The sequence below is a fragment of the Piliocolobus tephrosceles genome, chromosome 8 (assembly GCF_002776525.5).
Source record: "Piliocolobus tephrosceles isolate RC106 chromosome 8, ASM277652v3, whole genome shotgun sequence".
Lineage (NCBI taxonomy): Eukaryota > Metazoa > Chordata > Mammalia > Primates > Cercopithecidae > Piliocolobus > Piliocolobus tephrosceles.
The window spans coordinates 82,515,109-82,587,197 of record NC_045441.1 but is presented as its reverse complement, the minus strand read 5'-3'; positions in this window follow the sequence as shown (position 1 = coordinate 82,587,197).

Sequence of the window (72,089 nt, the reverse complement as noted above, 5' to 3'; positions counted from 1 at the left end):
TCTTGTAGGACACCACCCAACTCCATAAGATGTTGTCCTAGCCCACACTGTATCTCTGGTTTCACTAAGATAGTCTGAATTTTGAAAAGATAGATACTTCTACATGTGAGGCCTGTAATAACACCAATGATTTACATAGCAGGAGGATATGGGATACTGACAGCTTCTAATGCATTCTGTAAGTCCAGTAGAAGTAGTGATGGCAGCATTGAAGGACAGAAAGACCTGTAAAACATCTGCACAGAATGGGTGTATATTTACCCCATGAGGGCAAATCCCTCACCTCAGCGGAGAAAGAAGTACAAAGTAACCAATATTCCACAGGGTAGCTGATTGCCTTTTCCCTCTCTTTGAACAAAGACACATTGTGGGCTCAGTTTTGGAATCTAGTATTGGCAAGTTGAGCTCTTGGTAATGGAAGTAGCCAGAGGATATACTGCCAAAGGCAGAGACCTAGAAAACAATGTTTGAAGGGGTCAATGTCTGTGATAGAGAAGAGGGCAGGACAAGCATAAAAAGCATATATAAAAGCAACCGGGCAAATCACTGGCATAGGAGCTTTTTTGTGATTACTTTCACATGCATTTCCACTTTCTCCCCTTCAATCTTATCGTGCTTTTTTAGTACCTCTAGTATCTCCCCTCATACATTTAAATATACGTATCCTGTTCTGATTTCATCAAGTTTATATTAATATAATGTAATCCATAATTTTAAAGGGTAAAGCAATCTACAGACTAACATCATCTCTAAATAGAAAATCTAGAGATTTTTTCTGCCAGTTCTCTTCACAAAAGGTGTTGGTGTTATTGTTTTTACTTTTTAAAATAATTTTTTTTTTCATTTTCTGTTCTGAAACCATAATTGCTTGGCCCTTCAGTTGAATAGGTTGAATGTTCATCTATACCATGTCCTTTTTCCACTGTTTCTCCAACAATCTCTCATTTGTCTTTAATTGGCACAAGAGTTTTCTCCTGAAAATCCTGTGAACTCTTATTCTAAGTATGAGGTGTTTTTTCCTAATCCATAGAAAAATGGTCACTATTTCTATTTGATTTATGAAATTTTTTTTTAAATAAATGTTCTTCATTTGTTGTTTCTATTATCCCTGTTCTCCTGCGTAGGTTCCTTTTCTCATAATTCATCTTGTTAATAAAGTTCTTCCTCACCTAGTTAATTTCAGAAAATTCATGTCAAGTAGGATAAGGCACTAACTCAGGCTAGCAAGGATTATTTGTGGTTCACATAAATTCCTTATAAGATGGTTTATGCGATGACTGTATTTAATTCAAATTTTAGATTCCTTTTTCAGAATAAAACAGGCTACTCATTGTTTATAAGGTTATTTCTGAGGTGCAAAATTATCTTCTTTTCTCTGTCTATGTTTTTATACATCCTGAATTCCCCCATGCAATCTTGGCTGCCACAGTCAGACAGAAAAAGTGCAAGGGCACTTTTTTCTTGTATCTGTAATGGAAACTTAAGTGGGTTTTTTTGTTGTTGTTGTTGCTGTTGTTTTGCTTTGTTTTTTCAATGTTTATTTCTTCTTCAGTGTCAAAGTTCAGCAAATATATTCTGGCTCCTTCAGAATCTTCTCTTCCTTATCAAAACGGTCTCACTGTGTGTTTCCTTTTCAGTCTCAGAAACTTGATTTTCAACGGGCCAAAGATAGTTTTAGCCAAAAGCCCATGCAACCATTTCTACTTCATAAAACAAAAATCAGTTTTGGGTTTGGACCTATATAGTACCACTCTATCAACTTTGGGCAACTCTGCGCTGCTCCCTTTTTCTAAGATTTATAGTAATTATGTTTTCTGTGGATACCTTCCCTTTCCCTCTTTGATATTCACTGCATGAAGAAGCCCTTTCTCCTAGCTACAATAAAGTACAAAAGGACAAGTATCAATTTTACTTTGAAATTCTAATACTGTAACAATACAATAATTAATATGCAATAAAATCCAATTCCATTTAGCTTACAAAACTTTCATAGATTAATGTTTCTGTAAGCTATATCAACTCTTTTTTTTTTTTTACCATTTCATCTGGCATGAGAAAATAATCATATACTTTTAAGCCAACATTCTCTATTAACATGAATTTCTGTGACAGAAAAAAGAAAGAAAAATTATGTTGATCCTACTATTGCTTCTTCACTAGTATAATTACATCTATTCATTGATTATTTTTCCATTTATTTTAAAATGATTAAAAACCTAGTAAATTATGTAACTACATGAGGCTTATGGCTCAATAACCTGATCATTTCCCAGAGGGGAGAAAAAACCATGAAAATAAATGCAGTTTAATATGTGTTAAATAGGTATCTATATAAAGATGCAATGGGCATACCAAGAAGGGGAGAACTAAATAAGAGCTTTTATTCCTTTCTAAACTAGTAGATAAATTATTTTTAAAAAGCATTAAAAATCAAAACAAGTTATTAGCTCTTTCAATGTTAAAATGTATTTGCTGAGAGTCTAAAGGTCATTGTCAAAGAAGAAAAAATGGTAGAGACTAAGCTAATGCTACTGTAAGAAGATTTAAACTCCCTCTATCACTCTGTAAAAATCTGATGAATGGAAGATTGTAGGTAACATGGTATAAACTAGGGTATCAAGATTTAGAGAAAAAAAATGAGGCTGTTTAGATGCTCCTGAAGAATGCTGAGTGGGAGTGCAAGAGATTTAAAAATTCAGTAATTTTTTGTAAATGCCATCACATGTTGTTCTTTCCAGCCTAAGGAATGGTCCCAAATGCCTTGACATTTAAGCATGTGCACATATAATTATTCTCAAGCCTCATCCTTTTAAATCTTATTTGAGATAGAAAATTTTTCCTTCTTTCTCCTTTTTCATGCATTTTCCTGCTTATCTTGATGGTTTTCCTTCCCATCACATAGAGCAGCAATTTTTGTAAATGTTTCTACATTTTAAAGCCACTAACATCACATGTGTAATTCATAGGAATGAAAGCCCTCAAAATTGGCTCATTCAATCAAATTTTCCTTTCTTGAAATAAATATGAAAAACTACTATTTGGAGCAAATCACATGATATATATATATATATTTGAATAATTTCTCAGGTGAATTGATAGACAAACACAAGTTTTTCCAGCAATAACTCTAAATACATGAGTTCTTCATCTGGGAATTTCTTTAAATTTGGAAACTAGATTATATAATCATTTGCACACCTACATCCCAAAAATGCTTCACATACAGGAACAATAATTTTGATGACTAAATTTTACAGTTGTAGCAATAAATTAGTCTGATTATATATAACTGACTATTTTAAATGCACTTCAAGGTATAGTCATACGAGTATGGAGTTTTATTATAATTTTCAAGTAAGAAATATTTTTAAGCTGGTCTGACTTCATAAGAGTTTTTCTGAGAAATATCACTTTGTCAAACATAGGTAGTCTACCAACTTCAGACTTCCATATGTCTTTTCCTTCACTGACAAGTTTTTCAAAGGGGTAGTTTATAACATTCATCCACTTCTCAACTTATTACAATTTGTCTTTGCCTCCAACATTATGCAGAAGCTGGTCTTAATGACTTAAAATTGGCAAGCAAAAGACACATTGAATCATGATTTGAGTTCCGTATATGATAGGATACTGTTTTCCTTATCCTACTCATTATTAGCTTCCCTACCTTAACTTCAGGGACTCTCTCCTTTCCTGATTTAATTCCATTATTCCTTTCCTTCCATCCATGGGGTTAATGTTTTAACAGTAGTGTTTCTGAGGATGCTATCATCACCTTCTTTTACTTTATCCACTCTCACTAAGAGATGCCATCCAACCCTATTATTCCAAACACTACATACAGGAGATTGCATTGCTTTGGTCAGAATCCTCCTTTTTCTCCATATCTATTCCATAGTTGCTTCTGGGAAAAGTACATTTCCCAGTCCCTTTGATGGTAAGTTTGGCCATATCACTTGTTTTGGTTAATGGAATATAAGCGTAAAGACAATTTGCTAAGTGCACACTGAAGCTTCAAGAGACATCCTGCACTTTTGCTCACCCCTCTTGCATCTTAGCCATCCACCATGAGAAGAACAACACTTGGGAAGCGTCTAGTCACAGGATAAGATGGCATATGAAGCATCACTGAGATCAACTATAACCTGATGACAAGTTCAACGTAGTCCAGTAGAGCTACATCAAATCCACAGACCTGGGAACAATAAATCAGTGTCTGTTGTTGCAAACCACTGAGCTTTGGGGTAGTTTTTATGTAGCAGTTTTTGAGGAAAATGTTTGATACTATACTTGTTAATGTCTTTCCAAACATCCTTCTGAATTTTAAACAAAAATATCTAACTGTCATTTGGTACTAGATGATTCATAGGCACTTCAAATTCAATGTGTATAAAGATGAACTTACTTTCTCTGCAGGTAACATAATTTTTCCATGTTATTTCCTATTTCAGTGAAGAATAATTGCATCTATTTTCCAAGCAGAAAAAAAACCAAGGTGCTATCTTTTTTTTCTCCCTCTTCCTTGGCCTATTGCTGATTGATTAATCATCAATTCCTTTGACAGTAACAAAATTTTATGAACTAATGAATATATTTTCACGGCATTTTATGTATCCCTATAAGCTGTCTTACTTTTTCAAAAAACAGGGCAGAATATAAACAAGTAATCAAAAAGAATTCTGTTGACTTTTTCTTTTCAGTAGCTCTAAATTATTTACTCACTTCTCCAACCACACTGCTATTATATTTGTTTAGACATTTATCTTTTCTTGCAAAGAATGACACATGCCTTCTAACTTCCTGCAGGTTACTAACTCTCCAGTGTGTTCTCTACTCTTCTTCCAGTGCCCTTTTTAACATAAAAATTCGATCTACTTAAAGTCCTCACTGTTTAGCTACTTTCAGAATAAATGCAATCAAAGAAGAAGATATACACTCAACTTGCTATTCAAATATATTAACACATTACAGCTCTATATAAACAGAAAGCTCTCCTGGTTTTTCTCATGTTTTTTAAAAAAGCTAGTTTCCTTCTCATGAACATGTCTTGTGCCCTCTACCTCTAATCCAGCTACATAGTCCAGCTGATCCCTACTCATCTTTCTCAACCCAATTCAGGTGTTATCTCATCTGAGGACCCTTTTGAAATTATTTTATGCCACTTCATTTTCAGTTAATCTGAGTTAACTGCCTCTTGGGAATTTGTGCATAAGTCTATAGTGACATATATCATAGTTTCTTAGAATATTAACTTATGCATCTGCCTTCTGCTTTAGATGTTTCATAGAAAATAAGGAAAGTGCATGTGTCTTCATAGCAGCATGACTTATAATCCTTTGGGTATATCCCCAGTAGTGGGATGGCTGGGTCAAATGGTATTTCTAGTTCTAGATCCTTGAGGAATAGCCACACTGTTTTTCACAATAGTTGAACTAGTTTACAGTCCCACCAACAGTGTAAAAGTGTTCCTATTTCTCCACATCCTCTCCAGCACCTGTTGTTTCCTGATTTTTTAATGATTGCCATTCTAACTGGTGTGAGATGGTATCTCATTGTGGTTTTGATTTGCAGCACTATTCACAATAGCAAAGACTTGGAATCAACCCAAATGTCCATCTGTGACAGACTGGATTAAGAAAATGTGGCACATATACACCATGGAATACTATGTAGCCATAAAAAAGGATGAGTTCATGTCCTTTCTAGGGACATGGATGCAGCTGGGAACCATCATTCTCAGCAAACTATCGCAAGAACAGAAAACCAAACACCGCATGTTCTCACTCATAGGTGGGAACTGAACAATGAGATCACTTGGACACAGGAAGGAGAATATCACACACTGGGTCCTATTGTGGGGAGGGGGTAGGGGGGAGGGATAGCATTAGGAGATATACCTAATGTAAATGACGAGTTAATGGGTGCAGCACACCAACATGGCACATGTATACATATGTAACAAACCTGCACGTTGTGCTCATGTACCCTGGAACTTAAAGTATAATAATAATAAAAAGAAAATAAGGAAAGTATATTTCTTTATGTAGATTCTCCTTGACTTACAATGAAGTTACATCCCAATACATTCATTATAGGTTGAAAATACTGTAAGATAATAACACATTTAATACACCCAACCTACCAAATATCATAGCTTTGGTTAGCCTACCTTAAACATGCTAAGAACACTTACATTAGGTTACAGTTGGGCAAAATCATCTAACACACAGCTATTTTATGATGCAGTGTTGATTATTTCATGTAATTTATTGAATACTGTCCTGAAAGTGAAAAACAGAATGGTTGTATGAGTACTTGAAGTACAGTTTCTACTGAATGCATATCAGTGTCACACCATTGTAAATTCAAAACATTTTTAGGTGGAGCTATTTTAAAGTGGAAACTGCCTGTATCTAGCTTCCAGGACAGTAGTCTTATTTGTCATTATATCTCAAGCACCTACACATATATAGTCAAAAATATTTGGAACATGAATAAATGAATGAAATTTTGGGTAAATAGGTAATGATTAGGCTTAATTTAGGACTCTAAGTTTTTAAATAAAACAAAAATTCATCATACAGTGAAACTCTTTTACATTTGAAATACATCAACTCAAAATAGCCACCCTAGGAAGGCTTCTTCAACCTACCAAGACAAAAGTTGGGCATTCCACACTGGCTTAGAACTTTGTACAAACTTTAATCATCACACCATATTGCTATTATTTTGTTTTCATGTCTGACTTTTCCAGTATATTGTGAAATCCCTGAACCCTGAGTGCCAGTTTTATAAAGCTGTGACATTCTAAAATTGAATGCTGTTAAATCCCAAAGCGAAATGCTATTACTGTATACAATAATGATCAATGCTTGTTGGATCAGTTAATTCATTCTTTGAATAGTAATAGAGCTTTATTATGTGTCATACACAAATCCCCAGAGCTGAGAATAAGGCAGAGGTACAACATAACAATCACCTACACATATTTACTATAAAACCTTAAGAGTATGAAATTCAAAATAAGAAAGGATGGTTCACTGTACTCTATGGTTAGAGGATGTTTGAAAATTATCTATAGGATTGCAACTTCAATAACGGCTTCAAGAAGCTGAGAATAAATTGTCCTCAAATAAACCAACAGCCCTTGATCTTCTATTATCATTTGAAGTTATGTATAGTTGCATTTAAGTTTTATATTGGTCTCAATCAAATATGGTCTATAACATTAAGATATCAGCAATTTTCATTTTAAAAGACCATTACTAATCTGAGTTTGATTATTTTATCAGGTTAGCAGGTCTTTTCCTGAGCTCTGCAGCATTGCTGTTTTTAATATGCATCTATACTCCGTGTATTTGTCTTCAAACTCCTCCTGTGAAGACTATTTCCGTTGGTGGAGGACCTGATTTTATGAATTGTGCTTTCATTTTTTCACATTGTATAGCATTGTAATAGTAAGTAAACTTCATGACTGCTTAAAATGTATAAAGTACTCCTGGATTACATTCTCAGTACATACTTTATATTATAAATTGTAAGTATTTTATTTTATTTTTTGAAGAGCACTGAAAATCAGTAAACAATTTACATTAGTGTCTTAATTATTTATGGATTTCTCATTAAAATTCCATTCATATGCAAAAATATTATTACAAATATTTAATAAGAAAACTCTTATTTGGATATATAGGGGTATAAATAAATAATGTTCTTCTACAACCTGATAAAACATTATTATATCTAACACATATATAATATCATACATTTCACTTTTCTCTATAATTAAAATGGTAAAAGTATCATGAATGTCACTCAGAATGAAAATTATGACTTTGTTGCTAACAATTTGATGCATAAAGAATTCTCTGAGCACCAGTTGTGGCTTTTGATACAATTAGGCTACCTATTATATATTCTTGTTTTTACACTTGTGAATCCAAAACCACTTGAGGGAAAATTCACATTATCGGTCTGTTTTAGAAATGAAATATTCTCACCTTGTGTCTTCCTTGAAATTATAGTCAAAAGTGCTTAAGGAATTGTAAACAATGAACTCTCAGGTCATTTTAAGGACTCAAAAACAATGCTTCTAAAAGAATTCTTCTCCACACCGTCTTTCATAGCATCAGAGTGAGGCACACTGCAATGACTGAACTGCCTTTTATATTATTGTCTCCTAATCCAAATGGCATATATGTCATGTACACTGCACAAGCTAAAATATTATTATCATACTTAACCACAAGTTCTTCAATTGCATGTGTCTGGAGTGCACTAAACTTTAATGAGCTTCATTCTGCTTGGCCCTGACCATCTCTTCAATTAATGATCACTATGTAATTAGTTCCTACCTTCTAAAGTATTTACCCTACCTGCTTTGAAATAATCTGTGAATTTAATGATCATACCTTTAATCTATCATTTATTCACTGAGGAAAGATTGTTACATTCCAAATTTGATTGTTAAATGTCATTAGGATTGACACTGATACATTGTTAAATATACTTGTCTTGAAGAAAGGCATCAATACTCTGTAATGTATCAAGAGAGATTAGAACTATTTTTAAAGGTTGTTATTTTTCAAGAGAGATGGAAGTTATTGAAAGGAACTTGTTCTTTTTAAAGACACTGGTTGATATGCAATTCCTTATTTCCTAAGTGATACTGAATCCTGTACCAAAACTTGATGACAGGCAGACTTCCAATATCTTCTTGTAATACATAAAAATATCTTTGCTTAAAATATTATTTATTGCTCAGCTTTCCTTTTAAAGTATTATTTATTCTTCTGTTGACTGACTTAGAATATTACCAATCAGAAAATTGCTAATTATTTGGTCTAGCAGTCATGAGTCTTAAAATTGGAAGTGGTAATTACTTCAAAAAATTATATTCAAGTTAAAATTATGCCAATAACACCAAAACTCTGGGTAAGCACGGTAAACATGCTTCCATTCCTTCTAGCCAGGCTGGAATGAATTAGAAAGCTACAGGGATGGACTTTTGAATAAAATTGCCACTAACATTAAAAATATAAAAACAAAAAACCCACATGTCTGTGGCATTCTGGTCCCTGCTTCGAAACTACAAAATTACTTCTGAAACTCTGTAAGGATTGGAAAACATATTTTGGACCAACTCATTATCAAAGGGTACTACAGCCAGAAACCATCATTAGGTATCAATTAATTTAAATCAGTTAACATATTAAAAGCCTCATGTTCCAAATGTCGGAAATCCCTGCTTGAAATTGGAGAAGTATGGTTGGTACAGAGCAGGAACCGGAATCCAAATCTAACTCCTAGAATTTCTTGGCAAAAATGGTGGGGCTGAAGAACAGTTGGTTGAGGCAAAGCAAGGATCAGAACAGAATCTACCAATTCTCATTCCAGTCATTCCAGTGTTCTTTTCAGTCATATGATTAGACATCATGTAGGGAAAGGGAGAGAATGAAGTTTAGCAATAGTGAAAAAGATCCTATGGGAAGATTTTGGCAAGGCTCAATTACAAAGTCATATTCTATAATGTCTTCCAGAATTGGCAAATGGAAAGGAGAGGAGATAAAATCTCTGATGAAAATCTGATTCCTGCCTTTTTTGTGTATGTTTCATTTTCTCTTTGGATACTTATGTGATTTCTCTTAATCACTGAAAACTTTTAAATTTGCCAAAACACATCCAAATGTGGGTCTTTTTGTCTTTTATATTTTTCTACTTCAAAGAGTCTGAGAGTTTGAAATGTCTGGCTTTTTTTTTTTTCAAATAGAAAAATTTTAATACTTTTTTTTTTTTTTAACATTGCTTCTCCTCACTGTCCTGTTTTGAATATTGCTGACGCTTCCAACACTTCTTTCTCATTTTCAGAAAAATCTATGATATCATCAACTGTGAGATTCAACTCAATTTAAGAGATATTCAAATGTAAAATGAATAAAGCAGTAGGAATTTTCATATGGTATAGACTGTTAGGCGCATCTCACTTTCAGTGTTGTTAATATGTAAAAATATTGCTTCTGGAAATCAATAAATAAGTAAATTATGGCTTTACACAAATCAATTTTATAGTCTTCTTTTATAATCCCAAACCTTTTATAATTCTAAATTCTGTGAACATATTTCAAGGTCATCTTTTAAAATTTATTTTTAAATTGACAAGTAAAATCAAATATATTTATAGTATACAACATCATGTCATGATATATGTATACACTTTGGAATGGCTAAATCAAGCTATTTAACATATTCATTAACTCACATATATACAATTTTTTTGGCCAGAAAAACCCTCTAAATCTATTCTCTTACCAATTTTTAACTTATTGTTATTAACTATAGGCACTGTGAGGTACAATAGATCTCTTGATTTTATTCCTCCCATCTAACTGAAATTTTGTGTTCTTTGATTGACATCTCCCTGATCCTCCCATTCCCCAGCATCTGGTAACCACCATTTTGCTCTCTGTTTCTATTAATTAGACTGTTTTAGATGCCACTCATAACTAAGACAATGCTGTCTTTCTGTGTTGGGGTTATTTCACATAATATTGTGTTCTTCAGATTCATCAATGTTCTTGTAACTGGCAAGATTGTCTTTCCTTTTCTTAAAAGGCCAAATAGTATTCTGTTGTGGAAATATGCCACATTTCCTTTTTCCATTTGTCTGTCAGTGGACACCCAGGTTAATTCCATAGTACAGCTATTGTGAATAATACTGCAACAAACAAGGGAGTGCAGTTACCTCTTTAACATAGTGTTGTCATATCCTTTAGATATATACTCAGTAGTGGGATTACTGAACCATACAGTCCTTTATTTTTAATTTTTTTAGGAACCTCCAAATTGTTTTTCATAAGAGCTGTACTGATTTACATTTCCACCCACAGTACAAGAGTTTCCTTTTCTTCATATCCTTTCCAACATTTACTTTTTCTCTTTTTGGTAATAGCTATGCTAACTGGTATGCGGTAATATCTCTTTGTGATTTTAATTTGCATTTCTCTGATGATTAATGATTGTAAGCATTTTTTTCACATACCTGTTGACCATTTGTATATCTTCTTTAGAGAAATGCCTACTCAAGTCCTTTGCCCATTTTTAATTGAGTTGTTTTCTTACAATTGAGTTGTTTGAGTTCCTTGTATATTTTAGATTTAACCCCTTATTACATGTGTGGTTTGCAAATTTATTCTCCTCTGCATAGGTTGTCTCTTTATTCTGTTGATTGTTTCCTTTGCTGTGCAGAAGCTTTTCAGATTGTTGTAATCCCATTTATCTATTTTTGCTTTTGTTGCCTGTGCTTTTAGGGTTAAATCCAAAAAATTATTGCCCAAACCAATTTCATGGAGTTTTTCCTCTATATTTTCTTATAGTAGTCTAACAGTTTCAGGTATTACATTTAAGCCTGTAATCCATTTTGAGTTTATTTTTGTATATAGTTATGAAAGTCTAATTTTATTCTTTTCATGTAGCTATACAGTTTTCCCAGCACCATTTATCGAACAGACTGTACTTTCCCCATTGTGTGTTTGCAGCACCAACTGCAAATCAACTGACTATGTCAGAAATCAACTGACTATGAATGAATGAATTACTTTTTGAGCTCTCTATTCTGGTCCATTGGTCTCTACTTTTGTTTTTATGCCAATACCATGTGGTTCTGGTTTCAAAGTTATATTATAAATAATAAAATGTAATACAATAGTTAATCTACTATCACTATAGACTAGATTTTTTATTATATGTATTTTTAAATTTAGTAATCATTGTTTTAATTTCCCAAACTCTGGTTTTGTTAATATTTGGAACATTCTGAACTTATTTCACATTATTTAGATACTACTCTCATTGTTTAATAGAATATTTGTAAGCCTTCTTGTTTAAAGTTATTTGATTTGTGTCCTCTAATGACCACACTATTAAACTTCAGGGTAAATTCCAATCCACTGTAACTCATTTAATATTGGTAATCTCTGGGTCTGTCAGTAGTTGTTTTCTCATGTCAGTTTTGTCAATCTCAAAAAAAAAAAAAAAAAAGAGAATAAAATATGAAAGTAACACAAAAAGTAAAAACAAAATATAAACATAAAAACATTCAAATTTATTTCTTATGATGTTTTGAGATTTCAAGATCTAACATGAATGCCATGGTAGATAGATAGGTGTTTAGGCAAAGAAAAACAGGTGCAATTTCAGAGAAATTTATTTTTGTGAGTCAAAAGCCAATGTTTCAATGTTTCTTAGTTATTTTCAGCAGTTTTCACAGTCTCCTGGATGCCTCTGTGCAGAGTCTATATGACCTCCTTGGGATTCTTTACTTTGAAGGTTCTGGCACTTAGCTAAAACCCTGCCATTCATTTCCCCAAATCCCTGCCACTGCTCCAAAGTCCATCCTTTTATTCCCAGTTCACTCTGAATTAGGAGATGTTATAGGGATTCTAGAGAAGTTGAGATGGGAAAAATTGAGGAATTTCTTTACCCATTCTACTGGGGCTCCCTTTCATAGCATGTATTCTCTCATCTGTAATGTTTATTGACAATAAGCTTGGAAGTGTCATGTAAATGAATGGAATACCTCTCCATTTATTGGTGTTATAGAATGGCTTCACCCTTAGTAAATGCATTAATACATTTAGTGGGAAATAAAGAGACTTTTAAAATATTTATGGCTTCAGGATATCATCTTGTTCTGTATATTCAAATTCCAGTCTATATTTTATAAATTGAAAACGTACCATACAATTTTTGGTATAAAATTCTTCCATGCCACCTGACATAAAGAGAAAACTCCTTGATAACATGGTTTCTATCTTTTCAAAGTCATCTCCCAGAATACAACAAATGCTCACTAAACTCTATTTTTGTATTTATTTATTTTTATTTTTATTTTATATTTTTGAGACTGAGTCTCACTCTGTCACCTAGGCTGGAGTGCAGTGGTGCAATCTTGGCTCACCGCAACCTCCACCTCCTGGGCTCAAGCAATTCTCCTGCCTCAGCCTCCCAAGTAGCTGGGACTACAGTTGTGCACCACCACACCTAGCTAATTTTTGTATTTTTAGTAGAGAGGAAGTTTCACGATGTTGGCCAGGCTGGTCTCGGACTCCTGACCTCAAGCGATCCAGCTTCCTCGGCCTCCCAAAGTGCTGAGATTAAAGGCATGAGCCACTGCTCCAGGCCTAAACTCTATTTTTAACCGTTCATCATAGTTCATAGTTGAACCTACTGTGATGAACTGGACCTACTATGATCTTTCACGTTCCTATATTTGGCCTATTCAGCCTGAAATGTATTTCTCCATTTCTCCATTTTTTTTTTTTTTTTTTTTTTTTTTTATTTCTGTTCATCTTTTTTTATTCATCTCAAATATTATTTACTCTGTGAAGTCTCTTCTGGCCCTTCTACCACATTTGGACTCTCATACACCTTTTCTTATAAAACTCTTTTAATAGTCCTCTAATATTTTTGTATGTATATTTGTTCCATATGTTTCCATTTTCACCCTGCATAAAAAGTCAGACATTGGTCAAATAGGGGGGTCAAAAATCCTAATACTTCGTCCATCCTAATCTTTCCAGCCTATTTTATGAACTACATAGAATCCTAGAAGTATTCTATGAGTTCTGCTTATGGCACTCCTCAGAGCTCTATTTTTGTCATTATACAATTAACTAACACAAATACTGGATGCTAAAAACAAACGGTGCATATTTTAAATAATAATAAATCAATAAATAAAACATTTTGAATTCAGGGCTTATCCAAAACAGTATTTTCCAACTTGAGATTTACCATCAAACCATTTATTTGACAACCTCATTTCACCTCTTTCAGAGTCTTCTTACCATTTCTGTGTACATCCTTTTCCCAAATTCCAGATCAGATACTCAGAGCTCTTAGTTCATTAGTTATTTTATTACCATTATTACTAACTCTATTATGTGCCTCACACCTTCTAAGTATTTTATGTATGTTAATCTATTTAATTGAATCTGAAAACAATCTTTAAATGTTGGTGCTATTATTATTCACATGTTAAAAATAAGGAAACAGAGGAGAAAAGGGGAGATATTTTTGCCCTTATAAGTCTGTCCTGATTCCCTCAAATCATATTATTATAATATTACTCTAGTATATACTATTATTATTAATTACAGAAAAATATTATCGTTTTATTATAATTCTAGAATTTGTTCAACATTAAGATATTAAGGTTGCCTTATATTTACATAGTGCTTTATCACTTGGAAAACATTTTTACACACTTGCTTATCTAATTCTCACAACGGCATGGTAATACAAGGAATATAATATCCATGTGAAGCATGAAGGATGAATAAACTGAGGCCTACAGAGGTTAAGACAGAGCAAACTTGCAAATTTATAAATTTATATCATAGCCTTTTTTTTTTATTTGAGGTGGAGTGTTGCTCTGTCCCTCAAGCTGGAGTACAGTGGCTGGATCTTGGCTCACTGCAATCTCTGCCTCCTAGGTTCAAGCGATTCTCCTGCCTCAGCCTCCCTAGTAGCTGGGACTACAGGTGCCTGCAATCATGCCTGGCTAATTTTTGTATTTTTAGTAGAGATGCAGTTTCACTATGTTGGCCAGGCTGTTCCCAAACTCCTGATCTCAGCCACCTCGGCCTCCCAAAGTGCTGGAATTACAGGCCTGACCCACCTTGCCTGGCCCAAAGTCTTTATTGTATGCCAGGACACCATCTTATGTTTAAATTTGGCATTGTAGTAAGCTAGATAATGGCTCCCAATATTACCAGTCTCTTGTGTCTGGAAAAGTAAATGTTACTTTATTTGGAAAAAGGGACTTCGCATGTATGATTAAATTAAAGATCCTGAGATAAGGAGATTATCCTTGATTTACCTGGTATGTTCTAACTACTATTGCATATATCCTTATAAGAGGAAGACAGAGACTTTTATATACACAAATGAAAAGGTGATATGAAGATAAAGAAGGCAGACATTTAAATATTCTGGCTTTGAGGACTGGAGTTATATACAGCCACGAGCCAAAAACTGCTGGCAGCCCCAGAAGCTGAAAGAAGCAAGGAACAAATTCTCCTATAGAGCCTTCAGAGGGAGTGTGGCCCAACAGTTCACCAACCGATGAAATGGAGTCAAACTCAGACCTCCAGAAGTATAAGAAAATAAATTTATTGTTATTTAAAGCCACTAAATGTGTGGTAATTTTTTACAGTGCCATAAGAAACTAATACAGGCATTTACTGAAATTACCATAGATCTAAACTGATTAGCCTCATTATGCTAATTTAATCCACAGAGTTTTCTCTTAGTTTGGGCTAAAGCCAAAAGAGTTAAAATAAATACAATAAACTAAAATTTCTATGAATTTAAAATCAATCTCTTATTTTTCCCTTGGTTTCACAAGAAACAACATTAACAACAGGCAACTTGTTGCCATTATTCTGACCCAATTTCCTGCTGCACCAATATTCACCCAGTCATAATGTACATAAGATACATATATAATTGGCACCTCTCTTTTACAGTGTCTTGCTGGCCTCTTTCTTTTTTTTTTTTTTTTTAGCTTTATCCTTCTGTATATGATTTCTATATCATTCCACCATTTACCTGTCTTGTAATTTAGTCCTCAAGCTTCCTAAGACATTTACCTCTACTTCCAAACTTGCATACCTATGTGATTCCCATCTTTTCCATATTTATACCACATGATACTTTAAATACTTCCATTCCCATTGCCTTATTTCTTGTTTGCTGGAATTTGTATGGGGTCTTAGACTTTACAGTTTACTTTCTTCACTGAGTTTTACTTATCAAGGTTTCGCAGCTATTGCTATGAACTCTTTCAAATAGCTTATTGTTATAAAAAATTCCTACATCATATTTCCAACAGAGTTGTACAGCATCATTTTTCTAATACAGTTTACATTTCTGAAAATGTGAGAGAGATGCAGTGCTTTTATTTGTAGCAATCGTCACTCTGCTGATGTACCACATTCTGTGAGTGTGTACCAGCATACTTTTATCTAAATTGAGCTGACACAGCTTCTGAAGTAATTTTTGAAGGACCTTAATTTCTCACAGCTCTCTTCTTACATACTTTGCCTTCAATTACTTCCTAAGTTAAAGAAAGGAAACACAGGAGTGGAATCTGTATTAGTAGGTCCTAATCATACTCTTTATAATGCAATGTCTGGGCCTGGCCATTGGGATCTGTTGACAGTAATATAACAGTCAAGCTAATGATTTAGTGTTCCCCTTCACTTCAGTTTAGGGAATTGATAGCTAAGCAGCAGGAAATCATATTTCAGAGCTTCCTACATATCTGCAAATTCAGGAGTGGTTCCTGTAAAGCACCTGCCTAAATTTTAGTCATATATTTGTTTATTTATAACCTGATTAGTTTTAAAAGGAATTTAAGACAGCTTGTAGACATAAAATACATCAAAAGAGGATGAAACCTATAAAAAATAGAACAAACAGATTGATAATTAAGTCAGACACATTATGGGTGCACCACAAGTTTGGCACTAAGATGCCTAAGCAGGTCAAAGGGGAGATAATCGTAGCTCAGTTCAGTGTTCTCAGCTCTTTTTCATCTGAAAACTAGAAAGAAATCTCTCCCAAAGTTCTTCAAGAAAAAAGATTCTGTGTAAGAAATGGACAAGTTCCTTACATGAGACGCCAAAAACTTCCAGAGGGCCATTTACTCAGTTTGTAAATATGTCCTTGATATCAAAATAAGCTATCAACCAATAAAATACCATCCAAGGGAAATTGAAAATTTGGTTGGCATAATTCAGCTATACCACCAAGAATATTACAGTTCAAACAACATATCTGACCCTTCACCAACCCTTTGCCTATGTTTTTCCTGCTGTTTTTGTTAGTTGATGATAATTTTTATTATATATCTACCTATAGATATATAATATCTATATATAGATATTATATATGAAGAGTGTGTGTTGATATCTACACACCCTTCAAAGCCTAGTCCAAATATTACCTTTAGGCATGTAACATAGTGTATAAGAGCATAGACTATGTAGTTAGAAAGAGCTTGGTTGACTCTTTCATGTGAAAGATATGGAAGCAAGTTACTTTACCTCTCCAAGCCCTGGCTTCCATACCTGCAGGTACATCACAAAACTCTGTATCACAAAATTGTCAATAGCTTTAAATTTGATAATGGAACATAATAAATATTCAATAATGATACCTTTAACTTTTTTTAGAGCCTTTTGAAGAGCCTTTTGTTAGAGACATTCTGCCACCAGCTATGAAGAAGTAAACTATCACGTTTGTTGTGAGAGAGTCACTTGACTAGGACTTGGGGTTGATCTTTAGGAACTGAGGGCAACCGGTAGCCAGCAAGAAAATTGAAACCTCAGTGCTACAACCACAAAGAACTGGATTCTGCCAACAAACACAAAGATTAGAAGAGGACCTCAAGTCTCAGAAAAGATTTTAGTCACGTACACCTTATTTTCAGTCTGGTGAGCAGAGAGCCCCCCTAATCGATGCCCAGGTTTCTGACACTTGGAAACTATGACATAATAAATTTGTTGCTTTAAGCGGCTAAATTTGTAGTAATTTATTGTTACACAGCAGTAGAAAACTAATATAGACATATTAGTTAACCTTTATGACCTTAAGTTATCTCATTGTATAATAGAGATAATGGCACTCATCATACAGAAGTGTTGTGTCGATTATAATTATTAATGCATACATATTTGTAGATAGTACATACTATAAAATCTGAGATGGCATTATCACTTTTACAACTCTATGATGCTTAGGAATTGCTTTTGTACTCTGGTAATTTCTTCATGGCTCTTATCTCCCCCACAATATATTGTGAGCTAGTGAAAGGGAGAGCTTCTATCTTGCATCTCTTTGGAGCTGAATAAAGAATTCTTATAAAATTAGTGATAATGATAGAAATCAGAATATTGGTTACCTGTATAGGTGAAGGAAGATACAGACTGGGAAGGGGTACCAAAAAAACCTACAAAGTTTGGAAACACTCTGAGTAATATAAAAATTTTCAAGCTGAGTACTTAATATTAGTATATTTTATAGATTTTTTGTATTTAACTTATACTTTAATTTTTGTAAATGCTGTTGAGGTAACGGATGGTAATCACAGTATTTTTTTTTTTTTTTTGAGACGGAGTCTTGCTCTGTCGCCCAAGCTGGAGTGCAGTGGCCGGATCTCAGCTCACTGCAAGCTCCGCCTCCCGGGTTCCCGCCATTCTCCCGCCTCAGCCTCCTGAGTAGCTGGGACCACAAGCGCCCGCCACCTCGCCCGGCTAATTTTTTGTATTTTTAGTAGAGACAGGGTTTCACCGTGTTAGCCAGGATGGTCTCGATCTCCTGACCTCGTGATCCGCCCGTCTCGGCCTCCCAAAGTGCTGGGATTACAGGCTTGAGCCACCGCGCCCGGCCCACAGTATTTTTTTAATGGAAAATACAATTTCTATTATGTTTGATTTGCAATAAACTCAAGCAAATTTGACAGAAAATGAAATGGGTATGTACGAAGTTTTCCAGAGTGAAAGTAACAGTAGCAGTTGCACTATACTTTCAAAAATAGCAAGATAACTCACTTATAATGACATGATAATATGAGACTCCTGAGAAAGGGTTTCAGGACTTAAGCTTTTCAGGTGACACTTTTCAGGTAAATGGCTTCAGAATAGACCTTTCTAAAACAAAGACAATTTTAAAAAAAGAGTAAAACCAAAATCCTAAAAGTAATTCATTTGGTCCTATTTCATGACCTACATGTTCCTAATATTTAAAGCATTTAAATTTTACCAGCATTTAAAAAAATTGAAACCACATATTTAAATGGTCTTCATGAATTGTTTAATTCTGATAAGAAAAATGAAAGACATGATATCCTTGGAACATCAGAGCAAATGGTAAAAATAGTAAAGGGGCACGTGCTTGTGGGAGTCTTTCTTGAAACCACATTGAACTCTCATTGGCAGTGTCAGCAGGTTAATTAAGAAATCTCTTAGGTATGGCACATGTTCAATACAGATTGACATTACTTGGGACATGGTTATAGCAAATGCTTGTTCATCAATACTCACCCAACTGATTGACCTAAGTTAAAATTAGAAAAGTGCCACTTGCTTCAAGGATTAAATGCCTGCAAAATCACTGCATGGAAGAATGAAAGGCAACCATTTGAGGAACACAGGAAGATAAACAGCATTCAGTGTCAGACTATTGAAATGGTCTGTTCACTTCAGTGAGTCTAAAGGATGTTTTAGAAAGCAGCACAGTAGATATTTTCATGACTTCAGTCTTAGGAAATAAGGAAAGCCCTTCTTTTATCCTTAACTTTCAGACTTACTCTCAGAGCTTCAAAGGATTTAAGAGATCACCAAATCCAAACTCCTCTATTTGTAGGGGGGAAAAAAACAGCACAGAGATATTAAACTGCAGGAAGAAGAGAGGATTAAAAAGAGACTTGTATTATATTGTATTGTGTTAAAATGAAACTAATGGTTGTATTAAGGAAAACATACCAGCATGATAATTAATTTTCAGAATTATAAAATAATACTATTTTATGGAAAATCTTATTAAAATTTTTGAAAACCTATTTTCAGTTCTCCTTTGAAGTAATAAAATATGTTCTGGTCACAGAATTAAATCTCTAGTTTAATAAAATACAGAAGACAAAGAGTAAATGCATGATCACTGCATAATTTGTGACCAAAAGAGAGACAGCAGCAAAGAACGTAAGTAGAGTCTGAGCAGGTTTAACCATACATTTAACTGCTCTTGTCCTAGCCTCTGGCTCCCCGAAAACAGACATTACTTCTTGTATCAATAAGAAAGTCACTCTACATAAATGAAGTTAGTGATAGTAGGAGACTGAGAACCTGCAATTAAAAAGCCACCTTTGGAAAGGCCTGGAGGGAAATTTAAGTGTTCATGCTGCAAAGTACTAGATCATGAAAGGAAAAAAATCAGATATAATATAAAAGCCATTAAACTGATCCTAAGTGATTGGTCACTCCTTACTGCCGCATATATCTATTGTTTCTTCCTCTAGGTTGGACATAGTCAATGTCAACATCGTGATTGTTGACAACTCCATGAGCCCTGCATAAATCCACCTGTTGGCATGGTTACCAGAAGGTAATTTAATCTATAGTGCCACTGATTTTAATAAGAAGGTTAACTAAACAGACTGGCTGAAAATTGGAACAATTTAGCCACTTACTACTTAGATTGCTCTCTCTACTGCTTGGATAGGTCAAGGAGTGTCAAGTTTTCCCAGAGGGTAGTTGGCACAGAAGCAGATTTCACCATAAGTGACTTTCCTGACACCATGGCACAAGTTAGTAGAAAAGCTAGGATCCAAGCAAGGCCTTGAGATCCCTTACCCAGGGCTCTTTCTACCTTGTCAGTTATTTACTCACTGTGTCAAATTCACTGCCACAGTGTATAATTTCAGAATATATATATCTAACAGTATAAATACATGCCAGAGGCAGATCAAGTATAAACATCAGTATTTTCCAGAGCCCAGCTCCCGCTCTATTTCATAACAGTTCAATCTAAGCAACATTGTCTTTTATTTTCCATCACACCACCAATTCCCAGTTAGAGACTAATTTACATGAGGATGCAATTCCCTTATTTTCAATATTACCCCAAATCTCAGAATCCTGCAGAAAAGTCTCTAATTGCTATCATCCAGTCTGATATAAGCATCTACATTCGATGTCCCAAACCTCATTGCCCTTGACTTGTCAGCAATTTGCCTGCCCTGTGTCATGTTACCACCCATGAGACATGCTCCTTGATAAACATTAGCTAATAAATAATATCAAGCAATTGTGTTCTCATGATTTTGCCTTACTGAGAGCCAGAAAAACCAAGGCAGTATAGCTCAAGCTTTTTATTATATAAATAAGGAAATTTTAGCCCAAGAATTTTACTCCTCATCTAACATCCTAAAAACAATAGAATTAAGAACTACAACTTAAGATTCTGGACACCTAACAGAATGGGTATTTTTTTCTTCCTCAAATTATGTCAATTAAGCTGTCACTATGAAGAACTGGCCTAAAACACACAAATCATTCTGACATGATGTTAGCTAATATGACTCTTTGAATCTTCAAGAGGAAATAAAATTAATCCACAAGAGTATAGCACATTAATGTGTAAATTGTGCACTGCTGTGAAGTGTGTAACATAATAAAGGACTAAAACAATGTTTGACTCTTTAAGCACAGCACGTATTTCAAAAAAGAATATTTGATTTCACACAAAATTGAAAACCATTTCAATTTGCCACAAAATTGAACTATAATGTTCAGAGTGTACTTGGGAAGACTAGAATGTTCACATAATAAATTAAACCTGGGTTATTTCATTCTTTGAAACCCCTTTTTCAGAAAAATTACTTTCTAGCTAAAAAGGAAATAATTGTTTTGACAAGTTCCACCGGATTCACTGACAGATAAAATTTCTTTGGTTTTTGTTTTGATCTTTGATAAATGTTTAATAATTATTGGAAAAGTATTTAATTTCTTCATTAAAAGTGGTTATCTAAGAAATTATTAGACAGTGAAATAACAAGATAAAACTGTGCTATAAAAATAGTGAAAAAAATTTCTGGATGAATATAAAAGTTATTGGCTTAACACAATGTTATGGCAAATTAATCATCGTTTTTTCTTAATCTGATAAGCTACTGCTATTCTTATTTGTCACTCGTAATAGCATTAACTTTGTCCCAGTCATTCACTAAAAAATATAGTCTTGTTCAAGTTTTCTGTTTTCTGACCATCTCCTATCCAAAGAGCAAGCAGTTCCTATTGCATTTACATTTTCAATGTTTTATAAATGCACATTTTACTTTCCCTTCCCTTTATTACAGTATCAGTGCAAGTATAACTGGTATTTGCTTCCCTCTAGACTCAGTCAGTAAGAATCATCTGGTACCTGGCTGGAAGACTGATTTTGTGTGAACAAAATCCAGCCTTTGTCATTGTTCTTTCCTTAAAAAATATTTATCACTTCCCTATTATACTAGGGTATGGCTCAAGTTCCTTGCTTTTGCATTTAAGAGTTTCTATCATCTGAACTAAAGCTTTCTTTCTTTCCTTGATAATATCTCATTGAGGTCTCCATGCTCTAAAGTAATGATATCTAATGATGGAAATGTTTATATCTACTCTGTCCAATATGGCGGCTACTAGCTCCATATGTCTTCTGAGCACTCAGTAGACATACATACTGAGCATATGTGGCTAATGTAACTGAGGAATTGAAATCTTGATTTAATATAAATTGTGTAGCAATATGTAGTTAGTGCCTAGTATACTGGATAGTTCAGCTCTGAAGTAGTGGGTCTCAAACTTTAGAGTACATTAGAATCACATAAAGGGCTTGTGGAAACAGATTGCTAGACTCCATTCCAGATTCTTTGAGCTTACAGATAAAAGCCAGGAATTTGAATTTCTAAAAAAGTTCTCAAATTATGCTGCCGGTTGGTCTGCAATGCAAATTGGAGAATCACTTTCCTAGACAAGTTTAAATCCTTGTTGTCTCTTGAACAAATCCAATACATGTATTTATATCTGCATGGGTCTCTGTCTGTAAAGTTACATTATTCCTTGCTTTAAATTTACTTACATGCCTGCTTCATAAAATAATAAATTACTTGAAAACAAAGATTATGTCTTTGTCATATTTGCAAGACCTAAAATGTCTTGCACAATCATATTAACATAAACATAGAAAAGAGATTTTTTGATTGAAACATAAACCAGTTGGTTTTCAAAATACTAAACATTAAAACTGATTTTATTCATTCTAAATTTAAATTGTGATTAGGTAAAGAAATTAGTTTTAAAACCATATAAAACACTCTAAAGTTAACTTTAAAATTTGGATTACATAAATTTGAGGAGACATTTATTTCCATTAAGACACTTATATAATAATACTTCGATTGCATAAGTAATTATATTTCTGAAGTAAAAATGACAAATATCACAGAGATATTAAAAAAGTAGTTAATGTCAAAAGGTATTAAAAGCTGTTAAAAAATAAGGCAAATCTACCTCTCTCAATGGATTTTTCAAACATATGAGAAATACTTTTTAGCAATTTTCAACTTTGTCTACATAACTCAGTTCTTTAAAAAAGTAAAACTAGCTCACATTTTCTGTTGAAATGAGATTCAATACCAAAGAGAGCGAGGTATCATTAAAATGAAGCTCAAGGTGATACAAGCATCAGAAGAAATGTTTCCAAGATCTTGCAGCAGTGTGCCTAGTTAAGACCAGACAATTAGTTCCTTGCTGTGATAAGCCACCTTCAAACCTGCAATTCGAAAGAAGCCACCTATAAAGAAATCACTTCTACTTCTTTTTAAATTATAGTAAGTCACCAACTAATTATGTTTCTTCAAGCCATCAAATAAGTTTGCTCAGCACATTTTTCAAACAAATTCACTCTATAGTATTAGAGACTCAAAACTGAGTGACTGTTTCATTAACCAAATCAGTTTTCCCATTTCACACTAATAGAGGCCATTACATAGACTCTAAGGAATGTGGTTAATGAATAAACACTCAAAATCATAGCACAGGGAAGGGCCTTGATAGCATCATCTGGCCTTAACTGAACATTATCTGTTGCTAGGTAACCAAAGATAATAAAAAGGGGTCTGAAGCAGGCCAGCAATGAAAACTAGCCTCAGCCAATCTTTAATATGAGTCCTGCTGCCACCAGTACCACTAAGTTTGTAGGAGGTCCAAAATAAAAATGCAGCAGCAAACTTGAAGAGGCAAAGTTTCTTTTACCCCATGATCTAATGTCCACTTTTCTATACCAATAAAAGGTAAGGCTGACAATAAATTCTCTAAGAAAAAAAAAAAATCCATGCTCCTTGGACTCTGAGAAAGTAATTTCTAATATTTTATGACAGCCATTCTAATGTTCATTCAGCAAATATCTAAAAGCTTTAAATAAATTTGGTAAGTGTCCTAGGCAGATGACTTCTTTTGCTTGATAGTGTTTTTGTTTTGTTTTGTTTTCTGTTGTTTTTGTTACTTTGATTTTTGTTAATGTAATTTATGTTCCCTTTTGCACACCATAATCCAGCACTTTGGGAGACCAATATAGGTTGATTGTTTGGGCCCAGGAGTTCAGGACCAGCCTGGGTGACCAGCCCATCTCTACAAATAATAATAAAATTAGCCGGGTATGGTGCTGTACACATGTGGTAGCAGCTACTCAGGAGGCTGAGATGAAAAGATGGCTTGACCCCAGGAGGTGAAGGCTGCAGAGAGCCATAACCATGCCACTGCACTCCAGCCTGGGTGACAGAGCGAGACCCTATCTTAAAATAAAATAAAATATCTTTAGGAATAAAATATCTACCTGGGCAAATCAACAACATAAACAGGTTGCTAATTTTAATGCTGAAGTTACTGGGATCTTAAATATATGTGATGTGGAAGCCTTATGAGTCATTTATTCCACTTGTTCACACCTTTAATCAAGTGGTACTTCATTAGAGGCTACATAGGAATTTAACTGGTAGAAAATGTTAAGTACTTTGCTTTACTGTCTCAGAACTATTTCCAGTGCTCCATGGCTCCCTGGGTATAAACCAGGAGTTCTGTTAATTCTAGTTTATGCTTCCTTTCTATTTATGTTCTACTGCCTGTAGTTTCCACAGCATAAGCCTCTTACAGAATTGCTAATAGAAAGACCCACACATACTTTCAACTGCCAGTTCAATTTGCTCAGGCAGAGTCTTCTCACCACCAAGAAATATCAGGTTTTATAGTGGGCAGCATTGGTGGAAGGCAATTCAGTATTTCAGGAAGAGGGATGTGTAAAATTTTTCATGCTCATCAAAGAAGTAATAAGATAAAAACAATTCAGAAACAGTTCTATCAATATTAAACATTCGTCTGTCTACCTTAGCTGGTTTGGCAATTACTTTTCTTTCTCTTTGCAATCCCCTTCCCTATCTTCTCATAATTAATGTCTGTATGTCCTTTAAGACCAAACTTAGGTAACATTTTCTCCGAAAGCCTACCTATGAACATTAGACTGGATTTATGTGACCAGTCTCTCACTTAGATTGTCAAGTCCTTCAATAGAGATTGCTGATTACTCCTCTTGGGATCATAGGTAACTAGGAATATTCTCATCACATAAGAGACGTTCAAATAATGTCAGATGAACTGCAGTGAACTAGACTTTCAATCTAAGTAATTGATCCTACCTCTTATCTTACTGAAAAGCATGAAAAAGAAAAAATGTCTCCCCCTCCAATGATAAATGTCTGTTGCATCATAATCTGTTCTTTTGCATAGCCTTGTTCTACAGCCTATACTTACTCTACCCTTTTCTTCTCTCATAGAGAAACAAGTCTGTCCTCTTTTCCAAAAATAATACCTATGCTCCTTGCGAACTCATTCTATAAATGAATTGCATAGCTTTTTTCTTAAAAAGCCTCACTCTTCTCCTGACCCATTTCATTGGCCTATAAACACATTCAGTTTACTTAGTCTAAAATCCTCTTGAGAGACCTTATTATACCCTTGAATTATAATTCTCTTTTTTCATTTGACTCACACATTTTCCCAAATAAATCTTCTGATCAGTAAACAATCAAAATTATTTTTCAATAAATGAGGACAGAAAGTGAGGAGACACTGAGAAGCTGATTTGTAACTATAAAATAATAAATGTGCTGGTAGAAGGCAATAAAATATACTATTTATATAAAGACTAGCACGGTACTTAAGCTCTACTTTCTCATCAAACCATCACTCATTGAATGCTTGAGTTGTTGCAGCTCAAAAGGCACTAACTCTGTATGAGAATTTACCTAAAATACCTAAATTCTGACTTTTTGTGGGAATCTTAATTTCATGTTAGAAATCTTAATTTTGAACACATATGGTATATGTAAACTTCCTCTGAAAATACTTATCTGCTATGTTTAAAAGTTTTGATAATTTTAATTTGTTGTTGTTGTTGTTTGATCTGATTTGGTTTAGTTTGGTTCGTTGTGTGGAGCTCATTTTATGTTACAATAGACATGATTTAATTGTTTGAAGGGTTAGTGAAGATAGATGGTGGATGGTAGGGATGGAGAAGGGGAAGAAGATTCAAACTTTCTCTGTACAAACAATATTGAGACATATCTGTCACTAGGAAATGCTTATTGCTACAGAAGCAGTTACCAAACAAATAAATTCTTGTGTCATCAAGCAAACAGAATTCAAGTTGAAAGAAATTATATTTATATTTGACATTTTAATTATCTCTTTGTGAAGTGAGAGATTACTTAAATTACCTCATAAGACCTCATTATGGTAGATTATTCAATCCAAATTTACATATGGCACCCTGTGTCCTCACCTTAGGTTAATGTCTTACCACATGAACTAATAGGCTTGGTCATGTGACTTGCTTTGGCTAATAGAATATAACAAACAAATATAATGCAAACAGATTTTTTTTAAATGCTCTACCTTGGTTGTTGGGTTCTTGCTGTTCTTGGAATGAATTTCCATGTGAACAAGACTGGGCTAGCCTGCAGGAGTGAGCAGTTGAGTTAAAGCCTTAGATCAACCAGCTCCCACATGATTATAAATACATGAAGGCACCCAGGCAAAACCAGAACTCTTCAGCTAAGTGCAGCCCAAATCACTAGACAATAACTGAGTACTTCAGTCTGAAATTTTTATCTTATAATAATTGTCACTTTGGGGTAATCACAGGATTCTGTCAGAGACAAATTAATTGTGCTAATAAACTGATAGTAAACACAATGTTTAGTAGTAATATATTAGCTGTGCATCCTTAAGCAAAGCAATGAAGGATTAAATTTCATAAAGTGCAAGTACTTATAATATATTGATTTATCCTGGAAATTCTGCAATAACATTGAATTTATAAATAAGACAAATTCTAGAATATAAATATGATCTTCTATAGTAATCATTCGTTATTTTTAAATGTGGATATCATATATTCCATTACCTCTACCCTGTTGCATAAGTATTTAATATATAAAAATATAGTATTATTTAATTTACCATATTTTTCTCATTCTCAGATTTTAAATGCATACTATGTTTCAATGCCCAATATTCTTGACTATTTGAGTCTGTATGCAATATTTGTAGTAAGTAAATGCAAGCTAATAGTTGATAAAAATCACAATTTCTTAATCCAGATAATCCTTGGATATGCATGAAACAATGAAAACCCAGAATGATTTATAAGCTATAAAGTACTGTAAGCTACAACATACTGTAAAGATTATTACAGTACTTTATAAATCCCATCTGCCTTAAAGAACATCTATTTAATATTCAGGTTTCTTAATCTGGTAGTTTACTGTATATATTACATATTTATTCATTTATAAAATATAATATTTATCTAAAATAGAGTTCATGTCTAAAGATTTTAGTTTACACAATGACTACATAGCTGCATAAACTACAACACTTATTTGTACTAAATTTAAAGTTCTACATACTGTCAAGCTCTACCTAGCTAAGTCACTGTTGTTCTTCTGCCAAAAAGAAAGGTGAGATATACCAACATAAATGCGAAGATACTGCAACGTATTCAGTTAGTATCATCTCTTGAACAGCAAATAATTTTTTGCAGAAAAAAACCCAGAAACTTTTATGAAGCTGGCATAAGGGTTGTTAAAATACTATTTATATATACAGAAGGCAGATTTCATCGAACTTCAAGTTATTAAAACATCTTCATGCAGAATAATTTGATCTTGTTTGTTTTTATTATGTTTGTGTTAATTTTTTTATGTTTTCTCTGTTCTTCAGATGATTGTGTGAGATGAAATTGTGACAACTGGATAGCCATGGAGCTGAGTGCCCAAAGCCAAAACAAAACAAATAGAGCCAAGACAAGAAGTGCAGATGATTCCAGGAGTTGGGATATGGCCAATAATCAAAATATATGTTACTATTAGGGTTTATATAATCAGCAGTATCATGGGAAACAATGAGCCATAGCCAAATAACATCCTAGAATCAATTATGAAGAAAAAAAGAACTTTGAGGGCTTTTGAATTTTTGCTGAGTGATTAATATGTTATGAATAGTATGTTCATATTTAGCCTAGATTATATCATTTAATCCTCACCACAGTCTTGTGAGGTAGTTATTGTTGTATTGGTGTTTTCATTCTATCAATGAGGAATAGGCACAGATAAATTATGTGACTTGCCTAAAGGTCACTAAATTTAAATGGTTGAAACATAATAAAATCCCAATCATGTAAGAGTTGAAAGTCTGTCCTTTAAATGTGGTGTTGTGGCAAGACAAAAGGAGCCTAATTGCTGAGCTAAACTTTTGCCTTTGCCCCAGAATTATTTTATTAGCATTCCCAATATGTTAATGTGTTTTTGCATTTTTATAAAGGAATACCTGAGACTGGATAATTTGTAAAGAAAGATATTTTATTGGCCTTATGATTCTGCGGGTACAAGCATAGCACTGGCATTTGCTCAGCTTCTGGTGAGGCCTCAGGGAGCTGATACTCATGGCAAAAGGTGAAGCAGGAGCAGGCATATCATATGGCAAAACAAAAAGCAAGAAAGCAAGAAAGAGATTAGGAAGGTTCTAAACTCTTTTTAACATTAAGAACTTGCTGCAACTCATTACCATGGGGAGGGCACCAAACCATTCATGAGAAATCCGCCCCCATGACCCAAACATCTCCCATTAGGCCTACCTCAAATATTGAGGGTCACATTTCAAAATGAGATTTGAAAGGGACAAACATCCAAACCATATACCCAGTCTCACTAGCACTTTATTAATTACCCAGTCTTTAAAATGGCCACTGCCACTATATCCCTGGCACTGGTTTGTAAATTACAAATAGAGCGGTGGCTTCTCTGTCTAATGTAACTCTCTAGTAAGCTTGAATTATTTTAAACTATCTATCTATCTATCTATCTATCTATCTGCCAACACAACATGAACAAATCATGAAATAAATGTTTATTTATTTGGCTAACACCACCCATCAGAATGTAGTGACCAGCAGTCCAGGAATACCTTGGTTCTCCCAGTGCAGTGGACTCCAAACCCTGGGGAGTCAGAAAACAAAGTTGGGGCTGGATACAAGTTTCCCATTGCTAAAGCATGCAGTCCAGGAGCTGAGAACTGAGCACTGGCCCCCTAAGATCCAGAAATGAGGCCAGTCTACTGAATCTCCCTTAGACCACAATCAAACCCTCAAGGTCATCAAATAAGATAAAAGAAAAAAAATTCAAAGTACAGAAACCTCAAAGATGAAAGAAACATCAGCCCACAAAGCTGGTAAAGAACCAGCACAAGAACTCTGAAAACTCAAAAGCCAGAGTGCCTTCTTTTCCCCAAACAACCACACCACCTATCCAAGAAGGGTTTAAAAATGGGATGAGTTAGCTAAAGTGCCAGAAATAGAATTTAGAATATGAATAGAAATAAAGACCATTGAGATGAAGGAGTACACTGAAACTCAATGCAAGAAAGCTAAGAATCACAATAAAACAATACAGGAACTTATAGACAAAATAGCCAGTATAGAAAAAAAAATTGTAACTTACCTGATATAGCTGAAAAAACACACTACAAGATTTCATAAGGAAATCACAAGTAGTAACAGCAGAACAGATGAAGCAGAGAAAAGAATCTCAAAGCTGGAACACTGGCTTTCTGAAATAAGACAGACAAGCATAACAATAAAAGAATGAAAACGAATGAACAAAGCTTCGAAGAAATATGAGATTATATGAAGTGACCAAATCTATGACTCATCAGTGTCCTTGAAAAACACAAAGAGGGTGTAAGCAACTTTGAAAACATTTCACAATATTATCTATGAGACCTTCCCCAACCTAGCTAGAGAGGCCAACATTCAAATTCAGGAAATTCAGAGAACCCCAGTAAGATACTTCACAAAAAGAACATCCACAAGAGAAATAATTTTCAGATTCTCTGAGGTCTAAACGAAAGAAAAATGTTAAATGCAGCTGGAAGAAGAATCAAGTCACCTACAAAGGAAAGCCCAGAAATCCTACAAGCTAGAAGAGATTCAGGGCCAATATTCAACATTCTGAAAGAAAAGAAATTGCAACCCAGAATTTCATTTCAGGCCAAACTAAACTTCAAAAATGAAGGAGAAATAAGACTCTTTTAAGCCAAGCAAATGCTGAGGGAATTTGTCACCACCAGACCTGCCTTACAAGCACGTCTAAATAAAGCACTAATATGGACAGAAAAGACGATTAATAGCCACTACAAAAACACACTTGTTGTTGTTGATGTTGTTGTTTTGGTTTTATTATACTTTAAGTTCTAGGATACACGTGCAGAACATGCAGTTTTGTTACTTAGGTATACACGTGCCATGATGGTTTGCTGCACCCAACAACTCGTCATCTACATTAGGTATTTCTCCTAATGCTGTCCTTCGCCTAGGCCCCCAACCCCGACAGACCCTTGTGTGTAATGATCCCCTCCCTGTGTCCACGTGTTCTCATTGTTCAACTCCCGTTTTTGAGCGAGAACATGCGGTGTTTGGATTTCTGTTCTTATGTTAGTTTTTTGAGAATTATGGTTTCCAGCTTCATCCATACACCTGTAAAGCACATGAACTCATTCTTTCTTATGGCTGCATAGTATTCCATGGTGTATACATGTCACATTTTCTTTATCCAGTCTATCATGGATGGGCATTTGAGTTGGTTCCACGTCTTTGCTATTGTGCTGCAATAAACATACATGTACATGAGTCTTTATAGTAGCATGATTTATAATCCTTTAGGTATATATCCAGTAATGGGATTGCTGGATCAAATGATAATTCTAGTTCCAGATCCTTGAGGAATCACCACACTGTCTTCCACAATGTTTGAACTAATTTACACTCCCACCAACAGTGTAAAAGTGTTCCTATTTCTCCACATCCTCCCTAGTATCTGTTGTTTCCTAACTTTTTAATAATCGCCATTCTAACTGGCTTGAGATGGTATCTCATTGTAGTTTTGATTTGTATTTCTCTAATGACCCGTGATAATGAGCTTTTCTTCATATGTTTGTTGGTCATATCAATGTCTTCTTTGGAAAAGTATCTGTTCATATCCTTCACCCACTTTTTGATGGGGACATTTGTTTGTTTGTTTGTTTTCTTGTAATTGTGTTTAAGTTCCTAGTAGATTCTGGATATTAGCCCTTTGTCAGATGGATAGATTGCAAAAATTTTCTCCCATTCTGTAGGTTGCCTATTCACTCTGATGACAGTTTCTATTGCTGTGCAGAAGCTCCCTAGTTTAATTACATCCCATTTATCAATTTTGGCTTCTGTTGCCATTGCTTTTGGTGTTTTAGTCATGAAGTTTTTGCTGTGCCTATGTCCTGAAAGGTATTGCCTAGGTTTTCTTTTAGGGTTTTTATGGTTTTAGGTCTTACGTTTAAGTCTTTGATCCATCTTGAGTTAATTTTTGTATACAATGTAAGGAAGGGATCCAGTTTCAGTTTTCTGCATATGGCTAGCCAGTTTTCCCAACACCACTTATTAAATAGGGAATCCTTTCCCCATTGCTAGTTTTTGTCAGGTTTGTCAAAAATCAGATGATTGTAGATGTGCGGTGTTATTTCTGAGGCCTCTGTTCTGTTCCATTGGTCTATATGTCTGTTTTGGTACCAGTACAATGCTGTTTTGGTTACTGTAGCCTTGTAGTATAGTTTGAATTCAGGTAGCATGATGCCCCCAGCTTTATTCCTTTTGCTTAGGATTGTCTTGGCTGTACAGGCTCTCTTTTGGTTCCACATAAAATTTAAAGTAGTTTTTTCCAATTCCATGAAGAAAGTCAATGGTAGCTTGATGGGGATAGCATTGAATCTATAAATTACCTTGGGCAATATGGCCATTTTCACAATATTCATTCTTCCTATCCATGAGCATGGAATATTTTTCCATTTTTTTGTGTGCGTCCTCTCGTTTCCTTTATTTCCTTGAGCAGTGATTTGCAATTTTCCTTGAAGAGGTCCTTCACATCCCTTGTAAGTTGTATTCCTAGGTATTTTATTATCTTTGTAGTAATTGTGAATGGGAGTTCACTCATGATTTGGATCTCTTTTTGTCTATTATTGGTGTATAGGAATGCTTGTGATTTTTGCACATTGATTTTGTATCCTGAGATTTGCTGAAGTTGCTTATCAGCTTAAGGAGATTTGGGCCTGAGATGATGGAGTTTTCTAAATATACAATCATGTCATCTGCAAATAGATACAATTTGACTTCCTCTCTTCCTCTTTGAATACCCTTTATTTCTTTCTCTTGCCTGATTGCCCTGGCCAGAATTTCCAATAATATGTTGAATAGGAGTGGTGAGAGAGGGCATCCTTGTCTTGTGCTGGTTTTCAAAGGGAATGCTTCCAGCTTTTGCCCATTCAGTGTGATATCGGCTGTTGGTCTGTCATAAATAGCTCTTATTATTTTGAGATATATTCCATCAATGCCTAGTTTATTGAGAGTTTTTAGCAGGAAGGGCTGTTGAATTTTGTTGCAAATCTTTTCTGCATCTATTGAGATAATCATATGTTTTTTGTCATTGGTTCTGTTTATGTGATGGAGTACATTTATTGATTTGCATGTGTTGAAACGGGATTGTATCCCAGCAATGAAGCTGACTTGGTCATGGTGGATAAGCTTCTTGATGTGCTGAATTCAGTTTGCCAATATTTTATTGAGGATTTTTGCATTAATGTTCATCAGGGATATTGGCCTGAAATTTTCTTTTTTTGTTGAGTCTCTGCCAGATTTTGGTATCAGGATGATGCTGGCCTCATTAAATGAATTAGGGAGGAGCCCCTCTTTTTCTACTGTTTGGAATAGTTTCAGAAGGAATGGTACCAGCTCCTCTTTGTACCTCTGGTAGAATTCGACTGTGACCCTGCCTGGCCCTGGGCTTTTTTTGTTTGGTGGGCTATTAATTACTGCCTCAATTTCACAGCTTGTTATTGGTCTATTCAGGGATTAGACTTCTCCTGGTTTAGTCTTGGGAGGGTGTATGTGTCCAGGAATTTATCAATTTCTTCTAGATTTTTTAGTTTATTTGCATAGAGGTGTTTATAGTATTTTCTGATGGTAGTTTGTATTTCTGTGAGATCGGGGTGATATCCCCTTTATCATTTTTTACTGTGTCTATTTGATTCTTCTCTGTCTTCTTTATTAGTCTGGCTAGTGGTCTATCTATTTTGTTCATATTTTCAAAAAACTAGCTCCTGGATTCATTGATTTTTTTGAAGGGATTTTCGTGTCTCTACCTCTTTCATTTCTCCTCTGATATTAGTTATTTCTTGTATTTTGCTAGCTTTTGAATTTATTTGTTATTGCTTCTCTAGTTCTTTTAATTGTGATATTAGGGTGTCAATTTTACATCTTTCCCACTTTCTCCTGTGTGCATTTAGTGCTATAAATATCCCTCCAAACACTGCTTAAGCTGTGTCCCAGAGATTCTGGTACATTGTATATTTGTTCTCATTGGTTTCAGAGAACTTATTTATTTCTGCCTTAATTTCATTATTTACCCAGTAGCCATTCAGGAGCAGGTTGTTCAGTTTCCATGTAGTTGTAGAGTTTTGAGTGAATTTATTGATCCTGAATTCTAATTTCATTGCACTGTGGTATGAGAGACTTTTTTTTATGATTTCTGTTCTTTTGCATTTGCTGAGTAGTGTTTCCCTTCCAATTATGTTATCAACATTAGAATAAGTGTGATGTGGTGCTGAGAAGAATGTATATTCTGTTGATTTGGGGTGGGGAGTTCTGTAGATGTCTGTTAGGTCCACTTGATCAAGAGCTGAGTTCAAGTCGTGAACATTCTTGTTAATTTTCTGTCTTGGTGATTTGTCTAATATTGACAGTGGGGTGTTACAGTCTCCCATTCTTATTGTGTGGGAGTCCAAGTCTGTTTGTAGGTCTCTAAGAACTTGCTTTATGAATCTGGGTGCTCCTGTATTGAGTGCATATATATATAGGATAGTTAGCTCTTCTTGCTGCATTGATCCCTTTACCATTATGTAACGACCTTCTTTGTCTCTTTTGATCTTTGTTGATTTAAACTCTGTTTTATTAGAGACTAGGATTGCAACCCCTGCTTTTTTGCTTTCCTTTTGCTTGGTAAATATTTCTCCATCCCTTTATTTTGAGCCTATGTGTGTCTTTGTACATGAGATGGGTCTCCTGAATGCAGCACACTGATGGGTCTTGACTCTTTATCCAATTTGCCAGTCTGTGTCTTTTAATTGGGAGCATTTAGCCAATTTACATTTAAGGCTAATATTGTTGTGTGTGAATTTGATCCTGTCATTATGATGCTAGCTGGTAATTTTGCCCATTAGTTGCAGTTTCTTCAGAGTTTCGAAGGTCTTTACAATTTGGTATGCTTTTGCAGTGGCTGGTACAAGTTTTTCTTTCCATATTTGCTGCTTCCTTCAGGAGCTCTTGTACGGCAGGCCTGGTGGTGACAAATCTCTCAACATTTGCTTGTCTGTAAAGGATTTTATTTCTTCCTCACTTATGAAGCTTAGTTTGGCTGGATATGAAATTCTGGGTTGAAATTCTTTCCCTTAGGAATATTGAGGCTGGGCGTAGTGGTTCATGCCTGTAATCACACCACTTTGGGAGTTTGAGGCAGGCAGATCACAAGGTCAGGAGATCAAGACCAACCTGGCTAACATGGTGAAAACCCATATCTACTAAAAATATAAAAATTAGCAGGGAATGGTGGTATGTGCCTGCAGTCCCAGCTACTCAGGAAGCTGAGGCAGAAGAATCGCTTCAACCAGGGAGGTTGTGGCACACCAAGATCACACCACTGCTGCACTCCAGCATGGGCGACAGAAAGAGATTCCATCTCAATGAAAAAACAAAACAAACAAACAAACACAAAAAAGGTTGAATACTGGCTCCCACTCTCTTCTGGCTTGCAGGGTTTCTTCAGAGAGATCCACTGTTAGTCCAATGGGCTTCCCTTTGTGGGTAACCCGACCTTTCTCTCTGGCTGCCCTTAACATTTTTTCTTTCATTTCATCCTTGGTGAATCCAATGATTATATGTCTTGGGGTTGCTTTTCTTGAGGAGCATCTTTGTGATGTTCTCTGTATTTCCTGAATTTGAATGTTGGCCTGTCTTGCTAGGATGGGGAAGTTCTCCTGGATAATATCCTGAAGAGTGTTTTCAAACTTGGTTCCATTCTCCCTGTCACTTCCAGGTACACCAATCAAACATAGGTTTGGTCTTTTCACATAGTCCCATATTTCTTGGAGGCTTTGTTTGTTCCTTTTCATTCTTTTTTCTCCAAACTTGTCTTCTACTTTATTTCATTAAGTTTATCTTCCATTTCTGATATCCTTCCTTTAGCTTGATTGATTCAGCAGGGGCTTACGTATAAAACTCCCATCTCCCTGGGACAGAGCATCCGGGGGAAGGGGTGGCTATGGGCAAAGCTTCAGCAGACTTAAACATTTCTGACTCCTGGCTCTGAAAAAAGCAGGGAATCTCCAAGCACAACACTCAAGCTCTGCTAAGGGACAGACTGCCTCCTCAAGTGGGTCCCTGACCCCTGTGCCTCCTGACTGAGAGACACCTCCCAACAGTGGTTAAGAGATACTTCATACAGGAGAGCTCTGGCTGGCATCTGGTGAGTGCCCCTATAGGATGAAGCTTCCAGAGGAAGGAACAGGCAGCAATCTTTGCTGTTCTGCAGCCTCCACTGGTGATACCCAGGCAAACAGGGCCTGCATGGACCTCCAGCAAACTACAGCAGACCTGCAGCAGAGAGACCTGACTGTTAGAAGGAAAACTAACAAACAGAAAGGAATAGCATCAACATCAACAAAAAGGACATCCACACAGAAACCCCCTCCAGAGGTCACCAACATCAAAGACCAAAGGTAGATACATCCATGAAGATGAGGAAAACCCAGCACAAAACAGCTGAAAATTCCAAAAACCAGAATGCCTCTTCTCCTCCAAAGGATCACAGCTCCTCACCAGCAAGGGAGCAAACTGGATGGAGAATTAGTTTGACAAGTTGACAGAAGTAGGCTTCAGAATGTGGGTAATAACAAACTCCTCCAAGCTAAAGGAGCATGTTCTAACCCAATGCAATGAAGCTAAGAACCTGGAGAAAAGGTAGAGAAATTGCTAACTAGAATAACCAGTTTAGAAAAGAACATAAATGACCTGATGGAGATGAAAAATACAGCACGAGAACTTCGTGAAGCATGCACAAGTATCAGCAACACTCTTAAGTACAAACCAGTGATACTATGAAGCAACCACATTACCAATTTTGCATAATAACCAGCTAACATCATGATGACAGCATCAAATACACACATATAAACACTAACCTTGAATGTAAATGGGCTAAATGCCCCAATTAAAAGGAATAGAATGGCAAGCTGGATAAAGAACCAAACCCATGGGTATGCTATCTTCAAGAGACCTGTATCACATGCAATGACACCCATAGGTTCAAAATAAAGGGAAGGAGAAAAATCTACCACACACACATACACACCCACACAAAACAAAAAACAAAAAAACAACAAACAAACAAAAAACAGAAAAATGCAGGGGTTGCCATCCTAAGTTCAGATAAAACATACTTTAAACAAACGAAGATTTTAAAAAGACAAAGAAGAACATTATATAATGGTAAAGAGTGCAATTCCACAAAAAGACCTAATCATTCTAAATACATATGCATCCAACATAGGAGCACCCATAAATTCATAGATTCATAAAGCAAATTCCTAGAGATCTTCAAAGAGACTTAGACTCACACACAATAATAGTGGGAGACATCAACACCCCACTGACAGTATTAGATAGACCACTGAGGCACAAAATTAACAAAGATATTCAGGACCTGAATTCAACACTAGACCAAATGGACCTGATAGACCTCTAAAGAACTCTCCACTCAAAAATAACAGAATATACATTCTTCTCATCACCACATGGCACTTAGTCTAAAATTGATCATATAATTGGAAAAAAAAATACTTCTCAGCAAATGCAAAAGAACTGAAATGAAAACAACTGCTCTCTCAGACCACATCACAATCAAATTAGAAATGAAGACTTAAAACCATACAATTACATGGAAATGGGATAACCTGCTCCTGAATAACATTTGGGAAAATAATGAAATTAAGGCAGAAATCAAGAAGTTCTTTGAAACTAATGAGAATAAAAGTATAATGTATCAGAATATCTGGGACACAGCTAAGGCAATGTTAAGAGGGAAATGCATAGCACTAAATGCCCATATCAAAAAGTTAGAAAGATCTCAATTTAACAACCTAACATCACAACTAAAAGAACTAGAGAAGCAAGAGAAAAACAACTTTAAAGCTACGAGAACATGAGAAATAACCAAAATCGGAGCTGAGTTGAAAGAGACTGAGACATGAAAAACCAATGAAAAGATCAACAAGTTCAGGAACTTCTTTTGAAAAACAATTAGTAAAATAGATAGACTGCTAGCTAGACTACTAAAGAAGAAAAGAGAGGAGATCCAAACAAACACAATTAGAAATGACAAAGAGGATATTACCACTGACCCCACAGAAATACAAATAAGCAGCCTAGAATACTATGAACATCTCTAAGCACATAAATTAGAAAATCTAGAAGAAATGTATAAATTCCTGGACACATACATCCTTGCAAGGCTGAGCCAAGAAGAAATTGAATGCCTGAAGAGACCGATAATGAGCTTTCAAGTTGAATCAGTAATATAGCCTACCAAGAAGAAAAGCCCAGGACCAGACTGATTCACAACCAAATTCTACCAGATGTAAAAAGAAGAGCTAGTCCCATTCCTACTAGAACTATTCAGAAAAATTGAGAAGGGGCTCTGCCCTAATGTATTCTATGAAGCCAACATTATGCTGATACCAAAATCTGACAGAGACACAACAATACAAGAAAACTTCAGGCCAATATATGCAAAAATCCTCAGCAAAATACTAACACACTGAATCTAGGAGCACATCAAAAACTTATCCACCATGATTAGGTAGGCTTCATCTCTGGGAGGCAAGGTTAGTTCAGTGTATGCAAATCAATAAATGTGATTCATTGCATGTAAAGAACTAAAGACAAAAACCACATTATGATCTCAATAAATGCAGAAAATGTTGTTGATAAAATTCAACACCCCTTCATGTTGAAAACTATCCATAAACTAGGTAATGAAGGAATATACCTCAAAATAACAAGAGCCATGTACGACAAACCCACAGACTACATATTTAATGGGCAAAAGCTGGCAGCACTCCCCTTAAAAACTGACACAAAGATAAGAATGCCCTTTTTCAACATTCTTATTCAACATAGTATTGGAAGTCCTGGACAGAGCAATCAGGTAAGAGAATGAAATAAGTGCATCCAGATAGGAACAGAGAAAGTCAAACTACCCCTGTTTGCAGATGACATCATCCCATATCTAGAAAATCTCACAGTCTTGACAAAAAAGCTCCTTATACTGATGAATAATGTCCACAAAGTCTCAGGATGGAGAATCAATACACAAAAATCACTAGCATTCCCATACATCAACAAGAGACAAGCTGAGAGCCAAATCAGAAAGGCAATCCCATTCACAATTGCCACACAAAGAAAAACATACCTAGGAGTACAGTTAAACAGGGAGGTGAAAGATCTCTACAAGGAGAACAACAGAGCACTGCTCAAAAAATAATCAGAGATGATACAAACAAATGAAAAAACATGCCATGCTTATGAATAGGAAAAATCAGTATCATTAAAATGGCCCCTACTGCCCAAAGCAATTTATAGATTCAATGATATTTCTATTAAGCTACTAATGACATTCTTCATAGAACTAGGAAAAAAACTATTTTAAAATTTATATGGAACCGAGAATAGCCAAAGCAATCCTAAGCAAAAAGAACAAAGCAGGAGGCATCGTACTACCAAAACTTAAACTATACTATGGGACTACAGAAACCAAAACAGCAGGGTACTGGTACAAAAACAATACATAGACCAATGGAACAGATTAAAGCAGAAACAAGACCACACACCTACAACCATCTGATCCTCAATAAACCTGACAAAAATAAGCAACGGGGGGAACAATTCCCTGATTCAATAAATGGGGCTAGGATAATTGGCCAGCCATATGCAGAAGATTAAAACTGGACTTCTTCCTTACACCATATATAAAAATTAACTCAAGATGGGTGAAAGACTTAAATGTGAAACCTAAATCTATAAAAAACCTGGAAGACAACCTAGTCAATACCATCTGGACACAGGAACAGGCAAAGATTTCCTGACAAAGATGCCTAAAGCAATTGCAACAAATACAAAAAATTCGACAAATTGGGTCTAATTAAACAAAAGAGCTTCTACATGGCAAAAGAAATTATCAACAAAGTGGACAACCTACAGAATAGAAAACAATTTGCAAACTATTCATCTAACGAAGGTCTAATATTTAGCATGATAAGGAATTTAAATTCAGGAGAAAAACTCCACTAAAAATTAAACAAAGGACATGAACAAACTTTTTACAATAGAAGACATACATGTGGCCAACAAACATATCAAAAAACCTCAATAGCACTGATCATTAGAAAAATGCAAATCAAAACCACAATGAGATACCATCTCACACCAGTCAGAATGACTACTATAAAAATATCGAAAAAATAACAGATATTGGCAAAGTTGCAAAGAAAAGACAATGCTTATACACTGTTGGGGGTGTGTAAATCAGTTCATCCATTGTAGAAAACAGTGCAGCTATTCCTCAAAGACCTGAAAACAGAAATACTATTCAACCCAGCAACCTCATTACTGGGATATACTTGCAGAAATATAAATTGTTCTATCATAAAGCTACATGCACATGTAGGTTCACTGTAACACGATTCACAATAGCAAAGACATGGAATCAACCTACATGCCCACCAATGGTAGATGGGATAAAGAAAATGTGGTACATATATAACATGGAACACTACACAGCTGTAAAAAAATAATGAGATCATCTCCTTTGTTGGAACATGGTTGAAGCTAGAGGCCATTATCCTAAACTAATACACAAACAGAAAGACAAATACTGCAGGTTCTCACTTATAAGTGGTACCTTAACGATGAGAACACATGGACACATGAAGGGGAACAACACACAATGGGGACTATTAGAGGATAAAGGATGTGAGGAGAGAGAGGATCATGAAAAATAACTGACGGGTACTAGGCTTAATACCTGGGTGACAAAATACTCTATAAAACAAACCCCATGACACAAGTTTACTAACATAACAACCCTGCATATGTACCCTTGAACTTAAAATTAAAGTTAACAAAAAAAAGACACAATCTAATCGCTGTAAGAAGTTATTGATATATACAAATGGCTTAAGAATATGTAGTTCTCTAAGGGGAATCAAATATTCTAAAATCTATATCCTGGTATATATGAACCAAATATATTTTCATATTAGGACTAGCGGGACCACTTAATAACCAGGTTTACAAGCGTTAGAAGCAGAGCTAAGCCATGACTGAGGAAATATAGTGAAATTCAGTGTTTGGGTTTAGCATAAAGCCTCAATACAGCAATGGTTCAATAAACATTCACTATTTTAGTGTTTTTTTTTTTTTTTGGCTGCTAATTAGTAAAGATCCCAAGGAAAGAAATATTTGCCAAAGGAGAGTGTATTGTTCTCATGCTGCTAATAAAAACATACCCAAGGCTGGGTAGTTTTATAAAGAAAAGAGGTTTATTGGACTCACAGTTCCACAGGGCTGGGAAAGTCTCACAATCATGGCAGAAGGGAAAGGAGAAGCAAAGGCATGTCTTACATGGCGGCAGTCAAGAAGGCTTCGGCAGGGGAACTCCCATTTATAAAACCATCAGATCTCGTAAGACTTATTCACTAACATGAGAGTAGTATGAAGGAAACTGACCCTATGATTAAATTATCTCCACCTGGCCCCACCCATGACACATGGGGATTGTTACAATTCGAGGTGGGATTTGGGTGGGGACACAGCTAAATAATATCAGAGGGGAACTTTACACCTCTTATGTGAAAGAAAAATATTATGCATGCTTTTTTGTTTTCAGGAGAGATCAAGAAAAGAGCAATCTAACTAAGCCATGGCAAGTATTTATTATAAAAGAGTGTTGAATATAATGCGACGCAGAAAATAAAGTTAAAAGTGTCTCTATGAGAATCCAAAAAAGCAGTTATTTCAGGATGTGAAATATTAATTTATTTTACCTTAGTTGTATCTATGGCTGCCAAATTCACTGTTCATTTCTGAGTATATTTTAAGATCAACCCAATAAGACTGATCCATTTAATTAGAAAGGTCCTTAAGTTACATGGACTGCAGTACTGTTAGTTTCAGATCCTACTGAATGGAAGCAACTCCCCAAGACTGCTGACATTAGTTCCAAAGAAGCCTATCACCTACAAAGTCCTATAAGATTTAGTGCCCTATAGGTCTTCTTGGTCTGCTTGAATACTTGGAACCTTATATTCCAGTTTTCCTTTGCAGGATACTACTTCACAGAACCCAGATACCACACTGTGAGAAGCTCAAGTTATATAGAAAGGCTGCGTGTAGGTGCTCCAGTAGGTAGTCTTAGCTGAACCCATCCTTTGAGTCATCACAAGGCAGCTGCCAGACATGAGTGAAGAAGACTACAGATGACGATAGCCCAAAACAATTCTAATCTTCCCAGCAGAAGCTCCAAATATTACTCTGTATTCACAGTGTACTGTCTAAATTCCCAGCCATCAAATTCATAAGCATAATAAATTGCTGTGACTTTATGCCATGAAGTGTAGGTGGTTTGCAACACAGCGATAGACAGATAGCCAGAATACCAAAGATGTCAAAATGGCTTGTTTACATCCTATTACTATATGAAAACTAATATACTGCAAAAGCCCTAGGTAGGCATACATTCTCATTGTGGCATTATTGAAAACACGAAATAGATATATTTGTAAGATTAAATGAGGCAGAAATGATTTATACATTAATAAAAGTGAAAACTATGCAGCCATTAAAATAGTGTAAAATGAAAATAGCAATCAAGAAAATATGTATGTTCTTCGGTTAAGCTAAAAATAAAAATAACAAATAATGTACAATTAGGTGTGCATTTGTTAAAACATATATAATATTTATGAAGAGTATTAAAAGTCTGTGTGCAAAAGAGAAAATTTCTGCTAACATTAAGTATTCAATGTTTGAATGATGTTGTACTAGATTTTTAAAATATTTTATACAGTTATGTTTTCTATAGAAGTCTATATAATATACAGGTAGTTCCACATTTCATAGAGAGTTTGGCAATTAATTCTTCCAAACTGGGTGGGGCTACAGCAGAAAAAAACTGAAGAAATGTTTGTTCTTTTGAACTCTGAAGGACAGCATTGCCTCTACTAGATATGAAAGAGAGAGAGGGTTATTTCAGCACAGTTCTGCAACACGCATATAAATTCCTTCAGTGGCTGGATGTGGGTTATTGACAGAATCTTCAGTAAAGGTCAGAAACTGACTGTCATATCATGCAAACACAGAAACATCTATGTACTCTTCCATTTAAATTCCTCCATGTCTCGCATTTTCTATGATAATAGACCATCCTCTATTGAAGGAAGTCTACATTCTGTGGAAAAATTTATGAGTTCTGTGATTTAATGAGTTTGTATTTTCTAGTAATGTTTACAAAGCAGAAGTTCCTGCTTTGTTTCCTGCTGGGAGACAACAGCTTTTTGCTTTTACCATTGTCTGCAAGTCCTACTTGTATCTGTCAGTTTAAACATGTTTAATAATCGTTTTCAGAATTTATATTGAACTAAATTTAAATATCAGAGTTTATGAGGCTGAGACCATATAGTCCATTTCCCAGATGCTAGAAGCTGCTGGCACTAACAGAGTTTTGCAAGTAAATACCAGCAGTCTGATTCAACCTCAAATGTGCCAGGAAAACATTTCAGATAGTCTTCTGTTAGCTCTTTGAATATCATCATCTGGCAAGACTTGGATATAAACCCTTGAGACACAAACATGGGATAGGATACTCCCTGAAGTATGTCCAGATTATGTCTGATCCCAATCTGTGCCAAGACCAACAACTGCTCCTGCCTTCTTAACTCCTTAAGGTCTGACCTAATGATACCAGATGGAAAAGAATGCCAGTCTTGAGAGAGGGTAGCAGGTTCAAACAGGGGCATCATACACACGTATAACAGAGCAGCCATGAGAAACTGCACATGGCTGGTTGCTCCTTTTCCATGGTGCCCTGAGAGTTTATGAGCTAAAACAGGCACTTAGAATTGAACTATTAGGTAATAAACTCTATCTAAGATTTCATAGTGTCATGTGTCATACTTAACTTTATAAAAATTAGGGATTTTATTTTCATTACTACCTCTTTGTTCATATTCAAGAGCTAATGCCTTCATTTTGTTATAGTACCAAACTCTTGAAGGTCATCAAAAAGAAGTTAAGATCAAAAGTGAAAACAAGTTAAGGAACAGAAATATTAAAAATAGTTGTTATAAACCAAAAAAATAATATTTTATGCCAATTGCATTGCCAATCAAATAACATCTCCAGGGTGACATCATATTCTCTTCATTTTGTCTATTAAATTTCATATATAAAGTCCACTTAATTTGATGCATCTTATCTAAAATATTTAATGTATAAATATAAGTATGAAAATGTCATATATGTGTGTTAAGTGTAAGTAGTTATGATTAAACTTTACAATTAAACTTTATACACTTGAATAATATTCACCTTTTTCTTTCAATTCCAGAATTTCTGTATGAAATTCAAGGAGTCTTAAAGGAAAAAAGGAGAAATACATGACTTTTTTTCTTATTTCCCCCTTACAGCATTTACAAGCAATGCTGTTACCTTATCATTATCTATAATCAGTAAATTTTAAAAATTAAATTGTTTCTATGATAACTTCAATAACCCAATTAGTTAAAAACCAATAGTAATATAAAGGATTTGTTATATAAAAGGCTCATAATTCTTTTTTTTTTTTTTTTGATCTGAAAATACATTTTATAAACATTGTCAAAGTTTCTCATTGGGGATAATTTAAGAAATATCAAACCACTATTATTAACATTTTTAAAATAATAAGACCAAGGCTTTAAAACAAGAGTGTTCAATCTTTTGGCTTCCCTGGGCCACACTGGAAGAACTGTCTTGGGCCGCATACAAAATACACTAACAATAGTTGGCGAGCTTTAAAAAAAACTCACCAAATTCCAGCACTTCGGGAGGCCAAGGTGGGCGGATCACGAGATCAGGAGATCGAGACCATCCTGGCCAACACGGTGAAACCCCGTCTCTACCAAAAATACAAAAAATTAGCTGGGTGTGATGGCGGGTGCCTGTAATAAAGGCTCATAATTCTATGGGTGCAAATTATATTGAAAAAATGTAATCATTTGGCACCTTTACCTCAATCATTTTTTGGCATTTGGGAGGGGAAATCATGTACCACACTGTTTGCTTGCTCTGACTGATCTGATTAGCGATGACCTATTACGGTGCTAATCTTTCTCTTTATTTCTCAATCTGATAGTTTAGGAACACATCTCAAACTGGGTCCTGCTCTAGCTATGTCAAAGAAATAAAAACACCAGATTCTTGTTAAATTAGCTTGTAATTGTTTCTGGTTTGGAAATGACAATAGCCTGTGACCTTTGATTAGCTTTAGATAATTTATTAAACTATTTTATATGAACTACTCTATTTTCTCCTTGTATCCTTGGAGTGATAGGTTTTCCAGAACAGCCAAAAGCTCAGGAGAGTTAATTTCTCATAATCAAATAATTTAAAAGCAGTTGAGCTGATGGAATAGATTTTATAGAATGCAATTGCTCTTTGTATGTTAAACACCATGGTTATTCTGGTGAACTCTGCCTCTAACGCTGAAACAATGAACCCTAAAAACAAGGTTTTCCAATTCCACAGGTGACATGATAATTCTCATCTTGCTCTCACAGCTGACACTTAAGTTAATAAAACAGTAACAAAGTATTTAAAAGGGATTAAAATTAGTGACTGTCAAGAAATCTAACAATATAATACAAATTTCACTAAAGTCAAGAAAAATCTAAAACTCAGACTAAGAGTTAATATAGCTTTATTTTCTTTATTTTCATGGACAGAGGAAAATCTGTAAGAAGTTATGATAAAATGCTGACTTTGGCTTACTTGTAAAAATCAATAAAAACATTTAATTTTCAAGAGTAGGGGATATTCTGATGACATAAGCTTCCTTACTTCCACAGATTTAAATGTGCAAGACTTTTAGGACAAAATGACATTTCATTATGACATAGTTCCCTTACGCTCCAACAGTATGCTGAATGCCATGCTATACAAACATTGAATGCTAATGAAGGTTACAAACAACGCCTTTAAAGGAAAATCTCATTTCCAGAAAAGGGAGACATTTCTTATTTAAATAAAGGCTTTCTATATGAGGCTTGTTAGTCCTGTTTTAATCTACACTATTCTGGTTAAAATATCCAATTTACTCTTTTTGTGTGTGATTATCATCCTTTGTATAGTGTCATTTAGCTGTGGTAATAGCAGTTAGGGGCAGCACTTGAAAACTCATAGCAATTTCAGTTTTAACCATCTAGGCTTCATGCTTAATTGTTAAACATAACAAGGAAGATGTAAAATAGAAACATAATAAAGATATTTGACTGCTCATAAATATAGACACAAAAACACAAACACATAAAGAGTCAGGAATCGTTGGAACAGGTTAGTTTGAAATTTGTTAGTCATTTAACTCCAAGTGTTCTGAAGCAGATTGCTATAGTATATTCTTCAAGACCCTGATTTAAATAGTATTTAGCTGTTTGCAATTAGTCCATTCATCAGCTTATAAACCTGAGTATGTTCCTTATTTTCATTTAGTAACAATGTCATAAAAGCACATGCATGCAAAAAGAGCAAAAGAAGATATTGCTTACATTATTAAACAATTCAAATGAAGAGTAGTGGTTCAGTCTTGACAAGTTGAGAACTGCTCTGGGTCAGAAAAAGATACAGGTGCAAGTTATATTGGAAAAACTTAATCATTTGGCACCTTTTCCTCAACCATTTTTTGGCAGTTGGGAGGGAAAATCACGTACCATACTGTTTGCCTGCTCTGACTAATCTGAGCAGCAATGACCTATCACGGTGCTAATCTTTCTCTTTATATCTCAATCTGATACCATCAACAGTTGACCATTAAAGAAAGTTATTCCTTTGTTTCATGAACTACAAGTTGTTTTACAAGTTTTCCAGTATTTGAGATATGGCATGTTCTAGACACATGGTATGAAAAACTGGAAGTACTGGAGCAAGAATCGATGACAGAGTCAGACTCAAATTTTCTATCAGTGGCCTTGGCTTGAGAAAACATCCACAGGGAGTTTCTGTGATAACAGCAAGAGCAAAAGAGCCCCTTGTCATTGCATACAATTAGGTTTATCTCTTACCCCAGCTGGTTTCTATGGCCAGAGGCAGAGATAACTATTTAATATTTACATTCAAACCTTTTCTGATATCCCCATTTCTGTGATAGGCCAGAAGGAATTTAAACAACTGTATTAATTATTTAAAGATGGGCCCCAGATATTCTCACTTGTATCAATGCCACTGCTTCCAAGGAGCTCTGCAGCCATCACTGAGAAAGTTAGCTGGGCTATTTTGTTTCTTAATGACACATCTGGAAGATGTTGAAGGCATAGTTAAATGGCTTAGATAAATCTCAAGTTCTTTTCTGATATGAATTGCTGAATGAGCCGCAGATTCTGAATAGTTATGCACATCCTATATAATATAATCCAGTGCTGTGTGGAGAAAGAACTTTTTCTCTTATCACAATGACTGCTTATTTCCTCAACTGGGAGCTACATGAGTTTAAAACCCTTACAGGTTTTATAGTGTGCTCATCAATAGCTAATAATCAGTGTTTTATTAGGTCTGTACAGATTGCAATTTGCAAAAATCCACTAAATTAGGTTGTAATAAAAGAGAGAAAATATTTTTAGAATGCAAAATTGTCTTCTAAATCCAAAGAATCCAGAAGCCAAAGAATCCAGATTTAGTCAGGCCTCAAAAAGAAACTGCAACCAGTAAGACAAATCCCAACAGCACCTTCCTGTCTCTCACGTCTGCCTTTCCTTAAGACTGCATCAAAATTCTAGCTCATGGAATACCACTTTTCCTTACTACACATCCACGTGGTAGGCAGAACAAAGCTGACTATAGCTTTGGGGTTTATAGCTCCTCTGTTGAAAAGGCCAGCTATACTTCATTTTGAGTCCATATGCCTGCAAGGAAATTCTGACTGGGCATACTTAGTTTAGTTACTCAACCCTAAGTAAACCAAGAATGGAGTGAAGTTATTTAATTGCAACTATTTGTGGGGTATGGTTCCTAACATGGTAGTAGAGCAACTGAAAAAAAAAAAATAATAATAACAATGATAATACCAAATGTTACTTGACAAATGCTCTTAGCCTTTAAAAGAAAAAATATAGACCATTATTTCTAACTACAAATTCATCAGTTGAGTCATATAGTACAGCACTGAAGAAGTGGTTGAAACTCTGTGTTATGTGACTTTTACTACCTTCTTTACAAATGATTGAGTTACCTTATTGTCTTGTTTTTCTAAGACCACCAGAGCGAGCACAAAAGAACCAGCAAGTAGGCAAAGGTCAGGAGCAAAACTGCTAGTTTATTTTAGTAACCTAAGGTGTGGAGAAGAAGTCTGTCGGCCTCCGGCAAAGAAGGCCGGCAGAGTTCCCCTCCCCCAAGCTCTCGGACGGAGTTCCGATATCCCGACAGGACTGGGAAGCTGGGAAGTCCGCGTGGCTCAATGGCGGAGAGCGGCTCTTCTAGGAGTGGGAGGGCAATAGGTGGGGCATGGGCGTGTCAGGGGCGTTCCGCAGGTGCAACGAGGTAAATCTTGGTCTCTTCGGATTGACGTCACCTGGCGCATGCCCAGTTGGTCTGCACCTTCCAGGGTCGCCGGCTGCATTTTCGCGCGGGGGAAAAGTTGGGAGGGGGATGAAGAACCCGGATGTGCACCATCTTGCCTCCCTTCGTCCAAACACTTATGTTTTAAAATTACACAACTAATAAAATCAAAATGATAAGGAGACTGTGCTTCACTGTTCTTTTATTCAAACATTGATACTTCCTGGAGGTCACAAATTAACTAAGTATTATTACAAAGAATAACCTGAATTTAACAGAGTTGGAGATTGTAGTTACCAGGAAAGGCCTTTTTGAGAAGATAACATTCAAGCTAAGATCTGAGAAAAAGGTGGAATTAATTGAATGAAGAGTACAGGCAAGAGAGATGCAAGCAAAGGGAACATTAAATGTAAAATTCAACAAACTAGAACAAACAATAGTAAAAGCTGTTAACATTAAATCTACGTTAAAACAGTCAACAAGAGAGCATATTGAAGTACATAACTGATGGAGGAAATATGAAATATTACCCTGTGCCAAATGGTTGTTTAATTTTTAATTACATTAAATTACCACAAATATTTAATTAGACACAGGTGGTAACATAACATCCCTTTTTTGTTCTCACTTCTGAAATATTATCATGTGAGTTTTTTGTCTGCAGTCTATACGGATATATACATATTCATGGAGTGCTAGTGAGTGTAGATGGAACAGCCTGAAAGGAAGCTTTCCAAGAGTAAAAACATTCCGATATTGATAAACAACTGCCTGATTCACAGTTTCCAGTCCTGTGCGCAGACCAGCTGTGCTGTTAGTTATAACTTCTGGCATGTGTATAAATCTTACTTTCATTTCATCCCCAGAGATTCACTACTTGTCCAGGCAAGTTCAACAATACATGTTTTGAATTACAGGAAGATGGCAATGGTGGCAGAGTTTTTGAATCTCCCTGAATCCCCCTCAAAAGAGAGAAAGCAACTAGAATTTTAAAACCAAAGCCCACAGACAATATTAACAAGAGAAAAGGGCGGAAGTGTAGCCATAACCCCACAACCCCAAATATGAGCAGGTGTAGACAAACCATGATGATTAAAGGACTTGTGTGATATCTGTAGCAATGTGGGAGAAACCAGAGGCCAAAGGACCCCAACTAACAGGTGGTGCTCAGAAAAGAACACAGTGAGTCAGGCTGAGAACCTCAGTGCATATTCCAGCTCAAGAGTAATTGTAAGGTGAAGACGCTTAAGATTTACTCTATTAGCAAATTTCAAGTATATATACAGGATTATTAACTACAGTCAGCTTGTGGTAATCACTTCACTGTGTGTATGTATACCAAACAGTCATGCTGTATAAATACATACAACTTTTATTTGTCAACTATACTTCAATAAAACTGGAGTAAAATTTAAATGTTTTTTAGAAATAAAATAAAAATTGCAAGGGGTCCCTTTGAATATCTAAAGGGGCTGGAGCCATCACAATGCCTTGAGTATTCAAAACTGACCACCTGAAAATCCCCTTTGGATTTTACCCTCACATTAAAGATGGTCACCTTGAAACAGAATTCAAATTAAGCATGACTTTAAAAGTGTGCATGAAGAAAAGAGAAAGTTCAGTAAAAGTAGCGAAGGGACATAGAGTCTGGAAATCTTACAAAGTAAGAGATTATATTTCTAAATATATCTTTTCTGAATTTGTGGCTCCAACACCTAGCACAATTCCCAGGAGATATTGAAATTGCTATTAAAACAAAAATGCTTTATAAGAATGACAATTATGATGCCCTTTTTTCATATTGAATGCATCTGAGGTCAGTACCTTAATTTCTGCCCATAAAAGAAATTATCTATTCAAATATCTGAACATTTTTAAACTTATAAAATATCTGTTTTATAAGGTAGAATTATGATGCTAAAATAATTGAGTATAGTATAGAAAACATCACAGCTTTATTATTTCCTTTGTATTCAGAACTGAACCTGTGTTTGTGGGAAATTTTAACTAATTAATTAGCTGAACATAATAAAAACATTACTCTAAAACTGATAAAGAACACAGTCTACCAAAAAATATGCATTAAATACCCCATGTCTGTGCATGCGACCTAAAGGATATTCCAAACAAAGTATTCTAAAATAATATTTCATACAAAATTCATACCGGAAATGGTTCATTTAACTCATTCTAAAAACAGCCTAATTTGGAGAGGCCCAGTATCCTCTAGATCTTCAGGCAGGTTTCAACAATCCCTCATACACGTTTTAAACTAATAAGCACAAAGTTGCAGATACCCTTCTGACATACAATTATTTTATCCTGCACTTATTATTTAAAGAAGTAGTGGCTGAATTGGGAGCAGAAAATTTAATTTCTTGAGTTGCTCTGGTTTTATTGGACTAAAGGTAGCAGTGATTGTACTAAGTAGATTTTTTTAAAAAGCCCTTTTCTGAGTACCATTCTCATAGTGGCCATGTTATTACATTCATACAATTTTAGTGCAATGCTTGGATTGTAATAGCCTTTGGACACCTGTGCATTGTAGTGCAAGATGTAACACATTATTATTTGTGACACCCCCTCAAATGCCAATTTACCAGACTACAGATTGCTCTCTAGGCCCAATAAATCTTTACAAGCCTATCTAAAGTGGATGTACTATACTCTTTTCTCCCTTCCTCCATTCGTTTTGTGCAGTAAATTCTAGGAAGTGGTGATTACATCATGGTTTTTATTAATCTGAAATTATTGTTCATATTTAATGACATTTGAGGAAAAAGTAAGGATACATTCATTAATCCAGTTGTCATAGTCATTATATTCTCAAAAATGTATTATTATTATAATCATTATCACTTCTTATTTGGGCAGCAGTTCACAAATTTCACATATACCAGTGTGAATTTGATTTGTTTAATCCTCTCAAAATCTCTGTGAGATACAGAGAGCAAATGGTATCTATATTTCATAAAAGAACAATGACTAAAAATTTTCATGATTTACCCACAGTCATGCTGACAGTAAACAATAGAACCTGAATTTGAATTTATACCTGCTGATTGCAAAATAGGTGCTTTTTTCACTGTTCCTAACTGCCTAAAAAACAAGAGCGATATAGATTATTAGATACATTCTTTAGTGTGTATATTTCAATTTAGTTGTGGTTTATTTTGCCTCTATGGAAAGCATAAGAAGGAAGAATGGCTAAGAGGTTATTGCAATAATCTAGGAGAGAAACAATGATGAGTTGCATGAGAGTGATAGAGTTGGAGGCCATGTCTACAAACGTTTTCAAAATAAAACTAATAAGATTTGCTGATATGGGGAATAAAAAAACAGAACGATATCATGATTTTTGCATCTAAGCAATTAGAAGAATGCAATTACTATTTGTTTAGATGAGAGGACCCTGGGAGATAATATGTTTTAGATATCGAGTTTCAGGATCTTAGGTTTTGAGCTTATTAAATTTGAGAGGTCTGTTAGACATCTGAGTGGGTACACTGAGTAGATGGATAAGTGCGTAAGTTTGAATTCTGAATGATATGTTGGGCTGGACATACGCCTAGTGATTCATAAATGTATAGATATTGTTTATATTTATCTATACATAAGTGTATAGATATTGTTTTTAAAAAACTGGATGAAGATTGTGAAGACAACATGGCACAAGCCTGTAATCCCAGCACTTTGGGAGGCCGAGACGGGCGGATCACGAGGTCAGGAGATCGAGACCATCCTGGCTAACACGGTGAAACCCCGTCTGTACTAAAAAATACAAAAACTAGCCGGGCGAGGTGGCGGGCGCCTGTAGTCCCAGCTACTCGGGAGGCTGAGGCAGGAGAATGGCGTGAACCCGGGAGGCGGAGCTTGCAGTGAGCTGAGATCCGGCCACAGTACTCCATCCCGGTCGACAGAGTGAGACTCTGCCTCAAAAAAAAAATAAATAAATAAATAAAAAAAAATAAATAAAAAATAAAATAAAATCCAAATGAAGAGTATATTTCAAAACCATAAAAGTTTTTAAATTTTTTTAAATTTTAAAATAAAAACATTATTTTTTTTTAAGTTGTAGCGATCATCTGTGTTAAAGAACGCTTATACGTAGAGTAAAATTAAGCTCAAGAATCAATTACTGTGTCTTGCAGTAGAGGTCTTTATGTGTTTAACAAGAGCTATTTGTGTGTGTGTGTGTGTGAGAGAGAGAGAGAGAGAGAGAGACGGAGTTTCGCTCTTTCACCTAGGCTGGAGTGCAGAGGCGCGATCTCGGCTCACTGCAACCTCCGCTTTCCATTTTCAAGCAATTTTCCTGCCTCAGCCCCCCAAGTAGCTGGAACTGTCACCACAGCTGGCTAATTTATTTTTATTTTTATTTTTAGTAGAGATGGGATTTCACCATGTTGGCCAGGCTGGTCTCGAACCCCTGACCTCGTGTTCCTCCTGCCTCGGCCTCCCAAAGAACAATAGCTATTTTGATTGAGTGGTAGGTGCCAAAAACTGGAGTGATTTCCAGAGAGAAAAAGAAATGGCATCAGTGATTACAGAATTTTTTTAAATAAAGTATTTCTTTAAAAATTTCTGTAATTCTTTTTTTGTTTTGCTATAAAGAGGAAGGAGAAACAGGGTAGAAACTGGAGGAGAATAAGGGTCAAGGAAGTTTTTATTTGTTTCTTTTTTAAGGCAAAATGACAGCATGATTGTACGCTGATGGGTAATCCAGTGGAGCAGGAAAAACTGGTGCTTCAAAGGAGAAAAAGGAATTGTTAAAGCAGTCTTTGAAGAGGCAAAAAGGGATGGGATTCACTGTAAAGTAGAGGTTAGTATTATAAAAAAACATGAACTGTTTCTTAACAGTAACGGGAGAGGAGACAAAGAATCTGGTCTGATATAGGCAGGTTGACATGCTTAATGGTAAGATCATATGGAAATTTCGTTCTAAGGACTTCTATTTTCTAAATGAACTAGAAAGCAAAAATGTTACCTAAGAGAGAGGATGCCAGAACTATACTATTTCAATTACAATAGTTTCCAACATTTTTATATTTTCCACCGTGTTTTTGTTCTATTTTCTAGCTGCAGTTCTTAGCCACTTTCATATATACACATATACATATATACACACACACATATGTGTGTATGTATGTATATCTATATATATGTGTGTGTGTATATAAATATGTATATGTATATATATGAAAATGGCTAAGAACTGTGTATATATACATGTATGTGTGTATATATACTTTTTTTTTGAGACAGTGTCTCATTTTATCTCCAGGCAGGAGTGCAGTGGCATGATCTCGGATCTCTGCAACCTCCACCTTCTGGGTTCAAGCAATTCTCCTGCCTCAGCCTCCTGAGCAGCTGGGACTACAGGCACATGACACCATGCCCAGCTAATTTTGGTATTTTTAGTAGAGACGGGGCTTCACTATGTTGGCCAGGATGGTCTTAATCTCTTGACCGCATGATCTGCCCTCCTCGGCCTCCCAAAGTGCTGGGATTACAGGCGTGAGCCACAGCACCCAGTCCATATATTATTCTTTTAAATGGTCTACAATATCCGCCTTTCAGGTTCAAACAAAGGAAAAATAGAATATTGACTAAAATTAAACATATGAATTTGAACATAATCAGCAGCTTAACAATATCATGTCTTTCTAGAAAACTGACCTGTCTCTCCACTTATTCCAGTCCTTTATGCCCTCTAATAAAGTTTTATATGTTTCTATTTTCAGCTTTGTTCACTTGTTATCAAATTCAATTCTGAGTATTTTATATTTTTGCTTTTATTTTGGAATGTGAGCTATCTTTCTCTTATCTCATCGTATAGCATTTAAGACTAGACTGGATATTACTTATACAAAGCAAGGTAATTCAATTTCTGCCAACTGGTATTCTTGTGACTTTATCCCCACAAATTTCTCTCTCCGCCTCTGAAAAACACAAACCCAATAACCTGTGTAAGTTTTTTTAAAAAATTACATATAAAATATTTACATCATTCTTATTGTACTGACTAGACAATAGAGTCTCAAAGGCGATCATTTATCCAACATAATTGTGTGAATAATGACAAAAAATCACCCAGTTTTGGGAAAATTACAAATGCAGTTTCTAGCAGACACTGCTTGGTTATCTAGTGTTTTGAAACAATTCCAAAACTTGGTGGCTTGAAATAAGAATTATTTATCTTACTACAGTTATTTGGGTTGATAATTTAGGCAGAGCTTAGCTGGGATGGCTTGTCTTTGCTCCATATTATGGGACTTGACTCACTCATCTAGTTGCAGTTAACTGGTAGGGCAGCTGGAGCCTGGCTGGTCCCAGAGGGCTGCACACTTTGTGGCTGGTAGTTGCCTGGCACTCGTAAGGTGCCTTGGTTTTCCTTCACCTAGCCTATCCAGCAGACTATCTTGGGCATCCTGGGCTTCAAGAAGAAAACCACGATGTACAAACACAAGCCTTGTATTCATATGTGCAGATGACCCATTAGACCAATCAAGTCACATGACCAAACCCATAGTGGTTATAGAAGGAACCTATAATGAGAAACATGATTCATTTGGAGTTACTAATATAATTTGTCCTAGCCCTTAGCAGAGTATTTCTACACTTTCTAGAACCACAGTATAAAATTTCAACTGGTCAAAGTTTAGGAAGCATGCATAGTAAGCCTAGTGAGGTAATTCGTGGGGGTTCTTATTTCCAGTTTTGAGGTATAATTAGTATACAAAAAACTTAAAAAGCAAGAAAAAAGAATGCAACTTTTATAGGTGATTAAATATGTTTATTACCTGGGTTATATGTCCCTAATTTTCTTCCTATCAATCTGCTACAGATGTCTGACATTTCAGCATCTGACAGCAAATCATTTGTGTTAAGAATTTATTCCTTATAAAACAACATATATATTTAGGAAATAGACTTAACATAAATTTATCAGAAAATTTCCCATGGAACTGCTAGCTCTCAGTGGCTACATTTGGAATAAATAAGGATGTGTGCTCTATTTAAGGGAAAGAATGGGAGATGATAATTTTGGGGGTAAGATTGCTGCTCTGAGATAACTCTTGGCTGAACATCACCTTTAGAAGCCCCGGAAAAGTCAACAGGATACAAGGGAAGGGAGCAAACTTTGAAAACTTATTTTATGGTTCAGTGAGTCTCAGAGTTTAAGTTTCAAAGTAGACAATCCTTCAGCAACTTTACCTTGGATTCACGCAATTCCTAGGAACTTGTCTCCCATGCATTTGCTATCAAAAATACCTTTAATAAAATTTTTCTCACCAAAGGTGTTTCTCCTTGCCACATTTGGATGTTCAAGTCATGGCAGCTTTTAATGGTGAGAAATACATTCTAAAGAAGGGACATTTCTAATACTGGTATTTAGATTTTGTGGACTCACCAAAAATTTCTGTTTTCATTTCCTCATTTCTACGTAAAGAAAATAAAATTATCTCTTTCCAATTTCAGGTAAAAGGTATAATGATGACACTTATATTATTGTACAACTGCCTCAAGCTTCTTGAAATACTGACTTTGCATAACCATACTATTCTACCTTTAGTCCTACACAGTAATAGGAAATAATGACCCAACAGTAAGAACCAAATAGCAAATCATAAATTAGGATCAGCCTAAACTTCTAACATTAAGACTTATCATTTATTCCAATTACAGTTTAAGCCCCCATTATCTATATATTAAATATGTTTTGATCTCTATGATTATATTTTATTTTCTTAGTATTGATGTGGATATAGTCAATATTTCCAGAGACAAATATTTATAGTCAATATATTAAGTGTAAAATGAGAAGTGCAAGATGGTGGAATAGAAAGCTTTGCTGACTGTTACCACTGCTAGGACACCAAGTTAACAAGTATCTACACAGAAAATAACACCTTCATAAGAACCAAAAATCAGTTTATCACTCACAGTACCTGGTTTTACCTTCATATTATTGAAAGAAGAACAGGATATATAAGAAAAAAAAAAAAAAAAACAGTCCTGAATAGCCGACACCACCCCTCTTTGACTCCCCACCTGCCTCCTCCACATCTGTGGCTTGGTGCTGAAAGCATCTCTGGGCACTGTGGGAGGGAGAACACAGCAATTATGAGTCATTGAACTCAGTGCTGTCCTGTTAGAGCAGAAAGGAAAACTGGATCAAACTCAGCTGACCCCTGCCCATGGAAAGAACATTTAATCAAGACAGCACTAGCCACAGAGTCCAAACTTGAGTGCCTACAAACCTCACCACCAAGGGCTACAGCATTTTGTGTCTCTGAGTAAACTTGAAAGGCAATCTTTGACCATAAAGACTGAAAATTTTAGGTGAGTCCTAGTGCTACACTAGGCCCAGAGACAGTGGACTTTCGGTCAGGTTGGGGGACATGACATATTCAGACACCAGCTGCAGCAGTCAAGGGAGTGCTTGCATCACCACGCTCATAACCCCAGTCTGTACAACTTAAAGTTTCAAAAGAGACCCCTTCTTTTTGCTTGGGGAGGGCAGGGAGGAAGAGTGGGGAGGACTTTTTCTGGTATTTAGGATACCAGCTCAGCCACAGCAGGATAGGGAGTGGTCAGAGTAATGAGGCTCCCGTTCCATGCCCTAGTTTTCAGATGACATTTCTAGACACATCTTGGGCCAGAAGGGGATCCACTGCCTTGGAGGAACAGACCCAGTCCCGGCAGCATACATCACCTAACAAAAGAATCCTTGGGTCACAAATAGACAGCAGTGATACCCAGATACTACATTGAGAGCCATAGGTGAGCCTCTGAGACCAGCTAACTTAAGGTGAGACTCAGCACACAGCTGTGGTAGCTATGGGGCAAAACTACTTCTGCTTGAGAAAAGTACCAAAAGCAACGGCAGCAAAAGCCAAAATTGACAAATGGGATCTAATTAAACTAAAGAGCTTCTGCACAGCAAAAGAAACTACCATCAGAGTGAACAGGCAACCTACAGAATGGGAGACAATTTTTGCAATCTACTCATCTGACAAAGGGCTAATATCCAGAATCTACAAAGAACTCAAACAAATATACAAGAAAAAAACAAACAACCCCATCCAAAAGTGGGCAAAGGATACGAACAGACATTTCTCAAAAGAAGACATTCATACAGCCAACAGACACATGAAAAAATGCTCATCATCACTCGCCGTCAGAGAAATGCAAATCAAAACCACAATGAGATACCATCTCACACCAGTTAGAATGGCAATCATTAAAAAGACAGGAAACAACAGGTGTTGGAGAGGATGTGGAGAAATAGGAACACTTTTACACTGTTGGTGGGATTGTAAACTAGTTCAACCATTATGGAAAACAGTATGGCAATTCCTCAAGGATCTAGATCTAGATGTACCATATGACCCAGCCATCCCACTACTGGGTATATACCCAAAGGATTATAAATTATTCTACTACAAAGACACATGCACACCTATGTTTATTGCGGCACTATTCACAATAGCAAATGTGTTTGTTTGCGTCCTTTGTAGGGACATGGATGCAGCTGGAAACCATCATTCTTAGCAAACTATCACAAGAAGAGAAAACCAAACACTGCATGTTCTCACTCATAGGTGGGAACTGAACAATGAGCTCACTTGGACTCGGGAAGGGGAACATCACACACCGGGGCCTATCATGGGGAGGGGGGAGGGGGGAGGGATTGCATTGGGAGTTATACCTGATATAAATGATGAATTGATGGGTGCTGACGAGTTGATGGGTGCAGCACACCAACATGGCACAAGTATACATATGTAACAAACCTGCACACTATGCACATGTACCCTAGAACTTAAAGTATAATAATAAAAAAAAAAAAAAGTAAAGAGGACTTTGTGTTGACACTTTAGGTACTAGCATGGTCATAGGGGATAGAGCACTAAGTGGGTTCTTGGGTTCCCTGATTCCAGGACTTGACACTTAGATGGCATTGCTGAACCAGCCCTAGGTCAGAGGTGCGCCTAATGCCCTGAAGAGTAAGTCTCAGGCCAGGCAGCAGCATTCATGAGAAGCTTACTTAAGAGACCCTGTCTGTAATCCCAGCACTTTGGGAGGCCGAGACGGGCGGATCACGAGGTCAGGAGATCGAGACCATCCTGGCTAACATGGTGAAACCCCATCTCTACTAAAAAATACAAAAAACTAGCCGGGCGAGGCGGCGGGCACCTGTAGTCCCAGCTACTCAGGAGGCTGAGGCAGGAGAATGGCGTAAACCTGGGAGGCGGAGCTTGCAGTGAGCTAAGGTCCAGCCACTGTACTCCAGCCTGGGTGACAGAGTGAGACTCCGTCTCAAAAAAAAAAAAAAAAAAAAAGAGACCCTGGACCTTAAGTGAGCATTGGTGGTAGTCTGGCAGTACTCCTCGTGGCCTGGGGTAGTAGTGGCTATGCAGTTAGGCTTTTTTCCAAAAACTCCTTTGCTTTTGGAAGGGGGAGGCAAGACTGGGAAGGACTGCATCTTGTGGTTTGAGTGACAGCTCAGCTGCAGTACAACAGAACACTAGGTGGAAAAACTTCTAAGGTTTTATATATCTAGTTCCTGACTCTCATATGGCACTTCTGAACCCACCCAGGGCCTTGGGAACCACACTGCCTTAAAAGGAAGGGCACAGGCCTGGCTGGTTTTGACACCTGGTGATTGTAGAGCCCCACAACCTTCAGTGAATGTAGGCAGTAGCCAGGGAGTAGTTACAGCAGGCCTTGGGCAAGACCTAGCACTATGCTGGCTTAAGATCTGACCCAGCACAGTCATAGTCGTAGTGGCCACAGGGGTGCTTACGTCACTTCATCCCTAGGTTTAGGTGTCTCAGAACAGTGGGGGGGGGGGGGAGAGAGAGAGAGAGAGACAGAGAGGGAGACTGACTCTGTATGTTTAGGAGAAAGTAAGGAAAGAGAATGAGAGTCTCTACCTGGTAATATAGAGAATTCTCCCAGATCTTGCCCAAAACCATGAAGGCATTACCTCTACTAGTCTGCAAGAACCACAGAGATATCGGGTTTGGGGTGCTCCTGAAGCAGATACAGCTAAGATGACAACATTCAAGTCCTTTCAAACACCTGGAAAGCTTTCCCAAGAAGGATGGCTACAAACAAGCCCAGCCAGTGAAGACTACAATAACTACCTAATTCTTCAATGCCCGGACACTGATGAACATCTACCAGCATCAACACCACCCAGCAAAACATGATCTCAGAAAATGAACTAAATAAGAACCCAGAAACCAATCCTGAAGAAACAGAGACATGTGATCTTTCAGACAGAGAACTCAAAATGGCTATGTTGAAAAACTCAAAGAAATTCAAGAGAAGGAATTCAGAATTATGTCAGATAAATTTAACAAAGTGATTGAACTAATAAACGAATCAGGCAGACATTATTGAGCTGAAAAATGCAATGCACATACTGAAGAATGCATCAGAGTCCTTTAATAGAAGAATGAATCAAGCAGAAGAATGAATGAATGAGCTTGAAGGCAGGCTATTTGAAAAGACACAATCAGAGGAGACAAAACAAAAAAGAATAAAATACAATGAAGCATGTCTACGAGATCTAGAAAGTAGCCTCAAAAGGGCTACTCTAAGAGTTATTGGCCTTAAAGAGAAGGTAGAGAAAGAGATAGTAGTAGAAGTTTTATTCAAAGGGATAATAACAGAAAACTTCCTAAACCTAGAGAAAGATATCAATATCCAAGTATAAGAAGGTTATAGAACACCAGGCAGATTTAATACAAAGAAGACAATCTCAACACATTTAATAACCAAACTTCCACAGGGCAAGGATAAGAAAGGATTCTAAAAGCAGTGAGATAAAAGAAATAAATAACATGCGATGGAGCTCCAATACATCTGGCAGCAGATTTTTCAGTGGAAACCTTACAGACCAAGAGAGAGTGGCATGACATATTTAAAGTGCTGAAGGAAAAAAAGTCTGCCCTAGAATAGTATATCTAGCAAAACTATCCTTCAAACATAGAGAAAAAAAAAAAAAAAAAAGTTGAGGGATTTTATCAATACAGACTCATCCTAAAAGAAATGCTAAAGACAGTACTTCAAAGACTTGGAATCAACCCAAATGTCCATCAGTGACAGACTGGATTAAGAAAATGTGGCACATATACACCATGGAATACTATGCAGCCATAAAAAAGGATGAGTTTGCGTCCTTTGTAGGGACATGGATGCAGCTGGAAACCATCATTCTTAGCAAACTATCACAAGAAGAGAAAACCAAACACCACATGTTCTCACTCATAGGTGGGAACTGAACAATGAGCTCACTTGGACTCGGGAAGGGGAACATCACACACTGGGGCCTATCATGGGGAGGGGGGAGGGATTGCATTGGGGAGTTATACCTGATATAAATGATGAATTGATGGGTGCTGATGAGTTGATGGGTGCAGCACACCAACATGGCACATGTATACATATGTAACAAACCTGCACGTTATGCACATGTACCCTAGAACTTAAAGTATAATAAAAAATAAAAATAAAAAAAAAACCAGAAAGAAAGGAACATAAATGAGCAATAAATAATCACCTGAAGGTACAAAATTTACTAGTAATAGTAAGTACACAGAAAAATGCAGACTATTATAACACTGTAACTGTGGTATATAAACTAGTTTTATCCTAAGTAGAAAGATGAAATGATGAACCAATAAAAAATAACAAGTATAACAACTTTTCAAGACATAGTACAATAAAATATAAATAGAAACTGCAGAAGGTTTAAAAGGGAGGGACAAAGCTAATGCATAGAGTTTTTATAGTTTTTTTTAATGCAAATAGTGTTCAGCTGTTGTCAGTTTAAAATAATGGATTATAAGATAGTATTTGCAAGCCTTATGGTAACCTCAAACTGAGAAACATACCATGGATACACAAAAAATAAAAGTAATAACTAAATCAAATCACCAGAGAAAATCACCTTCATTAGAGGAAGACAGGAAGGAAAAAAGGAAGAAAGAGAAGACCGTTAAACAACCAGAGAACAAATAACAAAAAGGTGGGTATAAGTTCTTACTCCTAAAATAACATCAATAATAATATTCAATAATAACATTGAATGAAAATTAAATTCTTTAATCAAAATACATAGACTGGATGAACGGATGGAAAAAGAAGACCCATTGACCTGTTGCCTACAAGAAGCACACTTCACCTCTAAATTAGACATACACAGACTGAAAATAAAGGGATGGAAAAAAGATACTCCCTGCCAATGGAAACCCAAGAAGATCAGGAGTCATTATATTTATATGAGACAAAATAGAATTCAAGACAAAAACTATAAGAAGAGACAAAAAGGTCACTATATAATAAAGGGATCAATTCAGTAAGATGATATAATATTTTAAATCCATATTTATCCAACACTAGAGTACCCAGATAGATAAAGAAAGTATCATTAGAAGTAAACAGTTAGGCCCCAGTACAATAATAGCTAGAAACTTCAGCACTCCACTTTTAGCATCTGACAAATCTTCTAGACAGAAAATCAAAAAAGAAAGATCAGACTTAATCTGCACTATAGACTAAATGGATATAATACATATTTACAGAACATTTCATCCAAGAACTTAAGAATACATATTCGTTTCTTCAGCACATGGATTACTCTCAAGGATATATCATATGTTAGTTCATAAAATAAGTCTCAAAATATTCAAAAATAAAATAATATCAAGAATCTTTTCTGACCACAGTAAAATAAAATTAGAAATTAATAAAAAGAAATTTTGGATTCTATACAAATGCATGAAAATTAAACAATATGTTCCTGAATGACCACTGGGTCAATGAAGAAATCAAGAAGGAAATTGAAAAAATTCTTGAAACAGATAATAATGGAAACACAACACACCAAAACCTATGGAATAGAGTGAAAGCAGCACTAAGAGGGATATTTATGGCTCTAAATGTCTGCATCAAAAAAGAGAAAAAATTTCAAACAAACAACTTAATGACATATCTTAAAAATTAGAAAAGCAATGGAAAACTTAACTCAAAATTAGTAGAAGAAAAAATAAGAATCAGAGTAAAAATAAAATAACTTGAAATGAGGAAGACAATACAAAAGTCAACAAAACAAAAGGTTGGGTTGTTGTAAAGATAAAATTGACAAATCTTTAGCCAGACTGGTGGAAAAAAAAAGGGAAATGACCCACATAAATAAAATCAGAGTTGAAAAATGAGACATTACCACTGATACTGCAGAAATTCAAAAAATCATTGGTGGCTAATATGAGCAACTATGTGCCAATAAATTGGGAAATCTAGAAGAAATGGACAAAGTCCTAGATATATACAACCTATCAAGATTGAACCAGATAGAAATCCAAAACCTGAACAGACCACTAACAAGTAATGAGATTGAAGTCATAATAAAAAGTCTCCCAGTAAAGAAAAGCCTGGACCTCATGGCTGCGTTGCTGAATTCTACCAAACATTTAAAGACAAATTAATGCTAATCCTACTCAAACTATTCTGAAAAACTGAGGAGGACAGCATACTTCCAAACTCATCCTGTGAGGTCAGTATTACCCTGATACCAAAAACCAGACAAAGGCACATCAAAAAAGAAAACTACAGGCCAATATTTCTCATGAGAAAAAATGCTCAACAAAATACTAGCAAACCAAATTCAAAAATACATTAAAAAGATTATTCATCATTACCAAGTGTGATTTATTCCAGGGATGTAAGGACAGTTCAACGTATGTAAATCAATCTATTTGCTATATCATATCAACAGAATGAAGGACCAAAATCATATGATCATTTCAACTGATGCTGAAAAAGCATCAGTTGATAAAATTCAACATCTCTTCCTGATAAAAACCCTAAAAAAACTGGCCATGGAAGGAACATACCTCAACATAACAAAAGCCATATACGACAGACCTACAGCAAGTATCATATTAAATGTGGAAAAATAGAAGGCCTTTCCTCTTAGATCAGAAACGTTGCAAGGATGCCTACCATCACTACTGTTATTCAACATAGTACTAGAAGCCCTAGTTAGAGCAATCAGACAAGAGAAAGAAATAAAGGGCATGTGAGTTGGAAAGAAAGAAGTCAAATTATCCTTATTTGCAGATATGATCTTATATTTGGAAAAATGTAAATACTCCACAGGAAAACTATTCAAACTGAAAAACAAATTTAGTAAAGTTTCAGGATACAAAATCAACATGCAAAAATCAGGAGCATTTCTATATACCAACAGTGAACAATGTGAAAAATAAACAAGTAATATAATTTACAATAGCCATACATAAAATTAAAAACCTAGGAATTAACTTAAACAAAGAAGTGAAATATATCTATAATAAAAACTATAAACACTGATGAAAGAAATTGAAGAGAACAAAAATAATGGAAAAAGTATTTTATGTTCATGGACTGAAAGAATCCATATTGTTAAAATGTTCATATTACACAAAGCAAGGTACAGATTCAATGCAATCCCTATCGAAATGTCAATGACATTCTTCACAGAAATAGAAAAACAATCCCAAAAAGACCCAGAATAGCCAAAACTATTCTAAGCAAAAAGAGCAAAACTGGAGGAATCACATTACCTGACTTTAAATGATACTACAGAGACATAGTAACCAAAACAGAATGGTACTGGCATAAAAACAGACACACAGACAAAAGGAACAGAATAGAGGACCCGGAAACAAATCCACACACATACAGTGAATTCATTTTGACAAAGGAGCCAAAAATACATACTGCGGAAACAATAGTCTTTTCAATAAATGGTGCTGCTAAAGGTAGATCTCCATATGCAAAAGAATGAAACTAGACCTCTATCTACCACCACATACAAAAATCAAATAAAAATGGATTAAAGACTTAAATATAAGACCTTTCATCTCTTCTCATGTGCAGGCAATTCCTGGTACTTTGGATGAATTCCACCTTTAGTGCTTTTATTGCTCTTATCCCTATGCCTAAAGGCGGGACTGTCCTAATGGTGCTTTCATACAGGAGGGTCTTGTAAGTAGTCCTTGTTAAAGTACCTTCAGCACAAGTCTAAAGTTCAGGCATTCTTAGTAACCCAGACAGATCTGTCTCTGTGATGTAGTCCTTCGAACTTACTTTGCACAAGATCAATCTATGTACTTCAGACCATAATACCTTATTGAGCATTCATTAACTCAGAACAGCAGACATCACATTATTCCAATGATTAAGTGATAACACTCCCTTGCATTACTTCCCTTGTCTCATATCCATACCCATTTCAAAGTAATTGAGAACTCAGACTGGGAATTGTGACTCTCCCAGTGTGACTCCCAGCTCTGTTACTTACTAACAGTTTAGTCATAGGCAAGTTTCTTAGTTTCTCTGTGATCAAGCTCCTTCATTTGTACAATGGGACTAAAAATGGCTTCCACTTCAGCATATAGTAAGAATTAAATGAACTAATGCATGTAAAGCACCCAAACAGTGTCTGGCAGAGAGTAATGATAGAGAACTTTGAGCTCTCATTAGAAAAATAGTGGGAACCCATTTTTTTTTTTTTCTACAGAAGGTTGATAAGTGTAAAATAGAAGATCCAGGGCAGAAGGTGGTGGGGGTGATGTTGGTGGTGGTGGGGGTGATGGTGGTAGTGGTAGTGTTAGTGATGGCATTACACTTAATTTTGGAAAGTTAAATTAATAAGTTTGCTTTTATTTTCAAAATCTAGGGTCTTCCTTACTGAAGCAGTACTCACTAAATAATCTGGCAAATCTTCACCTTCTGAATCGAAATTTTCTAGGCTATCCACTTTTCTCTCTGAATCATTCTTTCTTTAGATGTGTTAATATCATTCATTAAATGTAACTCAAGAGTGATTTCCTTAGGTCTCAGAGACATAATGTATAGGTTGAATTAATCCAACTTTTAGTTTTAGAAGTACCTTTACAACCTGCATCATATCCTCTAAGACGTCAGATGGGATGCTACAGAAAACCCTGGTGATGTCCTGCTCCCTTTCATCTCTTTTCATGTGCAGGCAATTCCTGGTACTTCGGATGAATTCCACCTTTAGTGCTTTTATTGCTCTTATCCTTATGCCTAAAGGCTTAAAATAGTTACATATTAAAGTTATTGTTGAAACTCTGTCATTAAGTACGTCTTTGTGTCCAATCAGAGTAATCATAGGCGAAACCATATTTGTCACCTGCAGCCTTCTAAATCTCCCTTTAAGGCATGCCCTTCTCACTTATCCCAACCCCAAGACATCAGCCCATTTTTGTGGGCTGAAAGGATTTTTATGGGCAGAAAGGATTTTAGATGCTAATGGTTTAAAACATTTTTCTCCAAACATTAACAGGATGTATCCAGCCAGTTAAAAAAATCAACCATACATCCCCAATCTATGTGTTTTTACATATTAATGATATACATATACTATCATATATGCATATACATCATTTACTTTAAAAATGAGCAATAGACCCTAGACATTTAAAAGAATGAAATAACCAAATATTAATAGAAATCTTAACATTTTAATTATACATGCCAATGAATCATATTGCACATCCCCCAAGGTGAACATGCCCCAATTTAGAGAGCATTGCTTAAAGAATATGGTATAGATCATATTGAAACTCCTAATTTTAAAAGCTAAAAAGAATTGAAGAAGGAATTTGATATAAATCATGGTAGGGGATGATGAGGCACTACCTCATTACTGTCCAAAGGAGTAGAAGTCTAGTTTCCCCCATGTAACCTCTGTTGACACTCTTCATTACTGCTAGGTGAGTGTAGGAGTCCAGCTCCCCACAAAGCCTCCAGTGATTCCTTGCTGGATGGAAAAAATAGCAATGTCTTGTCATTGCTCCGCACATGGCTTCCATTGACACCACCTGGGTGGGGGTTGGTCTCATTATTGCTGTGTGATGGTAAAAGACCTGACTCTTCACTGGGCCTTCTCTTCTACAACCCCAATGGAGAGACAGTGGGATGCCTCATTATTATCAGATGGGATAAAAGTCTGTTTCACTACTCAGCATTATCTGACCCCAGCCTGGTGGGAAGACGGGAACACCTCATTGCAGCAGGGTAACAGTTGAAGTCTAGGATTCTCACTCAGGCTTTGCAGACATGGGTGGGGATGAAATTATGTTTTATTTTTTTCCTGTGGTGCTTGTTATTATCTAAAATTGTTCTGTCTTGCTTGTCTATCCCTTTCTTGGTCCTTTGACTTAAAAGCACAGATTTTTGTTCAGGCCATTTGTGTCTGCACGTGGTGGCATTTACCAATTGCCTGCATCTTCAGCTCCAAGTCTGAGATATCTGGACCAACAGAAAATCCCTGGGAACACACCACCATGCTTGTTCTTAAGTTCCAAAGTTGAGAGTGGTCTGCCTTCTTCCTGTCACCTTTCAGAGCCTTCTTAGATTATTTCATTATGTAATGGTGAGCATTTTACTTGTACTTGAGGAGAAAAAAGTACAACTACTTCATATTTCCAAAAGTAGTAACAGAATTTGTTTTATGCAAGATATTTAACTTCCTTGAGTATCAACAGCCACATTAACACCATGATAATGTTACATCTATCTTGCAGAGGGGTTGAAATAATTGCAGAAAACTTTTAAAAATATTATCCTGCCATGTTATATAATTGCTAAAGAAAAATGTGTAAAAGACGTTCCTAACAATGCTAGTTTTGTGAATCAATATAGTGTTATTTCTGTGAAATACTGTGTTTGCCTTTCTGGACTGCCACTCTAGCACACAAAAAAAAGTGTTAATTGCTTGAATGAATCAGATAGTATTAAAGAAAAAAGGTGGCAGCCTGGATCATGGTATATTCTAGCTATGACAGAAAGAAAGGAAGAAAAACAAAGACAGGAAGTATTCTTCAAAGGGAACAGCGTGCACATCTTAGTGGTATTCCTGTATTACTGCCAGCAATGGCGCCCAGAGGTACAAGCAGCATAGCTCATAAGCAATGCTGAGTTGGCCACTCCCAGAAGCACAGTGGAAAGTTCAGTCTAGCTTGAGTCCCTAGAACGCCAACCTCCATGCCCAGACTTAGACCCCTGCCAAGGCTCTGTCCAGATAGTGAGATACACATCACAGTGCCTTTCAGCAAATGCAAAGGTGAGAGTTACATCACCCAGATGTTCAAAAAGCATCCTGGCTCTGCCTCAAAGCCCATTGCAACTGTCTACCCAAGCAGGGAGGCAAACCTCAATCATGCATTTCTACCAAGTCTAGCAGCTGGGTTTGGCCGTTCCAAGCCTCAGTTCCATCTAATCTTGCAACCCAACTTGCAGCCCTGCCAAAACTGCAGAACTCAAATGGTGGTACTGGCCAGCAAGGTAATATACCCTGTGCCCCAGCTTACCAGAGGTAATTACAACACCCAGTCAGTGGGTCTAGTGAACAGCAGAGCCCAGCCAGCAGCCCCATCCAACCCCAGAGCAAAGGCAGCCTTCCAGAGAGCTAGCAAACCTAACAGCAAGTACTACCTGCCTAGTGTTATTACCAGCTGACCCATTGAGAATAACAGTTTCAACTTAATAGTAAAGGTATTTCCCTGCAAAAGAACTCCTATGAAGGATGGAAGACGTGGCTATCTCCTCAAATGTGCAGTTGCAAATGTAAGATCTCATGGATTACAAAGAATCAGAATTATGACACCTCCAAAATAAACTAATGAAGTTCCAACAATGGACCCTAAAGTAATGTAGACCTATGAAATGCCAAATAAAGAATTCAGAATAGATCTCTTTAGGAAGTTCAATGAACTACAAAAAAATACAGACAGAAAAGTAAATAAAATTTGCAAAACAATACACAAACAAAACAATTAGTTTGGTAAAGAAATATAAATGGTATTTTAAAAGCCAAATAAAAATCCTAGACATGAAGAACATAATGACTGCATAAAAAAATTAAATAGAAAGTGTTGGCAACAGGCTCAATCAAGTAGAACAAAGAATCAGTGACATGAAAGACAGTATATTTGAAATTATCCAGTCAGAGTAGAAAAAAAGAAAAAAAGTGAAGAAAATCTGAAGACATTATGGGACACTATCAAGGCACCTAACATTTATATAAGAAAAACAACCAGAAAGTATATTTATAAAGAGATGATAGCTGAAAATTTCCCAAATCTGGGAAAAGGTGTCAACATCCAGATATATGGAGTATAGAGATATTCAATCAAATTCAACCAAAAAGGAGTTCACCAAGACACATAATATTCAATCTGTTAAAAAGTCAAAGACAAACAAAATGTCTGAAATCAGCAAGAGATAAGAAACATATGATAGGCAAGGGTGTTCCAATACAGCTAGCAGATTTCTCAGCAGAAACCCTGCAGGCCAGGAGTCAGTGGGAATCTAAAACAATTAAACAAGGAAGCAAAAAGCAGAATGGTGGTCCTCAGAGGCAGGGAGGTGGAGCGAATAGGGAGATGTTGGTCAAAGGATACACGGTTACAGTTAGAAGGAACAAATGGTAAGTATTTAAGGCGATGGATATGTTAATTAACTTGATTCAATCATTCCATGCTTTATACAAATATCATATCACCACTGTTTACCACATAATTACATACAATTATAATTTGTCAACAAATAATTATTTTAAAATAATTTATTTTAAAAAATACACGTTAGTTATTTAAAATAATTATTTAAAAATTCTATTTATTTTAAAAAATAAATAAATAAAAGAGATAAATACTAAAAGGGCATTGGTGAAATGGAATAATATTAACAATACAGAGTTTCTATGAAGACTAATTAAGAAATGTTAACATATGAGTTAAACTAAATTTGAGATAAAAGCTGTGTGATTATATTTAATACTAGCAGTAGTAGCAGCAGTAGTAATATATTTTTAAATATTTGTAAAACACATTATTAGGCATTCCTTTTATAACTTTAGAGCTGGTTACATCCCAAAACTAGAGAGTTTCTCAGTTTGGTTTCTCAGTTACCTCAGTCTGGTTTCTAAAAGTAATTTAGAAATCAATTAAATCTTTAATGCAATCTCAAGAAAATGTTAAACAATAGAATCACATTCATAACATGAAAAACAAACAAACGAAAAAAACTAAAATTCTCCTTCCCCTCTTTCACATACCTCAGTGGTCTCTTAAGTCTCCTGTTCATTCCCCAATACTTTTTATATATTTGTTTATTTTTCTACACAAAGAATACTATAGTTTAATTGCATTCTTCTCCAGTTCCCTTCAGGAGAGACTTTATAAGGTAAAGGAGAAGGCAGTATGTTCTCTTCTGCTCATTTAGTATTGCCTCTTGCATCATCCACCTCATACAAATCCCACAGTTTTTGCATTGCTGGAATTATGAAGCAAGATATAATGCAAATTTCATCTCACAATGAGGCAAAAATCTTATTGCAGTTGGACAGAATTTTACAGAGGGAAAAGGTAGATGTTGGTGTAGTGTAATGTATATAAGCATAAACTTAAGAACATCATAAGCCGAGTACAAATTTTGGCTTTACTACTTTTTAGCTTTGTGCCTTGGGCAATTTACATAAATGTACTCTTTCTAAGCAACATCTGCTGTAAAATAAGGGGAACAATAAAATAGAGTTGTTAAAAGATTAAACGAATTAGCATAAATAAACACCTCAATACCTGTCAGAGAAAGTGCTAATAAATATATATATATTATAAAGTTTATTAAATTGTTGATTCCTTTAAATCACATTGACCTAGTTGTGTACTTTTTCTCATTTACTTTGACCCAGTAAATCAAACACATCAATGACTGTGTATGGGAAACTTGTTGTTTTTTATCCTATGAACTTATGCATACATTGTATTGAAGGCAATACAGTATATAGTAGTAATTGTGTGCAATATCTTATGTGATAGAATAGCCACTGACAAAGAAAACATAAGGCCATCACAGTATAACTGACCTAGAAGAAGTTGGGCTATCAGTAAGGGATATGAGAGCTTGTCCTGATGCCTCCCCTGCTCCTCCGCATTGGAAAAGGGTAAACACTGCTATTGTCCATAGTACTGGTGATCAAGGTTACCAGATATGATTTAAGGACACTTCTGTACAAAAAAAAAATAACATTGTATTTTCTTATCAATGTGACTGTGTGAGATAATAATTTAATTTCAATCAATTCATTAATTGTCTGTAGAGTCAGAAATAGCCTCCATCACAAAAAGCCATTCTCAACAAAGTCAGCAGGCAGAAAATCGCTCACAGTTGTTCTCAGTGATGTTCAGATTACTCAAGTGAATTACTGGAAACAATGGATACTGAGAAGAAAAGGAAAATGACTGGAGAGAATAGAAGTTGATAGCATTGAAATAAAAACCTTCCAATGGGGCAGGCCTATGTGGAAGTGCATGTCTTTGCATATTTCCCCAAGGAGAGGAGTAAAGAATGGCTTTAGCTGTGAGATGCATTTTAAAACTGTAAAATAGGAGGATCATGTATCAAACCAAATTGTGTTGGCTTGGAAACATATTGTATCTTTGCATGATTTTGCATTCCCTACCATTTTTTTCATATATATTCATTTGCTTTAATATTCCTCCTGTAACATTTATCCCCTTAATAGATACATGATGATGAAGATAGATGATAGGCAGAGAGAAAGGAGAGAGGAACTAGTTTTCAAATTGTTTGTTGGTGCTGACTCAAAAGCACATACATCCAAACTCCTCATCACTTAAAATCTGTAACGAATCCTGGAAATAACTGTGAATATTTTTTCTCATAATATAATTTCTGAAATATTTTATAATTTACATTGTGTCACATTATTCTATGACCATTCATTCATGATATCTATTGCCTAACCACTCAGCAATTCCGTAATTCCATTTGTTATTGTCAGGGCACAAATGAAAGCTTTGTATTGGCACAAGAAACACCCAGGCCAAGAGAATGTTGTTGCCTCTGTTCCCAGTACATGGCTACTAGATAGGACTACTTAAGCACAGAATATTGAAATAGCAAATATAAAATTCCATTGTAAAATGAGGTCTATTTATGTCTGCATATAGAAGGGAGTGAATAACATATTGTTAGAAAGATGAAAGAATAAAATTAAATAATTAGTAAATAAGGAAGCAAGACATATTTTAAAATAATTTTAAATGAAATCCTTGACTTACAAGAAAATAAAAGTTGCTTTTAATCACAGGAAAACACCCGTATTTGAGAATACTTTTTGATCCAGATTTTTATTACATTCTGACAAGGCAAGGTCAAATGTTTAAAACCTACTGTTACATCTCATAGCTGACTGATGCATGAACCACATCAGGTTACAGAAAACAGGTTTCACTATTTGGAGCAGATGTATCTCTCTCACCTTAGTTTCCAGGTTGCTGTCATTTTCTAAATTACCACATTATGCCCTAGATTTAAATGCATTATGAAAAATCTGCGATAAGTATAAAATGTAAGCTAATTTTTGCAATTATAAATGTTATTTCATTAGTTGAGATATATTATTGCACAGGAAAATTATCTTTACTGTCTTTTTGTTTTCTAGAGCACAATTCACTCAGAAATTTAGGAAATTATCTCCTTTAAAATAGAATCCGTTATGGTAAATAGTTGGCATCATTTCAATAAGAGAAAGTAATGCTACCGAAGATATATAGATTTTCTATATCGACTAAGAAAAAGTACTCTAACAAATGTCCTGTTATGCAACAACTACATTACTTCTGCTCAATTATTTGAAATGAAAATGTCACTCTGGGATCCCAGGATACTTTAAGAATAAGCGGCTCTGCATCTCAGATCAGATGCATACTTAAAAATGCACTCTCCAAGAATAGCCTGCAGTCTATGCCAATTGCCATTAAAAAGACCTGGACATGTCACTGTTACTGATGTGACACCTGCCTCACTGCCTCTGTTTCTGCATTCCCTCA